Consider the following 70,574-nt stretch of genomic DNA (forward strand, 5'->3'; position numbering starts at 1 on the left):
TTTATTTTTATTGTGGCAAAATACGTGTCACATAAAATTTGCCATTTTAACCATTTTTAGATGTACAATTCAGTGGTGTTCAGTGGATTCACATTGTTGTGCAACCATCACCATTATTCATCTGTGGAACTTTTTCATCATCCTAAACTGAAGCACGTACACTCATTAGACAATAGCTCCCTTCCTCTGCCCTCCCCGAGCCTGATAACAATATTCTACCTCCTGGTTATGAATATGGCTACTCTATATGGCTCCACCTTACATAAGTGGAATCCTGCAATTTTAGTCCCATTATGTCTGGCTTATTTCACTTACTATAATGTTCTCTAAGTTCATCCATATCGTAGCAGGTATCAGAATTTCATTCCCTTTTAAGGCCAGATGATATTTTATTGACTGTACATGCCACATTTTGTTTATCCATTTATTCGTTGATGAAAATTTGATTTTTTTTTTCATCTTTTGGCTATTGCGAATAATGCTGCTATGAACATGGGTGCACAAGTCCCTGTTTTCAATTATTTTGGATGTATACCTGGAAAAGGAATTGCTGGACCATATGTCAATTTTGTGTCTAACTTTCTGAGGACCCACCATACTGTTTTTTACCACAGGCTTCACCATTTTACATTCCCTTCTAATGAATGTGAAGTGGTATCTTATTGAAATTTGATTTGCCTTTCCCTAAAGACTAACAATATTGAAAATCTTTGCATTCAGTGATGTACTGGACGTTTATATATCTTCTGTGGAGAAATGTCTATTCAAGTTCTTCATCCATTTTTGAATTGGGTTGTTTGTTGTTGTTGTTGAGTTGCTTTATTTTTTGCTGTGTGAGACAGAGTCTGAAGTGTTTGCATCTCATTTGCATCCTGGTGTGTTTTTAAGTGTGTCTGGTAAACGATGTCTGAGTGGTCCAACCATTTCTTCTTTAGGATCCTTCCCTTCTCTGTCCCTCAGGTGGCTCCTAGCAGCTAATTGTCTTGTGCCTGGAGGCAACAGGCTCCTGCTGATGCTGCCCAGCAGCACTAGACCAAAGGTCGTCTCTCTCCAGCAGGGACATTGGGAACCAGGTGTCCAGGGCACCCAGGGCAGGACCCATGTACAGCCTCCCTTGTGTCCCTGCACTTTACTTCTCATCTCACCAAAAAGCCATGGCAACTTTTTTTTTTTATTTCAGCATATTATGGGGGTATAGATGTTTAGGTTACGTATGTTGCCCCCTCTCCGCCCCACAAGTACGAGCTTCCAGCATGTCCATCCCCTGGAATGGTGCGCATCGCACTCTTTGTGTATGCATATACCCGTCCCCTCCTCTCCCTCCCCCCTCCCCCCTGCCTGACATCCAATAAATGTTATTCTTATATGTGCACTTATGTGTCATGACAACTTTTAAGAGGATTATGGTCTGAAATAGCAAAGGACTAAGTGGGATTTGTGAAACCACAGATAGGTGCAGAGTGAGGGCCCAACATGGAGGGATCACACAAACGTGCACACACACACTCACACACGCTGGGACACACAGGCGGCATTGGAGTGTAGAAGTGCTCAGTTGCCATGGTTCCTCATTATTCTCTTTCACAGTGGAAGCTCTTCTGCTCCTATGCAAAGCTAAGCCCCCAGCCCCACCTGTGCTCCAGATCCGCTTCTCGCTCTTTCCAGACACCATGTCCATCACCATCTCCTCTGACTTTTCTCACTCGTGTATGTTCATCCTCTCCTCTCCACTAGCTCCGACAGCAAATATGCATGCTCTATGCTCTACCATTTTCAAAGAAATTGCAAAGGCCCTCCTTCAACCCCGCCTCTTCTTTCAGCTACCGCTCTGTCTTTTCTACTCCCTGCTCAGGACCAAACATCTGAAGAGTGAACTCCATTGTCTCCTGGCCTCCCACTGCTGCCTCGACCCATTGTGATTTGACCTGGTCTTCTCCATGCTGCTGACACCACTAGTCAGGGTTCTCTGCCTGCAGTTAAACCCACCGAAAGTCTTAGTTTTGCTTGAGCTCTTGGTAGCATTCAGATTACAGTCGACTATTCACCACTTCTCACCATGTCTAGTGCCACACATCCCGGCCATTCTAGTTGCTTCTCTTCTCCCAGTCCCTTAACACGTTTGGGCCCACACGCTCTCCGTTTTCCTCGCCACCTGCGCATCCGCCTGCTTCCGTGGATTGCCACACACAGACTCACAGGTCCCCACTCCTGTCTCCAGTTTAGCTCTGTCTCCGGAGCTCCAGGCCTGGGCATTTTGGCTGCCTATCTATGGCCGCGCTACCTGGATATTTTACAGACAGCTCAAACTCAACATGTCCCAAACTGAACAGCTTTTCTTCTCACCAAACCTGCTTCTCCACTGGTGTCCCCAAACAAACATGTGGCAGCGCAACCGGCAAAGTTGCCTAAGCCAGGAGCCTGGGCGTCACGCTCAGCACTTCTGTCTCAGTTCTCATATCCAGCAAATCTCAAATCTTGTGAATATTCTAGTCCCCAAATGTCTCCTTTAAAAAATGATTTTGATTAGATAACACATCACGTGGTAAAAAATTCAAAGAGCACACAAGATATACAAGAAAGTTTCCTACCTCCGCCCCAGTCCCTCAGGTGTCCTTCCCGGGGACATTCACTAATAAAACTTCATTATTGATCCTTCTCGAAATACTCTGGGCATACCCAAGCATATATGTTTCTCTTAAAAACACATATAATAACATAGTAGATTAGAGAAACAGCTCTTGCTTGTCACTTAGTATATTTAAAAGACTGTCCATATCAATATAACATTTTTTTAAAAATCTTCCATTGGTCATCACCTCTCCAAACCCTATTGCCATTCTTCTAAAATGGGCCGCTCTCACCTCCCTCCCATGCTGTAGGAGTAGGTCCCTGACCTCGCGCTCTCTCTGTTCTTTGCATGTAGTCTTGGTCTTTTAGAACCCACTGTCCACACTGCAGCCAACATGATCTTTGTAAGATGCAGCTCCTGCCTCCAACTCTGGTCCTTGGGAAGCCTTCCCCTGCTGACCCTACGACCTCTCCAGACATCCCTCATGTCTCTCTCCTCCTTCACTCTATTTCATCAAGATGAATTATTTTTAGTTCCTGGATAGTACTCTATTCTCCATCCTCTTGGCCTTCACAATTTCTGGACCTTTCTACTCCTCTGCACCCATTTCTTCTTTCATCTTTGTAACTTGTCATTCATCCCCAGCTTAAAAATCATACCTTTTGGGGGGCCGTGTGTGTGTGTGCGCGCCAGGGAGGGGGCTCCCATACCGCAGGCCAGGCCGGAGACCACTTGCTCTGTGTTTCCAGACCCCCTGTAGTTTCTTTCCATCACATGCCCTGCACTTTATTGCACTTATTGTTTAACTGGCCGTGAGCCCCACAAAGGGGATATTCCTCTCATTCATCACTGCATTCCCAGGACCTGGCGTAATTGCTGGTGCAACGTATTGTGAAATAAATACTCATTAACTGAATCTATGAATGATTGAACTATTTTTATTTTAAGGTCTCCTATTGGCCAAACATACTTCAGTTTTTTTCTACCCCTCAAAGGTGGTAAAAAAAAAAATACCCACCTTTTGAGTGAGGTTGTAATAATGAAAGATAAGCACATAATGTAAGTGGAAACACTTTGGAAAGAATAAAAACCAATGCAAATGTGATTGCTGGGAAATTGTTCATCCTGAATATACTTCTGTGTGTGTGAGAGAGAGGGAGAGAGAGGGAGGGATGGGGAGGAAAATAAGGAATGAGAAGAGAAAAAGGAAAGGGGAGAGAACCTCTGTGGCAAAGCTCTGGGACACAGCTCACTGAACCTGCTGGCGTGTGGTACCCTCCATGAGAGAAATAGGGCAATCTCCAAGATTCCATGTCACCTCCAGAGCCCAGAGGAAAAGGGGAGAGGGAGCAGGCAGGGACATCATCGCTGCTCGGCAGGGCAGGTGTGGGACGTGACCGTGTGCCGAAGCAGCTGTTCTGCCAGGCAGCTGCCAGGCTCCTCTCCAGGGACAGGGCAGAGAACAGAGTGAGAGAAACACACGCTGTCCTTCCTGCCTCTGCTGTCCTCAGGCACCCGCTGGTGGCAGCTGTCCTTCCCGCCTGTCTCCGCGCTCCCTGATTGCTTCAGAATAGAGAATGCAAAAAACGCCTGCTCCTGGTTGCCTCTGGGGCCAGAGGCAAGAACGGGATGAAGAAATTTTGTCCTCACAGGCATCCAGGACTTTAAAAACATGTCCCCTCCCCTAGATGTTTGCAAAGTGTTTTCCTGACAGGGTTCTGGGTTCTGGCAAGAACAGGGAAATTGCACCCGAGGAACGGCTCTGCCGACAGCAGGAGGGCCAGGGGTCAGCGTCCCTCTCCCGGGCTGCCTGAAGAAATGCCAGATAACGTCTGGGTTCTGGCGCTGACGGGAGAAGAGAAGGAGGGACAGTGCGAGTGAAGACAGGGCTGCCTTAGCAGGTCCCCGGGGCAGGACGGGCCTCACAAGAGCACAGAGAGGGTTGGAGAGACAAGGGCCAAGAGATCACTGAGATCACACCTGAGGTCACTCAGGGAAGAGCTGAGGAGACACTGTGATGTGGGGGACAAGGATCATTCACTTCCAAGCCAGGCCCACTTGTCTCTTAAAGATGAGAAATGTACAAGGAGAGAGACACTTCAACCAGGTCACCCTGAGCGGCGTGGCACCGTCGACGGGCAGAGGTTGGGGAAGCGTGGCCCACCTCTCTCTGCCCGGGACGGCAGCCTGGCAGGAGCCACCTGGGGAAGGGCTGGACACACCTTCTTCGTTTTGCTTGTGCCTCTTTGTTGTCCCTGGGGTGGAGGAGGTGGCACTTACGGCCAGCTGGGCCTGAGGGAGCAGGGACGGCCAGCTGGGCCTGAGGGAGCAGGGCCTTGTGCAAGGCCGGCTGCAGCTGGAAGGCCTGAGCGCACACGTCCGCGCTTGCCTGTGCGGGGCAGGTATTTGTGACAGGAGTTCCCCTCAGTGACTCTTAAAGCGCTGCTCTCTTATCAGCAACGCTTTCTCTCCTCGCTCTTTCTGCCTGAGCTGCCCCCCCATCTCCTTCCTGATTGAGCTATGGTGTCAACTGAGGGGCTGGCACGTGCCACCAAGACACATCCTCAGTAGCACCCACCCCAACCACCACCACCACTGTGGCCTCCCGTGGCCCGTGGCTCTCTTAGGTTCGGGGCTAACCTGCAGCCAACTCAGCTTCTGCCTCCTCGCTCATCCTCAGAGCAGAACCCTGGACAGCCAGGGCCCCTCAGGGCTGCCGTGCGCGGGTGAAAACCCATTTTCAGTCCCCAGCTCTGCCGTGGCATTAGCTGAGGAAACTGGCACATCGGGTGGCAATGACAATAAAATTCCAACTCATGTACCTGACACGGTTGTGACGATGAAATAGCACCAGCCTGTGAAAGCACTCGGGCTGCTCAAGTTTTACGACGTAAGAGTCATCGCAGTGTCTTGGCCTGTCCCCGTTCCCTTCTCTCACATTCTTGCTCCCTCTGGTTTTCCTCAGCCCTGTCCAGGTGCTGCCTTCTAGCTCAGGGATGAGAAGGAAAGGGAGAGAGACAGGTGTATCCAAGGCCGTGGCTCCATGGAGGTGACCCTGGCCCAGTCCTAAGAGCCTCCCTCATGCCCCATGCCCCTGAGTCAGAAGGGTAAAGCCCCCGGTGGATGGTTAGTTCCTTCTTCCGGGGACTCTCAGACCCCCGCCCCTCATCCCACAGGCCCTCACTTTTCCTCTCCTCTCCCCACACAAACCACATCCAGAGAGGGCGGCTGCAAAGGGAGGGTCGGACCAAGTGGTTCCTTCTTTACCCAGGCGGAAGTCTCTGTCTCTTCTCCTCCTCGCTCTCCTCCTCCCTCGGTGACCCTGGCGAACGTGGTGGGGAAGAAGGAGGGAAGTCCCAGGCCTCGTGGTCTCCATGCCAGCCCCTCTAGGACTCAGGTCAGCGATCGCTCCCTTCCTCTGGGTCCAAGGCCAGCCAGGATGGGAGGGCTCAGAAAAGGAGCGTGGGAATGGCTGGGGACACAGGGGCCTTTGCCACGCGCACCACACTCTGCCCCCATCCCAGCTGCTACTCCCATGCCGCCTTCTTCAGGCCAATTAATCTTTCAAGAGCTCTTTCTTTGTGTGTGGGCTGGGGATTGAAAAACACCCCCACCCCATTGGGCACGCGCATACCTCCCTGCCGCCTTCCCTGTTCTCCATCGCCTTCTGGGCCCCTCTCTTGTGCACTGTCCCAGCTTTGCCCCTGGGGCCTAGGTAAGGAGATACACCAAATAAATAGCTCACGGTTCCCTTGGCCTGGCCCATTCTTCACAAAGTGCTGTTCGATTCGCACTCGAAGCCAGGCACTCCAGCGTGGACAAGGAGAATGTGCTGTGATCGAGCCGCTTCCTTTGAGACCTCCAAGTGGGAGAAATAGATGATAAGTAACAGGATACATAAAGCAGCATAATTCTCCACACTCAGGGCATGAGGAGAGGGATGTGGGAGCACAGAGGAGCAGGGACCAGCTCTGGCTGGGTGGGCTTGGGTGCAGAGGGGAGAAAAGAGAACATAGGATATTTGAGTTGGGCTTTGAGGGATGAGCTGGAGCTCACGAACCGGAACTGGAGCAGTTCAACAAGTTGACAGTGTACGAGGGAGTTCAATTTAAACAGTCTCTTCAGTAGGGACGAGGTGAGGTCCACGGAATGGAGGAAACAGAAATGTACCCTGTGCAGGTGGTCGCGGTCTCAGACTGGACTAGCTGCAGTGCCATGGGCGGCAGCGTGGGGGAGGGTTTGCTCACCAGAGGGTAGGCTGCTCACTGAAGGGGCTCCAAGACAGACAAACAGCCACGGGAGAGAAGAATGAGGGAGTGAGAACAGCTAGTGCTGCACATTTACCACGAGCCAGGTGCCTTGCACACCTGTCACATCGAATTCTCAGGAGCCCGCAAGTTAGCTGTCATCACCCTCCTCTTGCAGACGGCAAGCAGGGCCCAGAGAGGGTGAGTTCCTTGCCCAAGGTCAAGTGACTACTGATGTGCTCATTTTGTGGACAAGGCAACTGAGGCTCAGAGAAGTGGACTACTTTGCCCAAGATAATCAACCAGTAATTAGCAGAGCCCACCTTTGAACCCAGATTTACCCGGCCCCAGGGCCTGCGCTTCCACTATGAGATTCAGAGCCCCTGAGCTAATGCCTCTGCCAGAAAGCTATTTCCTAGATGCATTCAATTTCGAATTCTCCCACCCAAGCAAAAGGATAAAACATGACTTACATTCATGTGATACTTTATAGTGTGTAAAGTGTTTCCATGCCCATTATCTCCTCTAATCCCAACAACAACCCCGTAAAGTAGACAGAACAAGTATTAGGTGTCCCCGTTTTACAGACAAGGAAGCTGATTCTCAGAGAGATTGCCTGACTGAGGTCACAGATCTCACCAGTGCAGAGCAGGACAATGACCCAGGGCTTCTGGAGAGACCTGTCTCCACGATGGCTCCCTCGTCCGTATGGACAACGGACAAATCCAGACACAGATAGGTGAGGCTGCCCTCTCTATGGTCTGGAACAAGAATGAACCCAGAGAATGGACCTAATGAGTCTCTAAATTCACGGGCACTTGCATAGCTCTGACAATAAGTGTGTTTTAACACGTTCCATCAGCCACCCTCAGTGATGGGCACTCAACCTCGGCCACAGAATCACACCCTGCCACCCTCAGTGTTGACTCCCAGGCAGCCCTGTGCTGTGATGTTTCCTTCTGTACTCTGGTCTGTGTGCAGCAATGTTGGATTGCAGCCCTGACTTCAAAATGGTTCCGGACTTCCCAGCAGCTTGGAGACTCATGGCTCCCTCAGGCATTCCAGAGTCAGCTGCTGGAATTGGGAACCTCATCAAAGCCAGGAGGAGGGAGAGGAGGAGGAGGACAAGGAGGACAGAGTAAAGGAGGGCAAGTGGGAGCCACAGCAGGAAAACTGCCCCAGGGTACAGCAGGCAGCTCTGTGATAACAGGGATGATTAGACGAACAGACCCTATCAGGAGACCATTGCATACTCCAGCAAATGGACCCCCACAACCGCCCTGTGCAGGTTCCAGTGCACACAGGCTCAAACAAATCCAGCTGGCACATTCCAACATCCCCACTCCTGAGTGCACAGGACCCCTCAGGAGGGAACCATGCCCCGTGTTCTGGGAATCGTGTGTGGTGGGGGCAGCGGAGGTGGGGAAATTGGAGAATAGCTAAAATCCTTTTTTAAAAATTTCCTAGGCCAGGCGCGGTGGCTCACACCTGTAATCCTAGCACTCTGGGAGGCCAAGGCGGGTGGATCGCTCAAGGTCAGGAGTTTGAGACCAGCCTGAGCAAGAGCAAGACCCTGTCTCTACTAAAAATAGAAAGAAATTAATCAGACAACTAAAAATATATAGAAAAAATTAGCCGGGCATGGTGGTGCATGCCTGTAGTCCCAGCTACTTGGGAAGCTGAGACAGGAGGATCGCTTGAGCCCAGGAATTTGAGGTTGCTGTGAGCAAGGCTGACACCACGGCACTCTAGCCAGGGCAACAGAGCCAGACTCTGTCTCAAAAAAAAAAAAAAAAAAAAAATTTCCTAGTTCCTGTTATTGTGGTGGCTCACTAGGGACCTTATGCTCTTGGTGCCTAGGTAGGTCCAGAATTGCCCAACAGCCATATGGAGAACGTACTGTTTGGCTTTGGTCCCTCCCTTGTACCCAGTGCGAACACCACCTCCTGGCCCCCTGGGCTCCTGCCTCTCCTCCCTCCTCTCAGCCTCCCACCGCACCCTGCTCAGGTATCTGCCGCAGGATCTGCCCAATCCCTCCTGCCCTGGCCTGGCGCAGCCTCGAAGTCCAGGGGGAGGCCAGGCCACCTCTTCACTGGACTGCATCAGAGGGCGAGGCCACAGGCTGCAGCTGGGGGTGGGGGAGGTTTGCACCCTGACTCACTGGTGCTCCCTTTCGGCCCCTAGATTCTCAGGCATTTCCTTCTGTTCTGTTCTGCTCCTGACTTCCTCCCGTCTCTCTGCCCCGGACTCAGCCCCACACCTCCAGGCAGAAGCACGCTGGCTTGCTGCCAGCGTCTCCCCCTCCCATGGTTTGGGCACGTCCGCACACACCAAACAATTACCCCTACTCTTAAACAAGTCTGGCAGTTTGCTTGGTTTTTTTTGATTGAGGTCTTGGGGTGTTTGGGTGAGTGCTTGCCTTAAATAAATAGAATTCAAAGGAGTTCTTATCACCTGCTACCCTCTCACTGAGTTTGTTGGGCTGGGGAGAAGAGACTAAGAAACACAGGTGGGGACAAACTGGAAGAAGACTGGAATCAAACGCTGTCCTGCAGGGCTGCAGCTCGAAGGCTCTGGGTAGCGGACTGAACACAGGCTTCGGGACAAGGGTTTTGCTTTGGGTTTGGAGTTTTAACAGCCGTGATGGGATCTGGGTTAATGGCTGGGTCCTATCTCCTGAGCCCCAACCAGTGCCGTGTACTCTGGGCTCAGTGGTCTCACGTCCCCCTTCCACACCCCTGGCTTAGAGTCAACAACCAGGTCCTTGCCTAGTAAAAACAGTCGGTGCCATGGAGCCCAGTGTCTAGGGACACTGCCCTGGACTGGAGAGCCAGCCCATACCCACCTTGTCAGAGGGACCACACACCGTGTCCCCTCCCCTATCTGTGGCTTTCCAGAGCTCTGGGAGTCCCCATCGTTGGGGAGGTTTGCTCAGGGTGTTGGACCACAGAACCCGCCACTTGGCCAGAGGATGATCAGAGGCTGTTCCCATCCCCTGCCTGCCTTCTCTCTCCTCGCTGCCTGGCGCTGCCAGCGTGGTTCAGGGACTCAGCCAGCCAGACTCAGCTGGAGAGCGACGAGCCCTTCCTGACGTGATGAAGCTTCGAGAGCCATCCCTCCTGCACCCGGAAGCTGAAGGGGCTGCCTGGGGAGCAGAGAGTGGAGAAAGGAACAGGGAACTTACGATGCAGAGTCCTTACTTTTGCAGATGAGGATATTAAAACGTAAGTGACTTGGCCAAGGTCAACCAAGTGATTTCTGGAAGATTTGGGGTTAAAATGCAGCTGTCCTGACTCCAAATCGATTTCCCTCTCTATTTCGCCCCTCCCAGAAAGCCAGCCCACCTCACCATGTTCAGCTCACTTGTAAAGCTTCTTGGTGGGGCTGCAGCCTCTCTTTCTGGTTAACTTTGGTGCCTGCAAGAGAAGAGATGGGGCCAGGCGCAGCGGGATGGGGAGGACTGGTGTGCAGCCTGGAGAGGGAGAAGACCTCAGGGTCTGGGGAGGAACAGAGACAGAGATAGGCAGAGAAAGAGGCTGGGGCACACGGCCAGCAGGACCCAAGGCTTGGTGCAGCGGAAGGCTGTGGACTTTGACATGTGCCAGGTTTCCAGGGGGGCCCACGCCAGGGCTGGGTGGGGCAGGTCAGAGCTCTGTGGGGCCCCCTCTCACAAATCCAGGAGGGACAGCAGCCATTCTCCCTGACCAGCGTTCAGCTCAGTCCCTCCCCTGACATCTCCTGATGGGGGACTCAGGAAACACGATGCTCAAACGCATGGAGAGGGTGAGGGAGGGCCACAAACTACGTGAGCCCTTTCTCAGTTGGACCAGCCTCCCACTGCAGAGGCGGGTGGCAGGGGCGGGGACAATGGACAAGAAAAGGGGAGGGTGCTCCCCTGCATATGTCCACATGTGCCCTTCATCACGTTCTGCATAAAGGTTGGGGGCCAGGAGGACTAAATGCCTGTGGATTTTGAAATCTACAGACTACTGGGAGAATGCCAGAAAACAGACACATACGCACAATTGTTCCCAAACATTGCTATAATGTATTGATTTGTGTTGACATAAAATACGCCATGCATAAATTTATGTCAACTCTTGTGCACATGCACATCTGAGCAGGTGAGCTGGCTGCGCGGTGCCTCCCCGTGCCCCGTCGCCGACTCAGCCCTTCTACCACCCTCCTCCGGGCCCCTCCCCAGGCCTTGCCAAGGAAGCATGCGGAGTCTGAAGTTCCACATACAACGCGCCCGGGGCTGGGGGTTAAGGGGGCTGGGACTGAGAGTTTATAGGAAATGAGGGCTTGGGGCAAAGAGATGGCTCTGCGGCTGCCAACTGGGATGAGAACAGGGGGTTAGGGACTAAAATCACATTTTGGGGAAAAGTACGTGAGAGTTCTGCAACAAATTCGACCTCATGACCTAGGAAAGCTGAAGTGACTTTGCACACACTTGAAACGTGACTCATATTTCTTCAGAATCACAGGATGCTTGAGTTGAAAATGACCTCACAGGGTTTTAGCACTAAGGACCATCTGGGGAGTGACAGAGCCAGCACTCGGGCCCGATTCACGGGGCTCCCAGTCAGACCTCTCAGCAGCGTCCTATCTGTCCTCCCCAGCCCGCAGGTGCTCGTGGCGTGTGTGCGCTGTCGCCGGCTCCCTTGCAGGCTGTAGGAGTTGTCACCCAGGGCTTGTGAACCCAGTGGCTGGAGCGAAGTCCAAGCTGCGTGAGCAGTGCTGCTGACCTCACCGCCCCTGGCTGGCTCTATCCTCGGAGCACCTGGGCCCGCCCCGCGAGCCCTGCTCCCTGCCCTGGCAGACAGACCGTGTCTCCTCCGCCCTCCGCTGCAGGCAGAGGCAGGCAGAGAGCAAGAGGAGCAGGACAGAGGGAGTCCAGGGGGCCACAGAGAGACCTCTCAGTCATAGACACAGGCACACACACGCACAAGCACAACACACACGTGCACACCAGACACGCCATACACAACACAACTCACAACAAATCATACACCCCTACTCGACACACCACGCACACCACATACAACACACACCATACACATGTGCACACCACACCACAAACACACCACACATGCCACACACAAACACACTCACACACAGCACACATACTATACAACATGCTGTATAAATATATAGCACACACACATCAAATACCACACACACAACACATGTGCCCACACACACATGCTCCAGCACAGAGACCAAAACTAAGAAAGCAGAGACACGACTGCACAGTGACAAAGGAAAAACTGAGGGAAACATAGAAAGACATAAGACAAACAAAAAAAGAGACAATACTTGAAAAAAACGTACATGTATACACACACACACACACACACACACACACACTTTTTGGGTCTCAATCAGTGGTTCTCAATTAAGGATGATTTTGCCACTCAGGGGACATTGGGCAATGTCTGAGGACATTTTTGGTTGTCAGGACTGAGGGGAGGGACATGCTACTGTCACCTAGGGAATGGAGGCTCAGATGCCACTAAACATTCTGCAATTGCTAGGACAGCCCCCACAGAAAAGAATTGTTCCAAAATATCATCGGTAGTGCCAGGTCGAGAAACCATTCCCCAACTGCTGAAACCAGCATCAAACAGCTCCCATGCCCCAAGCGGGACTGTGACCTGTGCTGCGGGACTGACATCTGCACACACATACCTTTCCAACCACCTCCAGCCCCACTGTGCGGGCCCTGGAGGGCGCCAGTCCTACTCTGGGGCCCTCAGTGAATCCTGAGGATCTAATTTTTACTTAGAGTTTGAGGCTCAGCCCAAGGCATGAAGATCTGGTTGGAACCACCCCGTCCTGAGCAGGTCAACACGATATAGATCTGTTTTCCCTCTCATGAGGCCGGACCCCTTCAGTTCTCCCCAGGGCTCGGTTGGAACCACCAGGAGGTCAGGGCAGACTCGATGTCAGGCCACTCGCTCATCATTATGGATGAGACCACTGAGAGGGACAACAGTGACTTGCTCAGCGTCACAAAAGCCTCCTTGAATTTGGAGCCTGGCCAAGCGGGTTGGAGAGGGCGTGACGGCACGTCTCGCAAGATGAAGCCAGCCCCCGCGACCACCCTCCCATGAGTTCTAATCTCCCCTCACTCCCCTCACCCCCAACACTCCCTGACTTGGGGTCACAGGACCGACTGCTCCCGTGTCCTGTCAGGAGTTACCCTGACAGGGTGGCGGAACAGGCCTGGGAGTGGGGAGGGGGCTGTGCCATTCCAAGAGAGGAGGAGGGCCAGACCGTCCTTCCTGTCCCCCGGGAACGAGTGCTCTGGGAAGGGACAGGGAAAGTAGTTTCCAATGTCAGCCTGGGAGGCAATGGGGGTGCCGTTATGAGCCCCCGGGGGCCGCCCACCCTCCCTGATGACCAAGCACACGAGGCTGGGTGTGGGGACTGAGGGAGCATTGCTGCCAGAGCTTGTATCCCCAAAACTCCCCTCCCCTCCTATCCCTGCAACCCCTTTGAGCCTGTTCTCAATTTTCTACCTGTGGGCTGACTGCAAGGCAACAGCAGCTGGAGGAAGCCACAGGAGGTTAAGAAACTCGGAAAATGACTTCGTCCACCCATCCTGTCCTCTGCAGCCTCCCTCTCCAGCCAGACAAACGCGCTATGCATTATCCCCTCCTCCACCAGGGACTAACCTGGGGTCTCACCTGCAGCTGAGTAGAGCAGAGGTGGGTGGGTCAGTGAGCAGACAAACGCTGGCTAATGGGCACAAAGGTCCTGGGTTCAAGGTTTGGATCCGAGTGCCATCTGCCCACCCAGCCTGAACCCACTGACCTGGCAGGTGGGGACGGCACTAATCAGAATGCTTTGTTTGCTCAGGGCTGCGCTGCCTGGCCGTGGGCCCAGAAGCAGGAGCATAGGCAGCTTTCCCTTTGAAGGTGGCCCTGCTACCCCAGCCGCTTAGCTAGCATCCCCTCCCTACACACATGCTAGTGTGTGTACATCCCCACATACCGCACATGCAACACATAACACACGCACACCACACATGTACACATGCAACACACATGCTCAACACACATCACACACCCCACACACCCTATAGACATACACATAACACATGTACAACACACACACCCACATCACACATACCATCATAGGCCCACACATGCCATACACACACTGTACATGCCACATATAACATACATATATATCATATATACACACAACATACATACACGTACATCATATACACCATGCATACACACACCAAGCCACACACACATTACATATACCACATACATACACCATAAACACACAACACACGTCACACACTGCACACACCATACATACATAGAACACAATACAACACACACACCACATACCATACGCCTACATATAACACACCCATATCACACGTACCATCACATTACACACACAAACACCAAAAATGCACACACACACTCGTCACATACACCCATAACACATGCATACTATACACACCACTCACGACACACCACACACACACACGTACATGTACACACATTCCGTGTGCACGCACCACACACACTCACACACTCTCTTCCCTGGACCTTCCAGCTCTGACTCAGAGATGGGGAAAAACTGACTCCGAAGCTAAGAACCGACCCCCACACCTGGGACTGAACACGCTGCATGGCGCCCAGCCGCTCACCCCTGGCTGGCGGTGGGACACGGATAAACCCAGCCTCTGCTTCTTTCCAGTGGGAAAGGTGAGCTACAGGACTTTTAGGATGGCTTCCAGCAAGTTCCACGCTGTGGGACGAGGATGGGCTTGTGCTGTATGGCGTCACTCTTCGGTGTGACGTGCAAGTCACTTAGCCTCTCTGGAGCTCTGTGCCGGCAGGAGTGAGGGAGGGCGGTAGGAGAAGGAAGGTGGGCTTGGCGTCGAGGGGGGCTTGACTCTCACCTCTGCCACTTCTGCGACCTCAGGAGATTACTTTACTGCTAATACCCGTCTCACGGGTTTGTTGTGTGTTTACGGGGGAGCACGCAGTTCAGTGGCCCAGCACGCCGTAGCAGGTGAATAAATGTTGTCCCCCCTGGAAGACTGACAGATAAAATACTGGCACAGTTTGGGACATATTTATACTAAAAAATTCTTTGTTGTTTACCCAAAATGCAGATGTGACTGTGTGTCCTGTGCTTTCTCTGGCACCCACCCCACGTACGTGGCGTTGTGGAGGGTCTCCTGAGCTCAGGGAAGGGATCTGCCCACAGCTAGATTTTGTGCCCTGGCTGGAGAGCTAAGAGTGGATTTTACATCTTTAAAGAGTTGTTAAAAAAACAAACAACACTAACAAACAAAAAAGAGCGTACCTCAGAGACTGTGCGTGACTTGCAAGGCCTGAAATATTTACATGCACTATCTGGCCCTTTGCAGAAAAAGTTTGCAGACCCAAAATTGGTGAGGAATGCAAGGGGCCTTTGGGAGGACTAAGAATCCTTGCTCTCTATGCCGGGCAAGGGATTAACCTGGAAGAGTCAAGAAAGTCCAAGTCTCCAGGACACAGGAGGGGGACGGCAGACAGTGGAGGGGAAGGAGGTGGCGGAGAAGGCAATGAGAGGACTGGGGCACACTCCTGGGCCCCTTCGTCCTGGGAATGGGCCACCCCGACTCCTCCCCTTCGCCCTGGATGCCTGGAGTCTCTCAGGCTAGCCTGACCTGTCCAGGCCTTTCCAGAGGTCACCCAAAGTCCAGGGCAGGCCTGGCCAATCTCTTCCAAGGCTTTCCCTGCCCTGCTGTGACTTGCCTAGGGGCAGCAACAAGACCTGGGTGGAGAAAGAATTGGGGTTGACGCAAGGCCCCCATGGTAGGCCGGTCTGAGGCCTGTCTCTTTAAATCTCAGGTAATTTGGGAGGAGGGAGGGAGTGTCTGAGCTCCTGCTCACTCCCAGCTGCAGCTCCACAGTCCCCGCTGCCTCTGCCAAGTGTAACAAACTCGGAGCCCTCTCCAGACTGGCCACAGGGAGACTCCCCGGGGAGCTCACCCCGGAGGTAGGAGATGGGACCTCTACAGAGAGAGGACAGGCTGGCCCCTGGGGGGGGCAACGTGGCCCCGAGGCTGAGTCCAGTCAGGGTCCGGCCTCAGCCCCCCAAGGAACCGGCCCTACACCCCATGGGGTTGCCACTGCCCAAGGAGAAGGGGCTAATTCTCTGCCTGTGGAGCAAGTTCTGCAGATGGTTCCAGAGACGGGAGTCCTGGGCTCAGAGCCGAGATGAGCAGAACCTGCTGCAGCAGAAGAGGTAAGCCTCTGTCCGTCTGCCCCCTCCCCAGCTGCAGTGCCACCCTCGCCCCCTCGCACCTCCGTCTTTGTTTGCCACCTCTTTGTTTGGCTGGGCAAACTCTGCTCCCAGGCCTGGACTGGCTCCTTGGGAGCATTTTGTCTCGAGAGTTCTCAAGAGCCCTGGCCCGCAGTGCTAGGGCCCCAGGATGCCAGGTGGGGAAGGAGGGGGCGGGGATGGACACAGGTGTTCACTATCTCTCGGATCCAATTCAGTCCAGCCTCTTGTGAGCACCTCGCTGGGCCTTGCAAGGGGCTGGCATCACAGCCCCTGCACCCAAGAGGTGCTGGCAGGTCAGGACAATGCCTGGTATGTCTCTACTCCCGGCCTCTGGAACAGTCTCTCTGGCAGAAACACACAGTATATACACGCATGCATGTGGGAATGAATGAACGATTGAATGAATGAAGTGAGAGAGAACTGCAGACACTAGTAACCACAAAATAAGACAAAAGGGGAAAATAGTTACCATTCCTATGGATTTATCTCATCAGACATCGGGGAAGGCCCTACTGTATGCCAGGCATGGGGTGCCTAGGAAGGAAGACCAGGAAAGCTCTCTGGGGGGCAGGGGTGCAGGGGACCTGCCGGAATACCAGATGTGTTTAGGGCCACTGTTACCCACTCTCTCCTTCAGGTTGGGGAACTCGAGAGACCCTAGAGTTTGAGCCCCAAGGAAATCTCACTTGCTGCTTCCAGGCCCCCGAAACTTCCCTAAACTCATTGGTACTTCCTCCACCATGGCAGGTTAGGGTTAGGAGCAGGAGAGGAGGGGAAATCTGGAGAACCTGGCACCACGCTGTGCACAGTCTCTTCCTCAAGGTCTCTTCTGGATTTTTCCGCCCAGTTGGTGGCATGCTAGAAGGAAGTCCTGTGTGCCAGGGCCCTCCCTGGGCTGCTAAGGAGGTAGATGCTATGTCTCTTCCTAGAGGAAAGCCTGAGGTTTTTGTGTCTTAGGATTTTTCTTCATCTCCCAAAACAGAGGCTTGCCTTGTCCTGACCAGGAGGCTGCCTGGGGCCCTTGTGTTTTCTTTTGTTCAAGGACTGGGTCTGGGGATGTGCTCCTGTGAGTTGTGGCTTTCTGTCTCTAACACCAGCCACCCACCTGGGAGAGCGGGGACTGGGGACGTGTCTGGCTGGTGACGTCTTGAGGCAACAGGGGCAACAGAATGGCATTGTTGTTAGAGAACAGGTGTCACTGACTCCACGCATCCTTCTCCCACTCTTAGGACCCCGGGGCTGGGGGAGCCAGGCACAGAGCACAGACAGGCCCAGGGGCTTGCAAGGGGTACTGAGAGTGCCTTGTGTGCTGACATCAGGGGAGGACAGAGCGGAGGCCCTGGGCAGGAGGTGCAGCCTGAGTGAGGATGGGCTCCTTCCACGCATCGCGTCTGCCCAGCAACTTCTTAAGACCATCTGTGGGGGAGCCTCCTCCGGAGCCTTGGGCTAGGAGGGCCTGTTGCCACCATTTGGGGGGATCCCCCTCACTCCCTGATCTCCCCATCTGCTTCCCCAGTTTCTTGGCCCTCTTCTTCTTGGACACCAGGTGCCCGGATTATCGGGAGTATTGACTCCCCGTTGGGTTGGCACCTCCCAGAAGGACACTGACACTGCCTGGCCAGGGAGTTGCCCAGTCTGCGCCGTCAACCAGACAAAGCGAAGACGTGGGGGCCGCTAGTTAAACATGGGATGGCCATGGAAGTAGGAACAGTACGGACAGGGGAGGGGGGCCGATGGGAGCCGGGAGCAGGTGACGGACTGAGAACCAGAGGGCGCTGTGCTAGCTGCTGCCACCACCTGCCTTATCTCCTTTAGTCCCAGAGCAAGGGGGACTCAGGGATTTTTGGGGTAGAGTCCGAGGAAGAGGATGGCCTGTGAGAAGGGAAGGCTTTAAGACTTCTCCAGGATGGTTGGGAACCCAACACTCCTCTATGTTAGACTTTCCTTGGGTCTTAGCATGCAGCCCCTCTGCTTAAAGCCACATTGTTGGGATCTAAGCTGAGCTCTCAGCTTTCTCCCATTTCTCCAGATCACCTCTCCCTTGGGCTTAGATTTTCTCATTTCCTGATATTAAAGGCATTAAACATTTATTAGGCATAAGGCACTCCACCAGGTTTGCAGAAAATAAATGTGACACATTCCCTGCTCTCAAGGAGCTCAGGTTCCAATAAGCAGAATTTATTAATCGGCAAATGCTTGGGTTAAGGTGAGCTTGGTGAATGTCACACGAAGGGTCTAAGCGAGTGTTCTGGGAACTGAGAGGAGGAAGCCACGGTGTCTGATTGTGGCTGCTGTGGGTGTGCTGGGCAGCTTCACAGGGGCTGCCCCCCCAACCCCCGCCCCCGGCCTGTGCTGGGGCTTTGTCTCCCCAGGGAGGCTGTGGAGGGCAGGCAGTGCACACTGCAGGGTTTCCTGGGGTCAGATGGAGACCTGTCTGAATGTACATGAATTGAAGTGTCTGTGAGCAGCCCAGGGTCGCTCCAATGTATCGCGCACGCCCGCCTCGGCAAACACATACACACACGTCTACTTACGTGCATAAAAGGAGTCCCGGCGGTTAGGAAGGCGGCCTGGCTCCAAGTCTCTGAATAGCCACTTTCCCCAGGGCTTCGCCTCTTTATCCCATTGCCAGGAACCTGCGCCCGAGGGGGTGGCTCACAAGCGCCAGGTGTATGCCTCCTCCCCACACATGACTGCTCTTTCCTTCATCTGTGGCCACTGCTGGGACCTGCCCCCCACCCCCCAAGAAGAAACAGGAGGAGCCATAAAACTAGAAGAACCACATAATTTAGTGGTAAGAGCCTGGGGCTAGATTCTTGGCCAAGAATTCTGCCTTTAACTCTGTGATCTTCTGGCAATAATTTGGCCATGCTGCCTCAGTCTCCTTTTCTGAAACATGGGAGAATTACTCAGTCCATGTTCGAAGGCTGTGAAGAGCTAAATTGCTAAGTGAGATGCTGCTTTGATATGGAAAAGGAGCGCGTCAGAGAGGCTGTGAACACCCTCCAGACAGAAATGTACTCACCCAGCATGCGTCTGCACGCAGGAGTTGTGCGCCACCCCGCCCCGAGGGCACACTCACGGTCTAGTGAGCCCCATGCGTGTGCCACAGTCCCCTGCGTCTTCTCTCTCCTCCAACCCTAATACACAGAGAATACAGACAGAGAAGTGACAAAATGGGCACTCATCCGGCTCTGCCTGTGACTTGCTTGGACAAGTCACTTCAGGGCTCCAGCTTCTTTCTCCATCTGATACATGAACAGATGACACTTGATTTCTGAGGCCGTCCTAGCTCTAAAATTCTGATCTGAACTTTTCTCAAGACTGTCTTGATCCTGCCTTGTTTCCCAGCAACTAAAAACGAAACCTGACTTATGCACACATGGTGTTCACTTCCATGAGGACGGGGGAGCAGCAGGGGTGTGGGGCAGAGGGGGACAGGGAGAGGGGAAGGCGGCAATCCCCACTTGGTGGCCCAGAGGAGGCTCTAAGGGGCAGATTATTGATTTGTTTACTCAACAAGAAACTATGATAGTTTTTGTGCGAGGAACCTCACAGTTGGGTTTCCACCAGTCTAATATTGAACTGACTGTTCAATTTTATAATTAATTGCCCAATAACACAAAACATACAAGAACCTGAAAATGCCTTTCATATTGTTATAATTTCAGATTTGCTCTATAATTTCTTTTTGCTACTTAATCAGTGGGAGTTTAAAAGGCTTCGCCTTTTGTTTCTCCTTTAGTTGAGTACTTAATGATCCGTAAGAAAGCATTTTTTATGTATCAGGAATTTCTAATTTTTTTTTAGTGTGAAGAATATCATTTCTAAAATTGCGCTTCTGAATCAGGGTTTCTCCTCCTTGGCACTGTTGACATTTGGGGCATGATAATTGTTTGTGGTGGGGGTGGGGGCTGTTCTGTGCAGGGTGTTTAGCAGCGTCCCTGCCCTTTTCTCCCTGGCTGTGATCTAAACTCTTGTGGTGGGCTGCCCAGGAAATCCCTGTGCCCCAAGCACAAGAATCTTGGGCTACGTCTGCTCTGTGCACCCGCTATGTGGGGCCCAAGGACAGGCAGGTGTTTGGAGTCAGCCTTGCTGCCAAGAATGAGAGCTGGGGCTTTCTCTGCTGTCCCCTTGTGGCTGTCCTATGTTATTGCAAGTAATGGCTCTGTCTCAAATCCCGGGAACCTGTCCACACATCCACCAAACCTCCTTGGTGCTGGATTCTGGAGTTTGCAACTGGAAGGGGCCAGTTCTCTACAAACCTTGCTGGATTGGGTCATAAGCTAATTCTTCACCCAGGGTGTGGTCTGACTAGGTTGCCAGTAAAATACAGGACACCCAGTTCAACTGAATTTCAGATAAATAATAAGTTGTTAGTATAAAGATGTCCAAATATTGCGTGGGACATACTTTAGTTACACTAAAAAATAGTTCTGTGTCTACAATTCAAGTTTAACTGAGCATCCTGTACTTTTATTTGGTAAATCTGTCAACCCTAGATCTGAAAATAGCTTCTTGTCCTCCCCAGACCCACTAAAGTGTCAGCAGAGGCTAGAAAAGGATTTTATAGAGAGAACGGGGACTTATGGGGGACATGTGTGGGCTTCAGAGCTGTATAGGGACTCAGGGGAACTCTCTGGGCCTGCCTCTGACTACACCACCACTCATCTCTTAGAGGGCAGGGAGCTCCAAAAACTCTGGACTCAGATAAGTCACCCCCCTTGGATTTGTTTCTAGACTTTCCATTCACTTTTCACACAGGTGGTCAAAATGGGGCACAAAACTGGAAGCTAATTGGAGGAGGGCAGGGAAGAGGTACAAAGATGAGTAAGCTGGTCTCTGCCCTCCGTGTAGAGGAAGAGACAGGGACTGATTACAGCACACAGTAAAAGATGCCAGAATAAGAGTAAGGCCAGAGAGGAGAGTGAAAAACTTCCTGGAGACGGTGTGTGTGTGGTGTGTGCAGGAAGTGGTCTTTGTTCCCCCCATTCCAGTGCTGGCTCTAGGAGATCTGCGGAGAAGTGTGGGCAAATTGTTGGGAGGGTGGTGGTGAAGGGGGCGTCGAAAGCTTGTTTTGCAGCTGTATTTGCACACCAAGCACGCTACTTTTCACTTAGTTCATACGTTTGCTGCAGGTTGGCTTTGGGGGTGGCTGATGGAGACAGGAAGGAGGGCAGTGAAGCCAAACCACCCCTTGGCATTGCTGCTGGTGCCTTCCTTCCACAGGTGGTGTCAGTGAGCACCTACTCTAGCCCGGCGTATCTCTGGGCACAATGAACAGTGCTTGGGCTGGGGGAGCTGGTTTCCAGGAGGGAGGACCCTGTGGGCACAGACACGGGGAGAAGAGTGTGCTCCGCGGTGCTGACGCATGTGGTGAGGCCGAAATGCCAGGTGTAAGGAGTGGGCGGGAGGAGCAGAGGGTGGAAAAGTCGTTGCACAAAGACTGTAAGGGCTTCTGTGTTCCTTCTCCTTGGGCATTTAGGGACCCATCAGACTTTTGTGAGCTGCGATTGCGTTTGCCATTTAGAAAGATTGTCTCGGCAGCATGGAGAAGCATGGATTGGGGGTAGACAGGGTGCAGAGAAGCTGTTAGGAGATTTTGCTAATCTTGGGCTGGAGAATGAGGACATGAATTGGTGAAGGTGAGTAGGGGCAAGAAAGTTGGGGACTGGATTGAGGGAGAGCTTTAGATGCTAAGTTGACAGGGTCTGGTGGCTGCCCGTGTGACATGCAGGGGAGATGTGTGGGCATGTGGCTCCTCTCTGATGGTCCTCCCGCCCCAGCTCTGGAGGAGATTTCTTGCCGCTGCCATCACTTCAGGGTGTGAGCTCCTGTCTGTGTCTTTTTGTGGGTCACATAATTGGCCATCTATGGGTAAATTGGGTTATTTCATTCACTCCCCGTAGAAAAACCAAATGGCTCCAGGCCGAGAGAGAAAATTGAATCAAAGTGTCCCATGTGTCTTAGTTGGGGTAAGTTTTGATTTTAAAAAACATTTTTAGTTCACTGTAGGAATAAGACTAGAGACATGGTCTGGGGAGTCAGAGAATGATTTTGCCTAAAATAAGTGAGAAGTGGATAATAAGTAAGGAGAGACAATAATCTAACTGAGGGACAAGAACCAAAAAAAGGATACATGAATCCAAAATTGGGTAAACCCGAGAAGGGTTGGAGGGCAGAACGGGAATATTTAGGGAGGTCCACGTGAAATTCAATAAATGAATCCTCTAAATTGGATCCTCTTGTTTCTCTGTCTTCTATCATTGTTGGCCACAGTTTATGTCTCCATAGGTGCTAATAGGCAAAATGAAGTAGCACCCGAGGCCCTATAGACAGCTGGCCTGGGAATGGTGGAGAACATTGCTTCCCAGACTTTAATGTGGGCTGTCTGAAATAGAGACCCCTCAGCACACTTCTGATTTATGGCCATAGGTTTTCATATGCAGGGACCACACTCAAATACTTGAGCAATGCTTCTCAAACTTCAACATGCACAAGAATCAGCTGGGGAATCTTCTTAAACTGCAGATTTTGGTTTACTAGGTCAAAGGGTGAGCCTGAGAGTTTACATTTCTTGTAAGAGCCCATGTGATGCTGACACTCTGGGGTCCACTTTGTGGAGGAAGACTGGGGACGTTAAGAAGTGAGAAGAAAAGGGGAGAGAGAAAGAGAGAAAATGAGTGAATGAATGACTGAATGAGCTCCCGGGAGGAAGGGAAGCCTGGAGCCCGGCTTGTTCTCATGGGCCACTGTTGCTTTCGGGTTGAGCCCTGGAGAAGCTACTGCAGAGACGAAAATGCCAGGACTGAGGGTTTTGCAGAGGTTGGGTTGGCAGAGCACAGTGTGGTGGGAGGAAACCCAGTGGCCTCTGCATGTCAACTTCCTCACAAATAGGGGAGAGGAACTCCCTGCACCCTGAGTCTATGCCAAACAAGGCTTAGCCCACAGGGCAATCTCAGGGCACCAGGTGAGGCTAAAACAGGACCACTCCAGGGGTCTACCCATCAGGAGGTGAATATGTGTTTGAGTAAAACTCTTCTCCTTGCCTGGAATGCACAGAGAATACATCCACACATCATATATTCCGGTTCCAGCATCCAAGGGAATAGGAAACAGTCCCGCACAAGCTAAATGGGCAGAAAGTACGTTTGTGTTAACTGACTGTCAGGAGAAAAGGCATCGGCAGCCTTTGCGCTTCATGGGCCAGCCTGCCTTGATCGAGGACCTTGGGGTTCACTGCCGGGCACACACATCCGTGTAGAATGGAGCCAAGCCAGGGCCCCTGCTCCACAACTGGGCACGCTCATCATTGCCGCCTTCTCTATCCCTTTCCCTTGTAGGATCTGGGAGTCTCCTTTCCTTCTAGCTGCCAAAGAGAACGATGTCCAGGCTCTGAACAAGCTGCTCAAGTTTAAGGCCTGTGAGGTGCACCAGAGAGGTAGGGAGCAGGGTCCCCGGCACCAACGTCCTGGGCCAGCCCCACACCAGGGCTGCCCAGGAGAGCCTGGGACCTCGTGCTGTGGGCACCTGACTCTGCACAGTCCCCATTCCCCACCTCATGTGACCCTTCTCTCTGTAAATGGCAGGAGCCATGGGGGAGACAGCACTGCACGTGGCAGCCCTCTATGACAACCTGGAGGCCGCCATCCTGCTGATGGAGGCTGCCCCCGAGCTGGTCTTTGAGCCCATGACATCAGAACTCTATGAAGGTGAGGGGCCCAGGGGCCCGCCGTGGACAGCAGGAGTGACCTGCTGGAGACTTCGTCAGCCTCTGTGGTGGATACTTTGGGGAAGCCAAAGAGGGGATCTGCGCCTCCCTGGTCTTTATTCCCTTCCCTGTCTTCCTTCCTCCTTGTCAGTCCTGATGGCACATCATTAGGACACCTGACCCTGAAATGCCAGGGGCCCCGAGAAGGGAAAGAGACAGGCAGCAGGTGCATCCCCTGGGAACCGTGAGCACCCCAGGGCTCCTGCCCTAAATTCCAGGCTGCCCCTCGGGGAGGAAGACCATGGGTGCTCATGGGAGGCGTGGCTGCAGGATCCTGGGGACAGTCCCGTGACTGACGACTGTCTCCCGGCCAGGCCAGACCGCACTGCACATCGCTGTCGTGAACCAGAACGTGAACCTGGTGCGAGCCCTGCTGGCGCACGGGGCCAGCGTCTCTGCCAGAGCCACGGGTGCCGCCTTCCGCCTCAGTCCCCGGAACCTCATCTACTTCGGTGAGAGCAGGTTGGGCTGGGAGGATGGAGAGGTGGGCAAGGATAGAGGGGGCCCTGCCCTCGGCTCTATCTGCCCCGCAGCCGGGACGGGCAGCCCTTCCAGGGCTTAATTAGGCCAGAGGCCAATTCCCACAGCCCTTCTTCTGGTTCTGCCAGACGAGTGTCCCCAAGACCCAAGCTGAGGTGTGGGTGAGCAGGCAGGCATGTGGGGGACGTGGCCCATCCCATCCTGCCGTGCTGTGCTCTCCTGCCACGGATCCCTCTGCGTCCCCAGGGGAGCACCCTTTGTCCTTTGCCGCCTGTGTGGGCAGCGAGGAGATCGTGCGGCTGCTCATTGAGCACGGAGCCGACATCCGGGCTCAGGACTCCCTGGGTAAGAGCTGAGGTGGGGAGGGGAGCTGGCTGCTGCCAGGGGGTGAGGGGAGGGGCTGGGACAGGTCCCAGGCCCACCCCAGGTGTGGATGGGGACATCAGGGACTCTAGGCCAGTGGGCCTGTGACACTCTGTGTCCTCCGCCAGGAAACACAGTGTTGCACATCCTCATCCTCCAGCCCAACAAAACCTTTGCCTGCCAGATGTACAACCTGCTGCTGTCCTACGATGGCCGTGGAGACCACCTGCAGCCCCTGGAGGCTGTGCCCAACCACCAGGGGCTCACCCCCTTCAAGCTGGCTGGAGTGGAGGGCAACACCATGGTGAGGGACGCCCCCATGTCTGCGGTGTCTTTCCAGTGATCCTCACCCTACCCTGCTGGCCCCGGGAGCAAACAGATGTGAACACACAGCCCTGACAGTGAGGGGCCATTCCCTACTTAGATTGGGATGTCCTTCTCAACCCCTATTTCCTTTGTCCCCTGTTTCCTTTCTCCCCTGGGGTGTGGGGGGCTTACAGATCTGGGTCCCATGCTGGGATTGCCTGTGATGCCGAGGCCCACCTGCTCTCTCTGCCCCAGGGCAGCTGCCCTCCAGCCTGTCACCTCCCTTTCCTAAGCCCTCAGGCCCACCCCAAGCTCCCTTTTCCAAGCTCCGGGGAGAGGCCTGGTGGAGGGAGTCAGGGCGTCAGCATGACCGTGGGTTCCTCTGCCCCAAATGGCTGTGGCCGAGAAGACAAGCGCGCCCACCCTGTCCCTGGTGCTGTCCTCCGGGCTCCCCTCCCACCCTTGCTCTGGGACCATCCCCTTTGCCGGCAGCTCCTGACCTCCCCACCCTTCTCAGATGTTTCGACACCTGGTGCAGAAGCGGAAGCACATCCAGTGGACGTACGGGCCGCTGACATCCACCCTCTACGACCTCACGGAGATTGACTCCTCAGGGGATGATCAGTCCCTGCTGGAACTCATCGTCACCACCAAAAAGCGGGAGGTAGGGTCGGGTCGTTGTGGCCACACGCCCTGTGGGGATGGCCCGGCCTTTGAGCCGCCCGCTCTCCCTCCTGCCTCAGGCTCGCCAGATCCTGGACCAGACGCCGGTGAAGGAGCTGGTGAGCCTCAAGTGGCGGCGGTACGGGCGGCCGTACTTCTGCGTGCTGGGGGCCATCTACATACTCTACATCGTCTGCTTCACCATGTGCTGTGTCTACCGCCCGCTCAAGGCCCGGACCACCAACCGCACCAGCCCCCGGGACAGCACTCTCCTGCAGCAGAAGCTACTTCAGGTGACCCCCTAGGAGTAGCAGATCTGTAGAGCTCGGCTCTCTGCTCTTTCTCAGACGGGTATCGCTTCCCTGTCCTCGTACCCACATTTTTCCCCTCACCCAGGTATCAAATATCTGGGTATGGACTCAAAGAACCCACAGCAACATGCATATGCTCTTACTCTAAGAGCAGAGTTTGAGAATAGCCGAGCCTAACAGGTTGCAAAGGCTCTGATGGGCTGTGGCCACGGGAGCCCGGCATGTGCAGGGCAGATGCTGGGAACCCTGTGTGCTTTGACCATCCTTCCCCTACCCCAGGAAGCCTATGTGACCTCCAGGGATGACGTGCGGCTGGCGGGGGAGCTGGTGACCGTCATCGGGGCTCTGGTCATCCTGCTGGTAGAGGTGAGGTGTGGCTGGGACCCGGGGTGAGGCTGTCTGCCCTGGGATCCGGCTCGAGCTCCGGTCTACCAGCACCTTTGCGTCTCCCTGACTTCTCTCCAGATTCCAGACATCCTCAGGATGGGGGTCACTCGCTTCTTTGGACATACCATCCTCGGGGGACCATTTCATGTCCTCATGTGAGTCTCCTTCTCCCAGCCTCAGCCCTTCCCTTGCCAGGGCTCCAGCTCCACTTCCTGGACCCCTGACCTCTGGCGAACCTCAGCTCCAGAGGCGCCTCTCCAGTTGTGCGTGCGTGACTCTGTGTGTCGAGCGTGTGAGGGCTGACTCTGAGTGTGTGGGTGCTGTCCAGTTCCATTCTTGTCATCGGGTCCCCCGGATCATCCAGCCCTCCTCTCATCACTCCCCTCTGCCCTCCCCCAGCATCACCTACGCCTTCATGGTGCTGGTAACCATGGTGATGCGGCTCACCAACACCAACGGGGAGGTGGTGCCCATGTCCCTGGCCCTGGTGCTGGGCTGGTGCAATGTCATGTACTTTGCCCGAGGATTCCAGATGCTGGGCCCCTTCACCATCATGATCCAGAAGGTCAGTGCCTTCCCCCCAAGTTTCCTACAGAAAGGTCCCAGAGCAGGGGTCAGCGAACAGTTTTGTAAAGGGCCAAATAGTAGGCAATCTAGGTTTAGCAAGCTACACACAGTCTTGTTCATCATCCTCTTCTTTTTTTAACAATCCTTTAAAAATGTAAAAGCCATTCTTCGCTCAAAGGCCATACCAAGACAGGCAGGTGGGGCTGGTCCGAGGACCATAGTTTGCCGCCCCCGCCTACGTTAGGCTCACTGGAGGTGGGAGGGGGCAGTTGCTCAGGGAACGTGTGGAGATGTTCTCTCTGCCTCCTCCCTCCCTAGATGATCTTTGGAGACCTGATGCGGTTCTGCTGGCTGATGGCTGTGGTCATCCTGGGCTTTGCTTCAGGTAAATCATCTGTCCAGAATGGGGGCCACGGGAGGGAGAGGTTGAGGGACCTAGAGAGCACAGATGCCTGTGGCTGAACTTGGGGAAGGGAGAGGAGGCAGAGATCAGAGGACGCCGTACGATGTCTGCAGATGGGACGTGCCCCAGAGGTGAGAGAAAATTGGGAATGTTAGGCAGCAGTGGCTCTCGAAATCGGGAGTGTGAACCTTGTAGAACATAATGGACCATAAAACCCAAAGTGTGGAGCACTGGGGGGCTGGAGCGGTGATACCAGAGATGAGGGCACAGGACCAACATGGGCAGCAGTGAGCTGGGTGTGGGCAAGTCACCTATATGGTTACCAAGGTAACCCTCACCCCCTTGGGTGGAGCAGCCTTCTATGTCATCTTCCAGACCCAGGACCCCGAAGAGCTGGGCCACTTCTACGATTACCCCATGGCCCTGTTCAGCACCTTTGAGCTGTTCCTCACCATCATCGATGGCCCTGCCAACTACGACGTGGATCTGCCCATCATGTACAGTGTCACCTATGCTGCCTTCGCCATCATCGCCACGCTGCTCATGCTCAACCTCCTCATCGCCATGATGGGAGACACGCACTGGCGGGTGGCCCATGAGCGGGACGAGCTCTGGAGGGCCCAGGTGAGCCCCTGGGGCTGGGGCTTAGTGCAAGCCAGGCCCTTCCTGCCAAGGAGCTGGTCAGGCTCAGATAGAGGTAGGGTGTTTAGAACCCGCCGTATGTTTGGACAGTTGTTGCACGCTATACAAAATCGTGCAAGGGTACACAAGAATTGGATTAACAATGCAACCCAGCGGTATTGGAATTGCTGGAAAGAACTCTTCACAGTTTCCTCAACCATTAAAACCTCAGTCTTCTCTGAAATAATCAACAAGAAATAAAGCTAACAGTGGCTAAAACCACATCCAGTAAATTCTGTTCCCTAATAAACACTGGAGTATCAAGTCTTCTTGGCAATATTTAAGTCTGCACAATTTGACCCAGAAAAATTGGACATGTTAAAAATAATGCCACAAAAACTTCCTATCATAGCAAAAGCTATCCTCAGTCAGATCATCGTGGAGACAGAAAGCCATTAGGTGAATCAAATCCTCATTAAAAATTATATACTTAGAAATGAATTTATCTCAAAAAGTTAATTTCAGCAAAATAAAAGTGGAAATTCCCCAAACTGAAAGGCATTTAATTGCTAAATGGGGTTTGCTCAGGAAAATATTTTCTCCATGAACATACATTGACATTCTAAGTGGGATGTTTATAAGAGGCCTTCATGTCTGTAGGGACAAAATATCCAGGAGCCCTTAAGACTCCTTTTTATCTGCTTTGCTCTGGTCCCTGTTCTCTTTGGAACAGGTCTCTCTGCCTCCTGCATCCCATCTGTATCCCTTCTGAGTCCTGCCTGCATCCCTCCTGTATCCTGCCTGCATCCCCCCACATCCCACCTGCACCCACTCCTACATCCCACCCTGCTTCCTGCCAGGCTTTGCCATGGAGTCAGGTCACTTGGGTGAAGAATCATGGGGCTCAAGTCCCATCAACTTTCTCCCACAGGGGAGGATCAGCAAAGCTCACAGCACCTTCCAGATCAGGGGTGTTGTTCCTCATCCCTGGGAAACCATGAGCTCCGGTTTCGTGTTGCTAAGCTGCCGCGCCTCCATCCCCCGCCTTCTTCTCAGTCTACAGCTCTCATCTCTCCGTCTGTGCCCCGACTCATATCTGACTTCCCCTCTGTCCCCACATGCAGGTCGTGGCCACCACAGTGATGCTGGAGCGGAAGCTGCCTCGTTGCCTGTGGCCGCGCTCTGGGATCTGCGGGCGCGAGTATGGCCTGGGGGACCGCTGGTTCCTGCGGTGAGTGTCATGGGGGCGGGTGTCCCCTGAGCAGCGCTGTCTGCATGGTGTCCCTCAGCTTGGACCACCTGCTGCTCCCAGGGGCCCCAAGCCCGCTGACCGAGCTGGTGAGGAAAGGGCCCCATTAGGAGCTGGGACCCCTCGAAGTGTCCCCAGAGCCGGTGGACCACAGCCGCTGCTTCCCGAGGCCTGGCCGCCGAGGGCCGGTGGCCACATCACCCACACGGGCCGCAGAGAAGGGAAAGGCCACCAGCGGTGGGGCCGGGAGAGAGACAAGCCTCGGTCTTGGAGGTGCTCTTGCATTCCCAGCTGCCCCTCACGTCCTCCGCGCTCCACAGGGTGGAAGACAGGCAGGACGTCAACCGGCAGCGGCTCCTACGCTACGCCCAGGCCTTCCACACCCTGGACTCCGAGGACTTGGACAAGGGCTCGATGCAAAAACTACAGCTGGGCCTCCCCTCCAGGCCCCACCTGTCCTTTTCTACACCCTCGGTGTCTCGAAGTACCTCCCGCAGCAGCGCCAACTGGGAAAGGCTTCGGCAGGGGACCCTGAGGAGAGACCTGCGGGGGCTGATCGGCAAGGGCCTGGAGGACTGGGAGGGCTGGGAATACCAGATCTGAGGGCGCGCTCACTTGGCCTCAGGAAGTCGCTCTCATTTTTCTGGGAACATCAAAACAAAACCCAAACCACACAGCAACACACACCTAGAGGTCCCATCTCCCGGAACCACGGGAAAGGAGAGTCCAAAGAGCGCCAGGGGATGCGTGTGTGTCACGTGGTCTGCACCACTCCTCCAGCTCCCGGCAGGCGGAGCCGGGCAGGGGTGTCCCAGGCCCCAACCTTCCAAGGGCACCGCGCACATCAGAGCACTTTAGGACGGGCCGCACCCTCAGGCACCCGTCTCCAGCCCAGTGTGATAAGTGGGAAGGGAAAGGGCCCTTCCCAGGTTGCTCCAGACGAGTTCAGGGCAGGCGTGGGGCTTGTGGCAAGGTGTGTAGAGGAGGGAGACCGGGTGCTACCCCAGGGGTGGAGTGCGGTAGGGTAGAGTCTTGCCACCTCCCACCTCCCAATAATAAAGTCATTTCCTGCTCCCTGCCGCTCCCCTTCGGCATCTCTGCAGCATCTCTGCGTGCCATCTGCCCGCCCCGCCCCTCGGGCTCCTCCTGCAAGGCCTCCCCGCCCTTCCTTGCAGACTTAGGCCTCACCACACCTGAACTGGCCAATTCCCTTCTTTCCCTTTAATGTGGGGAGGCTGGTGGAGGGGCGGAGGCTGGAGATGCAGCATCCGTCGGACAGCTGGGTTTGCTGTGGGCATCTCTCACGGAGGCCGAGAGGGAGCCTGGCTCACGTCTCCCATGTCCCTTCTCAGCCTGTGTCCAGGGCAGGGTTGGGGCAGTGTCAGTCCACAGCTTCCTGCCCAGGCCTCAGACCTCCACTGAGCCCGGCTGCCGCAGGTGCTGCTGAAGGAGCTGGATGTTGTGCAGCAGCTTCTTCTGGTGGCCGGCCAGGGTGACGCCCAGGGCAGGCAGGTCTCTGGTGGGGAGGGAGGGGGTCAAACGTGGGCCAGCTTCTCCACGATGCCCTGCACGACCCCTGGCCTGGGGCCCAGGGCACTCGCCCCACCCCCTCCCTGCTTACTCCAGGCTGAGCTGAGCCACGTCACTGAAGGTGCAGAGGCCAAACTTGGAGAAGTTGTCCTGGTAGCACTCCAGTCCAATGGCCGAAAGCCAGGCCTGGGGGGAGTCCAGACAGGGAAAGTCCAGGGCCACGGGGTTCAGAAGGGCCTGGGAAGGCCTAAGGGGGAAGGTGCAAGCGGGTCAAGATCTCCTCTTCATCTTAGCCCCTTCTCCTCAGTTTGCTTTTTGGTTTGCATCTACCCTCCCTGGCTTTCCCAGGCTCCAGCCCCAAGCTCCAGACCTGTCCCCAAGGTCCCCGCCAGCCTGCAGGGTGTCTGGCTTGCGAATCATCTTGTCAAATGCAGCCACCAGCTGGTCAAACTGAGGCCGCCGGGCACGGTCCTTTTGCCAAGTGTCCAACATAAGCAGATGTAGTCCAGGAGGGCAGCCTGGAGGCGGGGGCAACCGGAACTCCTGCTCTATTGCATTTAGTACCTGGGAGTCAGAGAAACAATGTGAGAGTGGGAGGTTATGGCTAGTAGAGGGGAGTATGGGATGGGGTAAGGGGATAGGCTGGAATCTAGTAGAGCATGCGGTTGGAGCCAGGAAGGAACTTAAAGATATGGAATCCAAGAGACATGAGATCTTAGAACTTGAATGGATTAGGAATGGAAATCCTGGAATGTTTCAGTCCTGGGAGGGATCGGGGGTGGGGAATCAGCAGTGGCTAGGCCAGCGCTCACCTCCTGCTCACTCATGTCCCAGTAGGGCCGTTCTCCGTAACTCATCACTTCCCACATGACTATCCCAAAGCTCCAGACGTCGCTGGCTGTTGTATGCTTTCCGTGTGCAATGACTTCTGGGGCCGCCCAGCGCAGCAAACAACCTGGGCCCTGAGGAGTGAAGCCGAAAGTAGCAGAAGTAATAATTGTAGCAACAGTCATGTTTATTGAGCAACTACTATGTGCTCAGATGTGTGTCTAGGGTTTTACACTATGCATCTCGTTTAATCCTCATAACAACCCTGTAGGGCGGATGATATTATCTCCTGGGCAGGAGATGGTTCTAGATTCTTGCAGGTCTCCTGCTCTCCCCAGTCTGCTTCCATTGCCTTGGTCCCTGAAATCCCTCAATACCCACCTTACCAGGCTTCTACCTCCCCACCACAGCGGGGAGCCTCCTCCCTTTAGACACTATGATATCCCACCTTAGGTACCCACCCTAGATGCCAGCTCACCCTCCTGCACCTGCCGAAGGGTGCTGAGCCCCAAGGCTGTGCTCTCACCTGAGGACTGTGGCCAAGACGGGCCACCTTGCACACCAGGTGGCTGTTCACCAGCACGCTGTGGGCAGAGAGTGCGCGGTGCACAAAGGCAAAGCTGGACAGGTACTGCATGGCGGCAGCCACTCCCCGCTGCATGGCCACCAGCTGCAAGCTGCTGAACTGGCCCTCCCGCTGCTGAGGGGCAAAGGGCAGAGGTCAGTGATGGAGGGGAGGAGACCTTGACACTGCACAGCAGACGTCGGCATGAGAGGGAAGGGGGTGCAGACGTAGGAATCAGAAATGGCCTGGGAAGGAAGGATGACACCATGGAAGGGGTGGGAGGAGCAAAGACAGGGCCCCATCTCCTGGAAGAGCAGAGAACCCCAAGTTTCCTGGACCCAATGACCCTCCTCCTTTGCCCAAGCTGGACTGACCCTGAGGAAGCTGTCCAGGGGGCCGAGCTCCATGAGCTCCGTCAGCACCATGAGGGGTCGGCTCTTGGTGACCACGCCCTCCAGCCGCAGGATGTTGGGGTGTTGGAACTGGCCCAGCACCACCGCCCGGCCCAGGAAGGTCATCTGCAGGCTCTCGGCACCCCCAGCCCACAGGGCCTGGATGGCCACAGCCTGCTCCCGCCGTCCCCTGGGCTGCAGGCGGCCCCGGCGCACTTCTCCAAAAGAGCCTGGGAGGACAGGTGCAGGTTGGGGGTGGGGGCCAAGGAAGGGCCACAGGCTCACAGTGGCCTGTTGTGTTTAGACGGGACTCTGGCCAAGGGAGGCCCACAAGGGAGCCCAGCCCTCCCATCCCATCCCCCGCCCCTACAGTACCTGTCCCAATGACCTCCTCGATCTTGATATAGGCAGGATCCACCTCCCGGGCAAGTTCCCGGATGGCCTGGCAGGGGTCCTCATACGTGGAGGGGTCGATGTAATACTTCACCCCAAGCCCTGTAGGGGTGTGGAGGATGTTATGGGGTGCGGTGCAAGGGGGTGCTGCCCACACACCCCAGACATGCCCTCTCACTTCTGGATGACGGCACAGGAGCTCCCCTTGACCGTGGGGGCACCCAGCCCTGTCTGCACCCAGCCCGGGCCCCCAGCGCCCCCGACCCCACCTGGGCTGCTGTACTGCTGCAGTTGCTCCGTGTAGCCCGTCCCACGCCGCTTCCTGAGGGGCAAACCAGGGCCTGGAATGACACTCCCATTTCCACCCCTGCCCTCTCCAGCCCTTCTGCGGAGGGAGGGATGCCGGGCCCCTCCTTCCCACCCCCGTGTGGGGCCCAGGGCAGCGCTGGGTAGTGGGAGGGGCGTTGGTGGCGTCTCTGCAGTGGCCGGGGCTGCCAGGACTTGGCAGGACTTGGGGTCGTGCCTGGAGGAGTGAATGTGTCTGCAGGGTGGGCAGGCTGGGGCTCACCGCTGGAAGACCACGGCCAGCACGGTGATGGCCGCCAGCAGGAGGAAGGCCAAGGCCCCCAGGACGGAGCCGATCACCAAGGAGAGTCTCTCCGGAAGCTGGGAGGACAGCTCACCTGGGGGACCAGCGCTGGAGTCACAGGTGGGCTAGGCCTCCCACATGCACCTGCCCACGTGCCCAGCCAGCCACCACCCACCCACTACACACCCCGAATGCCCCTGACATACATACCCACAACCCTCCACACCCACACCCACACAACACACACAACACCCACACAACACACACAACACCCCCCACACCCACAACCCTACACACACCTACAACCCCCCACCCCTACACACTCCCACAACCCCCACCCCTACAGAGACAGCCCCTAAGGTCAGCTTGGCCACAAGCACCCTCTTCTCCCACAGAGAGAAGAACCGCCGGTCAGGAGGACACTGTGCCAGGGTGCAAGGTCGGGACAGTCCCCAGGCCTGTCCTCCCTACGCCGTTGGGCCCCCCACCCCACTGGGCCCCCCAGGCTCCCTCACCTTGAGGCAGTGTCTGGAAGTAGACCTTGCCCCCGTAGGGGCCGTGGCCAGCAGCGGTCCTTGCCCGCACCTGGAAGCCGTAGATGTGGCCGGGGCTCAGCTGTGTCACGGTGGCGGTGTTGGTCTCACTGGTCAGGGTGAAGGAGTGGGACTCGTCTTCTGCCTGGGGGTAACAGCCACTCACTCCCTGCCCGCCCCTCTCACCCCAGCCACCCTCCCTGGCCGTTGGGCTCTCAGGCTCACTCCCTGCGCAGGCCGCCTGCACCTGGCCTTGCCCCGCTGACCTCCAGCCCCCACCCTGAGCACTGCGAGCTGCCACCAGCCCCGTCTCGGTGCCCCCCGCTGCCCACCTGGTCATAGTAGCGGAGCTGGTAGTCCAGGATGTTGCCGCTGGCCTGGTCGGGCTGCGGCCAGGACACCGTGATGCTGTCGGACGCCCGGCTCACCTGGTGCACCACGGGCACTGCGGAGGGGACTGGAGGGGGCGGGTCGTTAGGGGGACGGGGATTCCTGGAGCAGGAGCATCACGGGTTGGAGCGGACCGGACGGAGCTCCAGCAGGTGGGCTGGAAGGCGGGAGAGGGGAAGGGGTGCTGGGGAGCCCAGGCAGGGCACCCTTGAGGCCGAGGAAAGGGCTCACCTTCGTGGCTGGTGCTGACATTGATGGCTGCAGCCTGGGGAGGGTCCGGGCTGAGCTCAGACACCCCGTTGACAGCCTGCACCTCCAGGATGTAGGGCACGTGTGCTCGCAGCCCCCCCACCAACACTCGGCTCTCAGTGAGGCCCCTCTGGCGGGGGTCAAAGTGGACCTCATCCCTGCAGCGGCGACACGTGCTCCCGCTGCTGCCCGGCTCCTGCTGGCCTCCGCACTCCTTGCACACGACGTTGAAGAGCAGGTCCCCTCGACCCCCGAGCTCCTGAGGCAGGCGCCAGTGCAGCATGAGCGCTGAGCCTTGCACCTCGAACCACAGCTCCCGGGGAGCCGAAGGAGGGCCTTGGGGGGCCGGAGGGTGCGGCCAGGGAAGGACCAAGAGGGTGGGAGTCACAGTGTGTGGGGGTTGAGGAAGGAAGGAGGCAGGGGAGCATGGGTGGCCCAGAGAGGAAGAGACAGAAGAGCATGGGGGCAGCGGGGGCGCAGTGGGGGCAGGTGGGACAGGAGAAAGACAGGAGGTGGGCCAGGAAGGAGGATGGGAGGCAGGGACGGGAAGACACCAAGAAAGCAGGGGAAAGAGAAGTCACTCCAAATGCAAATTCCCCACAGTGTTGCCCACAGGCTCCGTACTCCGGGCCCCCTCCTGGTCTCTTCTCCTCACTGGGCTTGGCGGAGGGACTCACCAGTGCAGGGGGCCTCTGGTGGGTCGGAACTGGCCCGGTAGAAGCCCTGGAGGCAGGGGCATACGGGCGCCGCGGGGGTGGCAGCATGGCTGCGGGCTGGGCAGGGTGAGCACGGGGCATCTCCAGCCTGGGCCTTATAGAGCCCCCGGGGACAGGCTGAGGAGTCACAGAGGACAGTGGGTGTCACGCTCACTCGGCCCACTCACCCTGAGTGCCCAGTACACCTGCACACAGGTGGCCCCACAGCCTTCTCCCCACCAGAGCCAGTTCTCTTTTTCTCCCCAGACCTAACCCCACCCGCTCTCCCCTTGGCAGAGATGCCTTCCGCGTTTGCTGGGTCAGAGCCGCATTTCCACTGAAGGAGAAAGGGAGATGCAGCGGGTCTAAGGCAGCCCAGCCGCAGAGGTGGGTGTCTCTGGCTTGTTGCATAACCTCCCTCTGTGGGGGAGGCCTCCTCCTGTGCAGTCCTGCTCAGCTGGTGGTCGCTGCCTCCTTCCACCTGCATGCCTCCCCCACTGACCAGTGAATGAGGACAAAGGACCCCAGCCCCAGGCAACTGGGGAGTTTAATGCCTTTTGATCTCCATCATTTCTTAGACCTGGAGCCCTCGGACCCTCAGCAACTGCTGTGAAAGGATCCAGAAGGTTCCAGAAATTTCAGGTGAGTGGGTGACAGCAAGTTTGAGTACTTCAGGAAATAAAATTGGGGAAAACAGGGGTCCTTTTCTATGATGGCTTATTCCTGACCTTTTGGGGATAAGACCTTTTGGGGTGTTCAGGAGGGGAGCCCGAAGTAGGGGGCAGGAAGGAGGTGCTGGGGTTGTGGGCAAGTGCAGGGCAGTGGGCTCTCACCTTGGCAGGCCTTGTCCCCTCGCGCAGGCTGGTGTCCAGGCTGGCAGTGGCAGCTCCCGACGGCTACCATCCACTTGCCCTCCCCATTGCAGTGCAGCCTGGGAGAGCTGCCCCCTGCCTGGCCCCCCACTCCATCCTCCTCTGGCTCTGCGTGAGCCACACAGGTGCCCACGGCTGCCACCAGCGAGGCCCCCCCGGCCCCGCTGGACTGCGTCTCTGGAAAGGAGGCAAAGGCTCGGAGCACGGCGGGGCAGGTGTAGGAGAACAGCCTGACCGCGACGAGGGCCAGGCAGGCCCCCGTGTCCTGGAAAGCCACGTAGAAGCCACGCTGGGTGAGAGGCCCGAAGCTCCTTTCTTTGACGTTCAGCTGCAGCCCGGCCCGCTGCCCAGCCCCGTGGGGTCCCACGGCCCATGCCAAGGAGGAGGAGGAGGAGGAGGAGGCTGAGGGGGGGAAGCTCTCATCGGCTGCAATTGTGTCCACCTTGGTCCAGCGTTTGAGGTGCCAGGCTGGCACGCTGCCAGGGCTGTCGGGCTCCTCGGCCTGGCGGTAGTAAAGGGTGAAGGTCTCCCGGCAGGTGCCCCCGCTCACGCCCAGGCTGGAGCACGCCCGCACGGAGAAGTGGAGTCGGATGTGCACCCTCTGCGCCCCTCGCCGCTCCACAAAGTGCGTCTGCAGCCAATTGTCCTGCCCGGTGCCTGGAGGGGCCCCTGCCACGTGGCAAGCCTCGAAGGTCCGAGTCAGGCGTCGCTGGTCGTCCAGAACGCTCACCTCGTCCCACTGCAGGGAGGGCCAGGGAAGCACTGGGGGCTCAGGGCTTGGGTGGGGAGTAGGGGAGGAGAGGGGACAGGGAGGGGACATGGGGACATAGCTCTTCTACTGACAAGCAAAGCAGGGAGCGGAGACCCTGAAACCCTGCTCCTCTGGAGGGAGGGGGATCTTGCCCCACCCATCTCTGCCCAGTGTTTCCTTGCTGAATTCCACTCTCCAGGGAACGCGGGGCTGGAGGGACTGAAGAGAGTGATACTCACCCCTCCTGGTGGGTAGGTGAGCCAGCCAATCTCAGATGTCTCTCCTGTAGTGTCTAGCAATACCTCTGCCCAGAGACAAGAGGGGCACACAGTGGCCGAGCCTCCGGCCAGCGTGCTAGCCCCGGTTCCATTCCCAGGGGGAACAGAGGAACTTCCCTCCCTGTCCATTCTCTCTGCCAGCATCTGCCAGGACCCCTCCTCTGACACACCTGACACAGGGTCTGGTTGTCCTCCCTGTGCCCTTCCCTCTTTTGACGTCTTTGCTCCTTTCTTCCTTTCCTGAATCCTTCCCACTTCTTCCCACTGGCGCTGGGTCTCTACTGGTGGGCAGGGGTTCGTCTGTCTCCCCTCTCTCTTACCTTCCAGGGCTAGAACTGAAGGCACCAGGAGCAGGATCCCCAGGCTGCACACCATGCCCGCCACTCTGCTCCCTGGCCGGGCAGCCCCCTCAGTAGCCATGGGGCATCTTCAGGGCACCCACCATTGCCCCAGCCCCCACCCTGCTCCTGGGCGGGGCCGCTGCTTGTGCAAGACTGGGGGTGTGCAGCCAAGCTTGCTTCCTGGAGAGACACACAGGACCGGAGAGGGAGGTGGGAGGAAAGTGCATTTCTTCACATACAGCCCAGGCCCCAAAACCTGATCCCACGCCCCCTCCTACAGCTCTCAAACTGCCCCAACAGCAACCATGGGACAGGAGCCAGCCAGCGGCTTACGGCCCCTCCTGAGTCTATGCAAATTTGACCATCTTGGAGGGCCACGTGCCAGGCGGCTCTGCCCTGCTCCCTGTGTGACCCTGCCTCTGTGTGTTCATTTCTCACGGCTCTCCTGCCTAGAGGTGGGGCACCCTGTAGTTCCAGGTCAATCTTACCCTTTCTGGAAGGAGTTATTCCAGTTCTTTCTCTTCATTTACTCTCCTCCCTGCCTCCAACGGCCACCTGTATTGGAAGTTAGAAATTCTCATTATAGGCAGGCAAGTGAGAAGCTGCTCCACCCTTCTGGACACTCGGATTCTCCCCCCACCCCCACAACAACGCCCCACCCTTGTTGGACCTGGACACTCTAGAAATTTCAGAGAGGCAGTGAAGCAAGGGGGGCACAGAAAGATAGCTGTGGGGTGTGACGGCAGGGAAGGTAGGAGAATAAATGCAAAAGAACTTAGGCATGAGATTCCGTGTGATAAATGAGACAGTGTAGGGAGGGAGCAGACACACATAGGTCTGGCATACACTTTGTGAACAAAGACTCTCTTCCCCCGAGGGGCACATATTTTCCTATGGCTTATAGAAAAATAAATGTACAGCTTAAACATATGAAAAAATGCTTCTTGTTTGCTTACATTTAAAGGAAGGTGTATTAAAACAACAGTGACAAGCCATTTGTTACAAACTGCATGTTTGTGTCTCCCCTCAATTCATATGTTGAAATCCTAACCCCCAAGGTGATGTACCAGGAGGTGGGGCCTTTGGGAGGTAATTAGGTCATGAGGGTAGAGCCCCCACGAAAGGGATTAGTGCCCTTATACAAGAGACCCCAAAGGGCTTTTTCATCCTCTTTCTGCCTTGTGAGATACAACAGGAAGAGAGCAGTCTGAAACCGAGAAGAGGGCCTCCCCGGGACATGACCATGCCGGCACCCTGACCTCAGACTTCCAGCCTCCAGAACTGCGAGAAGTAAATTTCTATTGCTTATAAGCCACCTGGTCTAATTATACTTTGGTACAGCAGTCCCAGTCGACGAAGACACGTTTTTTACCTATTAGACTGATAACACACTGCCTTGGCGACAGTATGGGGAATAGGTCCTCTGATAGACACTATGCTTATGTGTTCAAACTGGCATAGTCTCTGCAGAGGACAACTGGCAATATCTATCCAGCAGCTTCACTTCTAAGAATTTGTCCTTCAGGTACTGTCTATTGGCATCAGTTTGCACAGATGTTTGAATAAGGACATTAATTGCGAATCGTTTACAAGGGAAAAGGCTATAAACTAACTGTCCACCAATAGGAAGATGGTTAAAAAATTATGGCACATCCTTGAAAAGGAATACGGGCAACTGTTTACGTATTGATACGAAAATAATTTCCAAGTGAAAGTAGTACAGTGTAGAGCAGTGTAAAGTAAGCTGCCATTTGTTGAGAAGAATTTGCATATACATATATATGGAAGGATATTTATGGAAGAACATCCAAAAATCTGTGAAAGAAGGCAAAAGAGGAGGACTGGGACCCAGTGTAAGGGAGATTCACTTTCACTATCATTTCTGCATTTTAAAAATCTTGCATAGGTTTTATCTTTTCAAATAAATTGTTAATTAAAATTTTCTTTAAAACTGTATATAATAACTGCATGGTAAAATAAATCAAAACGTTGAGGGCTCATGCCTTCAGAATGATTCCTCGTAACCACATAATCAGCTACCTCTTGTATAAACCCTTCCAAAGCCCTCAGAAGACACAGCACCATGCTCACGAGCAAATGAACTGGGGCGACGGCCACCTCCAGTGTCAAGGTGAGCACAAACACGCTCGATGCCCCCTCTGCTGTTGATCTAGAGACTGGTGGTGCTCTATCTCTCCTCCTGACTGTGTCTCGAAAGTCCGTGAGCTGTGTGGACGAGAGCAGTATAATCCTTTGTTTCTGCTGAGAAGAAAAATAATAGGCATGTTGCACGGATTGCTCAGAAGACATAGGACTGAGAGAAAATAAAAAGCCAGTTGGAAGGAAGGGAAGTTGCAACCTGTTTTCTCCTGGATACATGTGGCCTTGTGATCCACGGTGGTATTGAAAACCTCAATGAAACTGAAATCACACAATGCAACTATAGTTAACCGTGATAAATATGAAAATCATAATATTTTTCTGGTAATGCGGGCTGTGCTGGAAGGTGTAGCCTTCAGTGTTAACTCCATCCGTGGAGTTATCACAGAGAGATACCATTTCTACAAACGTATGGGCTGCTGTCTCGTGGGCCTCTGCCAACTGGCTCCTGAAGCTTACCTTTCGTACTTCTACAACCCTATTTGTGAAATAGAGAGTTCAATTTACAGCCTATGGAGACAAGTAAGAAGCATTTCCATATGGCAAATTGCTCTTCAGAAACAGAGGTTCCTTGCAAATACTGTCTCAAATGCTAGTAGGATCATTCACAAATTGAATAAATGCTTCAGAGAAGAACAGAGAGATGATGAAATAAAAAGCACACACAGCTCTTTAATGCTGTAACACGGGCACCATCACCTATGGCTGTTTAATAAATACTTTGAAGCGATGCATGTCGCAGGTATGTCCCCCAAACTCTCAGTGGCTTCATTCGGAGACAGGCTTGACATACCAGATTTTGCCCAGAGCCACAGAGGCTTTAGGAATACTGTTATCAGGAACAGAAAATGCCAGCAGTAAAATTTTAAACAACGAAGGCTATTTTACCATTCGCCCAGAAGCTATTCTTTAAAATAATCTCTTTCTTTCAGTCAGAACATGGATGGATTCTGTAATCTGCACAAAGAAGAAACAATAAGCACTGTATCTTCTCAAGCTTACAACTAGACAAATCATCGTGGATAAGGAATAATAAATATCTTGGAAACATCTCAATGAATTTTTTTTTTTTTTCTGAAAGACAGCCAAACAAGATAGAAAAGATGCACTGCAGATACTATGGAACATTCTAGAAGATGAAGAATGGCAAGACATTTGCTTTGACGACTCACAACACAAGTTACACAGCGTGTGTGGCGGCAATAGGGCAGGCTTACATCCCCTTAGCGCCCATCTTAGTGAAAACGTGAGGCTGGCCTCCTTCCAGGACACCCAGAAAAGAGCAAAAGCAATTATGAAACATGCATGTGAAAGCCACTTAGCTTCTGTCCTGGAGAAGCAGCAGAAAGAAAAGAATAAAATGGAGACGCAGCCTGTGGATTGCCACTTCTGTTTTTTTTTTTTTGAAATTGTACTAAGAAAAAAGATATTCATTAAAAAGCAATGGTCGAGGATCTTAAAGTAGGCGGAGTGTACTTTCAATGTTTGATGAGGATCTCTGTGGGATTCAGATCCAGAAGACGGAAGGTTATAGACAAGTTTCTTCAGGAAAAAAACAATTGTTGCTGAGTCAGACTAGGAAGTTAGGTCAGTTCTAGCTCATTAAACAGATCAGATAATTTTAAGTCTTTTATTTTTTTCATATATAAAAAGAATCTTGACCGTATCTCTATTGCAAGAATACAAATCAGGCAAGAGGAAACTGTATTGGGATATGGAATAAATTGCTGTCAACCAGTTCATACCACTGCAGCTTCTTTTGAAGCAGATTTCAAAGGCAGAAACCTAAAGAACACGGCTGCTCCATGTGTCTGGAATACTAAGCAAGCGGGACTTAGAACTTGATTTTTCAAAGGTGGCTTCAGTGGTCGTGGACGTGGAGCATCTTCTGCATGTGGTCTCGAGCATCCCAGGAGCCGCCAAGCGCATCCCTCCTGCCACCCGGGCGGGAAGAGGCCTCGGCGAGGCCAGGCCCTGCTCTTCCCCCTCGCGGCCTGCTCGAGATCCACTCTCTTCTCCAGCTCACCAAAGGGACTGGTCAACACATGAGAGTGAGGACAACTTATCTCAATCAGGAAAACATTCGAATTTCAGATGCGTATAAGGTTTTAAAAATATAAAACCCCAGAAGCAGCAGAGATGTGGATGTAAAATGATAGCTCAGAAAATGAAACTGATTAGACACAGTTTCATGTGACAAAAATTGCATTCTAGGAATTCATAATTTTTTCTCAGCTTCTTTTCTGGATATATCATTTAATATCTTGTTGATACGGTGCAGACAAGATCCACAAGCCTGCTACATTTCTTTGGTTTACAGGAATAAGACAGTTTCTTAGGCATCAAGGCTGTATTTTGTTTTCAGAAACTGGCAGAAATTAAAGACTTGTAGAATCTTAGATTATAAGGCATAGCTCGTGAATTCTGTTATTATAAAAATGAAAGATGGAAAAGTACATTAAATTAGTGAATCTGTAAGAATTTTAAAAAATTAACTATGCTCAAATTAAATGCTAAATATGATGATTTCACAAACAAAGCGAGCTTATTTCATATAGTTTATGCACTTCAATCCTCAAAATGAATTTTTAAAACTTAAATAATTTAAGCCAAACAAGCCTGGAGGAAGGTACGGCAGAAGACATACTGGGCCATTAAAATTGGTTACCGTGGGAGGGAGAAATGAAGGAATGTGGGTGGGGAATTAATTTTGTCTTACACATATTTCAATTATTTTTCTTGTTACACTAAGCATGCCTTATTTTTATAATTAAAACAAAATCTCATAATTAAAATCTAAACAAAAAGGAAAATATTTTTAAAATCTAGACAACTATAGTATATGTTTACATTTCATTTCCCCCCTTTTTTCTTTCTAGATTTCAAAATATCCAGAAATTTTCATCTATAAGAAGAAAGTAGAGATGGAAAGAGAGTAGGAGCTGAGAATGAATGAAATAATATGGACAACAGAAAGCAAAATAACTTTTATCCCTGGATATTCCTTAAGCTTCTTTCCCAAGAAGTTGAAACTGTCCCAGTGACTGTGTCACGCTTCTCTTCCACGATGTGGAGCAGAGAACTGGGACTACGAAGGCAGAGAGGCCAAGAGAGGGGGCTGTCCACTCAGAACACATAATGAGGGGCATCGTCGCAAAGTGAGCCTGGACAGGAAGGATTTAGTGAGGCCAAGCGGGCTGCAGAGTCCAGGGGGGAAAGGGACAGTCCCAAGGGCAAAAAGGCCGTGGCTTTATGTCTGCTGTGGTTGCTGGGCTGGTCTTCACACCTGTTCGCCACCAGGTCAGCACCACAAGCTCTGTCCTCCGCCCTGTCCTGCAGCTGTTAAACGCCCAGGAAATTCCAGAGTAATCCTTGCTCAGTTTAATGCTGCAGCCTCTACCCTTTAATCTCCACCTTGGACATGTCTTCGTGCTCTGGCCTCCTGCCTTGAGAAGGATCCCATCGGGCTTTACGGTGGCATCCAGGACAGACAGTGCAGAGGCGGCTGTCCTCCGGCCCTTCTATCCCCTGCTGCCCTGGCTGGAGAAGCCAATTTGTTGATTACCTAGCAGAGGACAGTCCTGTGTCCCTTGAGGCCTCCAGCCTCTGAGAAGGTCCCCCAGAGCTCTCTGACTCAGACAAATGTGCCTTCCACTCTCAGGCTGTGGAGCTGGGGGAGGCGTTTAAGATGCAGGCAGTGTCTGGGTCTAGCCAGACAGCCACTTAGAGTGAGCCACTCTGTGCAGTGACCGGGCACATGCGAGGCTCTGGAAAAGAGCATAAGGGAGGGTGTCGGGGCAGGAGGCAAGTGTGCATGAAAGATGAGTAAGTGGAAGGTTAGGGAGAAAGCCCCTGAGTGCCAGGAGCAGTGCCTGTGACAGTGAACGCCTGAGGATGTATCTACCTGGTGGAGTGTGCAGGGAATTTATACGAGGCGAGGTGGGTGGGAGCAGCCCTGGAAGTGCTGAGAGGTGTGCTTGCTTGTGCCCGAGCGTGCACATCAGTGCTGGCTTTGCAGGGATCCTGGGAGCCCTTCTCCCTCTCCTTCGGTCGCTGTCTGGCTGTGAGTTGCTCTTGGCCCCAGGAGGAGCTTTTGCAGAAACACCTGGGCTGGCAGAGGGGGCCAAGCAGGGGCGGTGAGGAAGGGAAAATTTAGGCCTCCCAAACCTTCCAGACTCTACCATCCTTTTCCACCTACAGTGAGGGGTGGGGCGGAACTCAGGGCCTTGGTTCAGAAGATGGTCATAGCTGGGATGACAGCTGTCCTAGAAGGAGGATCCTGCCTTCCCCACACTCAGCCCATCCCAGCTATTGCTCCCTGGCATCCTGGTAACCCAATGGCCATTGCCAGCCATCTTCTTGCACCCTGAATGGACCAAGAGGACTCCTCCTCCTTCCTCTGCCCCTACGCAAGTACACAGAAACCCCCACCGTAATCTTCCTTTGAGAAAAAAGGCCCATTGCCCTGAAAAAGCCACACGGTCCCGCTGGGCAGCAATCAGCAAATCTCACTGCCCCAGGGCTCCATTCCTTGGGCAGCTCCTGTGGACTGCAAACAGCCCTACTGAGCTCATTGCGGCTGGTCTCGGCTCAGGACCATCGTCTCCCCTCCTAGAGCCTGAGTCAAGTTCCTCTGGCGAGCAGAGGGCCTAGGTTAACCGATTGGGAACAGGCCCAGCCGTTCCTCTCCATGGGCACTGCCAGGGACATTACAACAGCGGCTATGCTGGGCCCCTGCCAGCTCCCCTAGGGATGGGAGGAGAGAGGGTGCCAGACGGCCAAGATCAGTGGGCGGGGGTGTGGGGCAGACAGGGCCAGGCACCCAGATGCAGGGAGAGAGGGTGGGGCTGCCGTAGGATCAAGCAAGAGACTTTGGTTGCAACTTGGGAGTAATGGCTGGGGAGCAGGAACCAAGCCTCCTCTGCAGCTCTAAGGCTTAAATGTGGGCATGGGGTGGGGCGCAGAGCATGGGGTCGGGCAGCCTCCTGGCTCCTCCCAGCTGCAAGGGGATTGGAGTGGTGCCACTGGAGCCAGAGAGAGGGGCGATCTTTTCAGAGCGCTGGAGCCCGGCCTCTGAGAGAACATGCCCCCCATCAGGACCCCCAAGCCAAAGCCAGAGGAGGATCTCTGGGAACACAGTGGAGGGATCCTAACAGCAAGAGTAATGGGGTGTCAGTGATGGCTGGTGATGGGGTACCATGTTGGCCAGTTCCTCACCCTGGTGAACACTGCTCTCGCCTTGCGGAGGGATAGTCAGTACTTGCCCAGGAGGGCCCCTAGGATCTGCAGAAGCCCTGGCTGGAGAGCCCCTCTACTTTTGAAAACCTAATTCCTCTGTCCCCAGGCCCCCGTCCCCTGATCCCTCAACGCCGCCTGCGACCCCTGGGCTCACCTTCCCGCCGGCCGCAGTCTCTGCAGGTCTGCGCCCCCCGAGGCCCCGCGGTGGAGCTGCTGCTCCTAGAGCTCCCTGGGCGCCACCAGCGTCCTCTCGGGTCCGGGGACCCCGCTCCCCCGCGGCCCGGGTCCGCTCGGCTCAGCGAGTCTCTGGGATTCCGGGGCGGACCCGGCGCTGGCGGCAGGGGCTGCTCCGGAGGCGGGGCGCCGAGGGATCGTGCGGGCCCCGCGTTGCGACCACAGTCGCCGAGCTCGATCGCAGGTCCCGCCGCCCGCTGCTCTGGAGCCACGGATGGAGAGAGCGCAGCCCGGCCCGCCCCCTCCGCGTCCCCTCCCAGCCCGGCCCGCCCCTCCGGCCCCTTCGGCCGCCTTCCCTCTCCCCTCTTCCGGGGAGCCGAGCCCGCCCTCCCCGCCTAGGCGGCGAGTGCGCTGCGCCCGCTCCCCGGCCCCGGCGCGCGGGGGAGAGCGCGGTGGAGACGCGGGGCGCGCCCGGGCCCCTCCTGTGCGCTGGAGAGGGGGCGGCCTCCTCCCGCGGGTCCCGGCCGGGCGGGAGGGACGCGCGCAGGGAGATGGCACGCGTGAGGGGCCCGGAGGCGGCGGGACGGGGAAGCGGCCGGATCGAAATCCCTCGGGGCTCGGGCTAGGCGCGGGCTGGGGCTTGGACACCGCAGAGCCGAGCGCAACTGGCGGACGGAAGATGTCCAGGGCAGGGCAGAAGCCCAGCACACGCCTCGCGCCTCCCCTCCTATTCGGCTTTAACTCTAGGAACTAAAACAGCGGGGCTCCTACTCAGCTTTGAACTAAGGTGGGCGTGAGCTGAGAAAGAGAGAAGGAAGGAAAAGCAGGGGGTGGAGGGAAAGACAAACTGAGAAATGCAAGAGGGTTCGGGCGGTGGTGGGGGAGCTTCGGCCGCCTAGCAGGCGTCTCTGTGCTAGCCTTAAACTCCTCTCCCGCTTCGTGCCTGCATCTTGGTCAACGCGGGGGCTTTGGCTTGAACCTCCCTCCCTCCATCCTCCCCAAGGGGCAGGGCAGCCTGGGGTTGGAAAGGGGAAGTCCTGTTGCCGGGTCTGCGGCTCTGACATTGCTTGGGCAAGTCGCTGCACCTCCGGGTGCCTCCTCCCCTGCCGGCGCTCGGGAGGGAACCTCCCCACAGTGAGGCGCTGGGGAGAGGCGGTGGAAGGTGCTCCAGGCGGGTGCCTGGAGGCAGGCTTAAGGAACGGAGGGGGTGCCACGGGGAGAAATGTTTCCTCCCACCCCTCACCTCTTCTCCAACCGAGGACTGGATTTGGGGTCTTTTGTTTCGCCCTACGGAGCTGGGCTGGGGCGTTCCCACGAAGTGTTGCTACCACCTGCTGGTCCTTCCAGGGAACACAGGCACCTGGTGGAATTCCACGTGACCCTTTTTCTCCCGATATCACCCTGTCCCATCTTGCTCTCCTACTTCTTTCGTTTATCAAAGACATGTTTATTAAAGCACTAGCTGCAAATGAGCTGATCAAAACTGGTACTGAGGGAGCATTCAGAAGAAATTGTGAAAGAGATCTGTGAGCCAACAAGCACGGTAACGAAACAGTGGCACTCCTTAGGAGGCACGGGAGAGACAGGCAGGCTTTAATGAGTTGACTGAATGAGTGACAGAAAGAAAGATTAAAGCTACGGAACTAGTCCGTACTCGGCCAAAGGGTTGTTCACTCTTAATATCCGCACTCAATTAATAAGCCTAATCATGTTTAACGATTCTGCATTTGAACCTTATTAACAACTCCGCTTGCACTGATGGATCTATATCTTGTTTCTTCCCTTTGCTCCGAAAATCAGTGGTAGAGGGCTGCTTTCATTTCCTAATCAGTTATCTCCAAGACCTTCAAAGACTTTTGTGAAGAAACCTGAATTTACATTGTCTGCAATATTATATAACTTACCATCGTGGATATATTAACAACCTACCCGATTGCTAGAAATCTATGGTTGTATTGGAAATTAAAAAAAATAATAAAGCACATAACTAAATTATGTTAAAATAAAATACCAACAAAGCCAAAACATAGATGTTACTTTACAAAACCCAGAAATTCCGGTAGTAATTTGCAATATACCACGTATTAATATTACAGTAAAAATATCTGTATTTCTTTCTATTGTATGACTTATTGCATAGTACTTGCCCATAATTGAAATTAAATTTTTGCTGTTCAAAGCTTCTGTAAGCAGTTAATTTTCTCTTGTTAATAAAATGTGAGAGGCACCTAGTTTTCAAAGAATATGCCATTGTACTTAGGATGTGAAGAGGTTTAAATTTGTGGTTACAATGGGTCTGGTATCATAATCTCCTTTGTGTTATCAAACCAAGTTTTAATGGTAGGTGGATAGCATGGAATACATTGTTAAATGGTGCTTAATCTGCAGCTATTAAAAAGCAAGATAATGAATTCGTTTCTAAAGTTGAACATAAATCTTTGCTCTAATTTTTTCAATGGCTGGCACACATTAGGTGCTTAGCAGTGTTTTAGAATGAGTGAATAAAACACAATATTTAAACTTGTTTTGTGCTGAAGTGTAGGACGTAAGAAAGTTCATGGCTCACAGAATTCATTTTCTCTGGCACACAACGATCTATAATGTCAATGAGGAGCCAAAAGGAACTCCTGAGTAGAAAACTCCAGGGGGGATGGGATGGCTCCTAGATTGATTCTGCTTCTTCTTTTTTTTTTTTTTTTCCCTGCATTTTTGCCTCCTTTTGGGGCTTTTCTTTCCTCAATATCTATCACTCCCCTAGGATGTGCAATTTTCTTGTTCCTTTTTTCCCCTTAGAACAGCTAATATGAGCTGATGTTATTATAAACAAAGCTTTACAAGTAATTTCAGTGATAAGAATTCTAGTAAACAACAATAAAGGAATCTCCTGAGCCGCCCCCAGATCTCTTCTTCCAAAACATAAGTTATAGCTACTGGTGGGTGACCACACGGGTGCCCCAGTCCTTCGCTGAGCTAGGTTGAGACTCTGTGGCCTCTAGGTGCAGTTCTAGATCCCAAAAGCTGGAGTCTGGTCTCCAAACATTTTGCCAATAAAAGCGTCAAATGCCCATGCATACAACTAAACTTTTTTTTTTCTTTTCTTCTTCTTCTTTTTTTTTTTTTCTGTTCAGAAATTTCTAGGGTGTTGTAGAATTCTCCTATGGTTTACTTGAAAGACAGACCCATATTGCAACTGATTTGTAGAACAATACCGATGGACATCTTGGATGGTGGCCTTCAAAGTTTACCCACCACGGTCTTACACTTTGATATTACTTTAACCAAGCAATAATACAAAGGTATTCAGAGGTATTAGTGCACAGAGAGAAAGAGGATGGCTTTTTTCTTAGGGCTTGACTTCAGCTTCATGTAACAGAAAAGTTGTATGACAGTGGTTTAAACAAATGAATAAGCCAGGAATACTGTGAAGGCTCCAGGTCAACAAGACTCCAACTTTAGGGTGACAGCTTGTTCTCAGGTTCTCAATGTGTCAGCTAGAGCTCCAGTTATAATGTCTATGAATTTCAGGCAAGAAAAAGAAGGGAACAGAATTAAAGACGTACATCCAGCCGAGTTAGCACTGTTAAAAGAGTCTTTCTGGAAGCCATACTCAGTGACTTATCTGTATATATTATTGGACACGACTGTGTTACCTGACCACCTCTACCTGCAGGCAACCTGGGAAATAGAAGCTGCACTAAATAAAATTAAGGCTGTTAGTAAGAGAGAAGGAGAGACGGAATATTAGACAGGCAACCAGCAGTCTCTGCCACAAAGGAGGTAAAATGATCACAGTGATCTCCGTCTTTCCTTGCAATCAGCAAAGATGAGGCTTTTTATATGACATCCTTGCTGGTATTTTCCCCCAGACCATCATCTTTAACATATATTTTTAATGTTCAAAAATGGTTCCCAGGAAGTTAGTGGAGTGAATAGAAATGCTAGGAACCTCTTCTCTCTAAAATAACTATGACATTGTCTCAAAAGAAAAATAAATCCTCTATAGTTACTGACATAAACAGTAAGGGCCGAAAACATTCTAGATTTCTTTTCTATTTTTTTTCTTTTTTTATTTTCCCCCTTTCCTGCCCCGACCCCAACATTCTGGATTTCGGTAAGATTTTTGGCAGTCCTCATGTGCAGAACAGGATTGATAAATGCTCCACACCACTCTCTGTTTTCTTCCTGGTCTGTATCCTGTCGACGGAACCTGTCTTAATATTCTTAATGAGTTAAAAGTAGATGTGCAAGCTATTTTAAAAGGTTGGGATAAAAAGGGGTTAAAAAAAAAAGGAAAAGCACAACAGCCAAAATAAAACCTCAAGCTTGCAGAAAAATGACTTAAAACTCCAGGAAACACAAACTAGTGAAATATCGAATAACCTGGAAGACGTTCAAGATGTGTGACATAAATAGACCAATTTTTAAATAACAAAGAAAGTTAAAGGTCTGGAAAATACAATAGGGAATTTTGACCTTAAAATAACAATAATTCCAGAATGAAAAGATCAAATACACAAGAGCAAAAAAAAGCACAAAGACAAAATTAAAGAAATTTATTTTAGCACCTGGCACATATTAAATGCTTAACAAATATTTATTTCTTTATTTATTTTAAGTTGTTTGAAGCGGTCCACTTCGTTGCTCAGGCTGAAATGCAGTGTTGTCATCATAGCTCACTGCAACCTGAAACTCCTGGGCTCAAGCAGTCCTCCTGCCTCAGCCCCGTGAGTAGGTGGGACTACGAGTACATGCCACTACACCTGGCTAATTTTTCTATTTTTTGTAGAGATGGGATCTCACTATGTTGCCCAGGCTGGTCTCAAACTCCTGGCCTCAAGTGATCCTTTGACCTTGGCCTCCCAAAGTGCTAGGATTACAGGTGGTGAGACACTGTGCCCGGGCAGCAAATATTTATTAAATAATTGAATTAACTGAAAAAAGCCATGAGACTAACAATTTTTGCCATCTTCTAAGTAAAGCTAATAAGCAGAAATCAATGGCAAGATATAGTATATTCTAGTAAATATTTTCCAGTCAGTACCTTATAAGTTTGCACACACACATGTGTGCACACGCACAGAGTTTACTTTTAACAGGAGTTAAAATTAAGAAAAATTCCTATTTCTTCCCTGCGGCATCCATTAATGAGCGTAAAAGAGTAATACCTTCAGAGTTTTCAGAGGAAAAGGATAACAACACTACCGATTTGCTTTCAAAAATCATTCCCAACTCCCTTCTTAGTTACCCCAATTTGAAGCTGAAAAGCTAAATCATTGCCCTCCTCTCCTTTTTACGGTTAGGATTAGATACAAGATTTAATTCTGGTTCACTCAAAGAAAATAGAATTCTTCTGGGGGCATTTCTGAGAAAGTTTTTGGATTTCTGATAAAAAGACATATATTTGGTGTCCCTTTTTCTCTCTGTCTTTCTTTGAGGAAAACACTTGGACATTGCATTAATTTCCTATCAATGCCATGACAAAACTTAGTGGCTGAAAACAATACAAATTGATTATCTTACAGTTCTGGAGGTCAGAAGTCTGAGGCGGGTCTCCCTGGGTATTGGCAGGGCTGTGTTCCTTTTGGAGTTGCTAGAGACAATCTATTTCCTTGCCTTTCCCAGTGTGGCTCCTAGAAGCCACCACTATACTCCTCAGCTCATGGCCCTCTTCTCTATTTTCAAATCCAGCAACATCAGGCTGGGTCCTTCTCATGCTGACATCCCTGTCTCCCTCTCCCACTTTTAAGGGCCCGTGTGATTATATCAGGCCAACCTGGATGATCCAGGATAATCTCTCATCTCAAAGTTAGCTAATTAGCAACCTCCAATCCCCTTTGTCGTATAATATATTACCAGGTCCCAAAGATTAGGATGTGGGCATATTTGGGACCGTTATTCTACCTGCCACAGACAGACATGATGGCTGGGGCTACAGCACCAATTCTGGCTTCTGAGCCAAAGCTAGGGACCACATACAGACTTCTTACAACAAGAAAAATAAACATTTGTGATTGCAATTTTTGTTACTTGGAGTTTCATACATCTCTGATGGATATGGACTCAAATATTGTATCTCTAGCCAAGGGCTTATTATTTTTAAAAGGCAAGATAAAGCCATTTTCAGATCTGCAATTCTTAGAAAATTTGCCACTCAAGTCTGTTTTCCAGCAAGACACATTACAAATGTGCTCTGAACAATTAAGAGATGAATAAGCAATTGCAGTCTTCATTAGGAAAGTCGTGATTGAAAGAAGTGGTTATAATCACCTAAACTAGCTAAAATTGTGGGATAAATAAAACACAAAACAAAACACAAACCTGCAAATCATGAACCAATAATAAGAGGAAAATTAAGTAATTGAGAGTAATTATGACAACAAAAGTAAAATAACAAATATAAATATAAAAAGTATGTCTCTTTTTAAAAGGATATTTTAAAAATCCAGATTAATATAATGCAGAATATAAAAGAGCAATAGCAAAGACATGGATGTCATCAGTGATAAATTTCTTGACATCCGTCAGAGGAAGTCAATGATTATTGTTGGCATAATTAGGTAGAAAGAATTTTAATGTTTTGAGATAATCATGTAAGATTATCTTAAAATAGGAAGTTAACCTTACGAGACGCAGATAAAAGCAAATGGACATAGTTCATTCATCCAAAGGCGAAACAGATAAAAGATAACAGGAAGCATTAAAATATAGAAAGCATAATTAAAGTGACAGATGCCAAACCAAGTACAAGGTCCTAATAAACATAATATTCTAGAACAATTCTATGGTAAGTCAATGGAATAAGTATGCTGTAAAATTTCTTTATGTAGCAGTAACAAAACATCTCTTTCCCGTTTTATAGTATACATAAATAAACTGTTGTCTATTGAATTTCTAGAAATATTTATATAAAAGAGACAATATTTGGAGGGCACCTGACCCTTTAATTTCTCAAATAGCAATGGAAACAGTAGTGCCAGTACAAATTAATGCTGTTAAAATTAAATGTATAATTTTGAAATATTTAAACCATGGAGTTTAAGTAGACACACATAAACACAGACACACATAATTGGAAGGAGAAAATTGTCACCCTACCGTGTTCCCCACCTCTTCTCCTCCCTCCTCATCTCTTTCCCGCACCTTCGCAACCCAAGGAGAGACAGAAAGATAGTGTTGACTTGTCTGCAAAATTGATTAGGCTCTTACAAGCAATAATTTCAAAGCTTCATCTCAGTCTTTGTGTAGCGAAAGCAGCAATCATGAAAAGGTAACTCAGAAATGAGCCCACTGTTTATATATTATAAACCTAAGAAGATGCTGTGTGGAAATGGGAGATGATTTTTTAAAAATCATAAAAATGCAGATTTAAAGACTTTAATCACTTTAAATGAAGACATGAAATTGTTTATTTCCATATTGGAAAACAGAGTATATTTCTTAACCAGATATATTTCTTCATTCTGTTCAAAGTAGATTTATGAGGAAGAGACATTTGACAGATAATATAAAATTTTAAATATAATTAGTATAAATTACAGAAATTTCCCATGTTAACTCTCATTAAATCCCCAGTTGACAACACCAGCTCCTCTTCCCTTCTCCCGCCACAAATCTTGTAATTGCTTGGAAGGAGCCTTTCTAATACTGTTCTTAATAACAATATAAATTACTAAGTTTATTGTGGGCAAGGTGGGCTTCACCAATTGTTAGATAATTGCATTCTTCCTTGCAACCTTGTTCTGTACTATTTATGAGAATTAATGTGTGGCCTTGGGAGTTGTGTTTTTCTAAATCATTGCTACCTGTTGGATACTAGAAAGAATAAAAAGTGGCATATTTATGACTTACATTCGTTGTAAGATGACAAAGAATGGATTTAGTGTCACCCTGTGTTATTCTGCTGGAGAAACCAGAGTAAAGTGAATAACTCAGAATCACCCCAAAGAGACTTCGAATGCCAGATGAATTTAATTCCTGTTCATCCTTAAAATATCAGCTCTCAGCCCAGAAATAAACCCTCACATATATGGCCAACTGATTTTTGACGAGTATACCGAGACTATTCAGTGACAATCTTTTCAACAAATGGTACTGGGAAAACTGGATATTCACATGCAAAATACTGAAGTTTGGCCCTTGCTTTACACTGTATATAAAAACTAATTCAGAATGAGTCAAAAACCTAAACTCGAGAACTACAACTATTAATACAAAACTCTTAGAAGAAAGCATTGGGGAAAAATCTTCGTAACATTAGATTTGCAGCAATTTCGTGGATATGACACCAAAAGCACAGGCAACAAAGAATGAGTAGATAAATTGGACTTCATCAAAGTAAATAACTTTTTTTTTCTTTCTTTTTTTTATTTCAGCATATTATGGGGGTACAGATGTTCAGGTTACGTATGTTGCCCTTGCCCCCCTACCCCTGGTAAATAACTTTTTGCATCAAAGGACACTATGATGAAAGTGAAAACACTTCTCCCAAAGAATGGGAGAAGATATTTGCAAGTTTATGTATCTGCTAAGGGATTAATACCCAGAATATATAACGGACTCCTAAGACTCAACAATAAACCAAACAACCCAATTTAAAAGTGGCCAAAGGACTTAAATAGACATTTGTCCTGAGCAGATATACAAATGTCCATCAAGCATACGAAAGGATGCTCCGCATCATTAGTCATTAGGGAGATGCAGATTAAAACCATGTGATACTACTTTACACCTAGTAGGAAGGCTATTACAAAACAAAACAACAAAAGCAGAAAGTAACAAGTGTTGGTGAAGATGTGGAGAAATTGGAACCCTGTGCATCACTGGAGGGAATGTAAAATGATGTAGCCACTGTGGAAGACAGTATGGCAGTCCTTAAAAAAATTAAACACAGAGTTGCCATATGATCCAGCAATTCCACTTCTAGGTTTATACCCCAAAGAATTGAAAGCAAGGACCAGAACAGATATTTGTACACCAATGTTCATAGCAGCATTATTCACAATAGCCAAAGGGTGGGAACAAGCCAAGCGTCCATGAACAGATAAATGGAAACAAAAAATGTGGTGTATACATACAATGGAATATTATTCCAGCATAAAAAGAAATGAAAGTTTGATTTGTGCTACAACATGGATGGATCTTCAAAACATTCTTCTTACTGAAATAAGCCAGAGACAGAAGGACAGATATTATATTATTCCAGTTGTATGAGTATCTTAGTCTGGTCAGGCTGCTATAACAAAACACCATAAACTGGATCACTTATAAACAACAGAAATTTATTTCTCACATTTCTGGAGGCTTTGAAGTCCAAGATCAAGGCTCCAGCAGATTCAGTGTCCAGTAAGGGCCAGCTTCCTGCTTCATAGACGGTTATCTTTTCACTGTGTCCTCACATGGCGAAGGGATGAAGGGTCTCTCTTGAACCTCTTTTATAAGGACTGAAATCTCATTTATGGCTGGCTCTGTGGTGCAATGGATAGTGCATTGGACTTCTAGAGATCTCATTTATGAGGTCTCTGCCTTCACCACCTACTCACTTCCCAAAGGCCCTACCTCCTAATACCATCACCGTAGAGGTTAGGATTTCAATATATGAAATTTGGGGAAGACCCAAACATTCAGATCATAGCAATGAGGTACAAAAATAGGCAAATTCACAGAAACAGAAAATAGAAGTGAGGCTACCAGGGACTGGGGTGGTTGAAGGAGGGAGAGTCATTGTTTTAAGGATATAGAATGTTTGTTGAGGATGATGAGTAAGTTTTGGGTATAGAGAGTGATGATGGCTGCACAGCATTGCGAATGCATTTAATGCCACTGAATTGTGGCTAAAATGATCAATATTAAGTTATGTATATTTCATCACAATAAAAAACCTTAGCCCGCAGGTTGTTGTTTCAGGGAAACCTTTTAAAATCACATTATACTCACAGAAGACTGCTTTTTTTTTCATCATGTTTATAATTGTAAATGTGTATTTATTTGTGTGGTTTTTGAGGGATGTTTTTCTCCTCCCTAGGACTGATGCTCCGTAATGATTTCCAAGTCAGATTTGCTTCCTTGTCTTTTAATAGTGTGTAGCCCATTGAAATAATTCAGTATACAATTTTTTATTGAATTAATTTTTTCAGAACTAAGGAAGGAAAATAAAATAATCTTGAGTAGCACAGCCATTGCAATTATCTAAATCTTTTCTAGCCGTGGCATTTATAGAGTTGATCAATTTTAATAGGTCATTTAAAAAATAATTTAGCATGACTAGGCCACACACAAACACAGATAGGGAAACAAGTCTAATTATTCTATTGTTACATCACATAATTATCCACAAATTATAGATTGTAGAAGGGATAATTATTTCTAATGGTCTCCAAGAGCCATCATTTTCTTTAATTTGAGTTCAGGAGGAACTGAGTGAGGTAGTTGATTGTAAAGGAACATAGTAACATGCTCTGATTTTAGGTAATTCATTCTGAAGAGTAATAATGATGGCACAATAACAAAGTTTCCTGTGAGAATCTACACATCTTCTTGTAATGGGCTTCAAATAAGCTAACAGAGTGGGAAGTTTTATGGACTATTGTATCTTACAATTACAAATAACTTTTTCTGCAACTGCTAATAGTTTAAGGAGTGAAGAAAAAAACGTTAGGTTTGCTCTTCTTTTTCTTTTTCCTTTTCTCATTTCAAACTAGAACATTTAAAATTTTAAAATAGCTTTTTTGGTGAATGCTTTAAGTTCTGAACACCAAGGAGAATATTGATAAAATTTTATTCTGTAAGCATTTTTATATAGTAATTCTCCTTCCATTCGAACACTTTTTTTTTTTTTTTTTTTTGTGGTAGAGATGGTGGTGGGGGGGGGGGTGGTGGAGTCCATGCTCTTAAAATGGGGATTGTCTGTGGTTTACATTAATTATATTGCAGTTATTTTTACTATGTGTCAAATGTCTATTCCTGCATAATCCACTTTATTAGTCATAAATGTATTCTTCAGTTATGTCAGTCTGTTTTTCCAAATGGAAACAAACAACTTCATGTCTTTGTAAATAAATGATTAGAGCCTTTAAAACTGTTTTTGTTGGGACTCAGATAAGTTTGCGTATGATTATGCTGTGTGCCGTTCCCTGTGATCTAGGGTTTTTCCATCTGCTAAATGCCATTGAATAATTTCAAAAAAAGGCTGCTAAGAAACTGGTTGGCAGAGAGACAAGCCGATTTGGTGAAACATTCAAGCAGTAGAAGTTAGTATAATGTGATAGAGAATGTTGTTAGCTTTTCCCTCTTAGCATCTGGTTTGAAAATTCTCCTAGGGGAGAGTTGTTTTGTTTTGTTTCATTTAGAGGCAATGTGTTGGTAAGATATTTGGCGCAAGGAGATTGCAATGTGCATCTTAGGTACTGCAAGATGCGCTCAAACTGCCCTTTAAGTCCAGAGGCTAACACAGGTTGACCACCACCATTTGTTTTGGGGTTTTTTTTGGGAAGGGGGTATAGACTGCCTATGTAAATGTGGGTATAGTTGCTTAGGCAGAGCTGAATTGCTTTACATAATAAAAGAGTGAGTCTTTAAGGGTTTGAATTTAATTATTTTTAAAATAGCAATTAGATGTAAATTTCAGGATACCAAAAAAGTGAGGGCAGTCAAAAGGGATCACAATTTCTTTCTTCTCAATAAAATGTACTGATCAAAGAGATCCAGCCATCAGCTCTGCAACTTCAGGTCGCCAGGCTTCATCAGTGATGCAGGTGGGGGCAGGTGGGTGATGACAACAGAGGACCCGTTGGTGGCCTTTGGGCTGGCTCTCCACAGGCTCCTATTCTACCAATCAAGAGAGGGAGTAGCATGGTCTTTAATGCTACTCTCCATGGGGTGGACCTTGACGTATGCTTCCCCAGGAGTCTTGGAAGAAAATCCATTAGCAATTATTTTTGCCTTATTTGAGATATTAAAGGACAACTTTCTTTGTAATCAATTAATGAAGCAAAAGTGTTAGCAAACGAGATTCCTGAACAAAGTCCCAGTGGCTATGGCTCATTTTCTTTCAGTACCGACAGGCATGTATGTATCTTTTAGGAAAGGTTTCGGTGACCCTGGGTTACCTTTCTTTAAATAATGGTCATAATCTGTCATAGTTAGCCATATTAGGTACCTCTCTTCCTTTTTCCTAAGACATCAAAAATCACCATATGGCTTTGCCGAGAAGGCCACCTGGAGATTGTCATGTGGGATCTGAGACAGAGGGCGGAGGATCTGGGGAAATAATGACGATACAGCAGAGCTGGAAGATGTAGGGGGAGGAAAAGAGAGAGAAAGATCTCCAGGGGTCAGGGGACTGGTTCTCCCAGTGTTTGCTTGAAGTCAGAGATAAACCGTGTTACCTCCAGGCCAAGGAGCTTAGTAGACAGGTGTGCTGTATCTATGTTTTATCTTCTTTTTACTGACTGGATATAGATGAGTACAAGGTTCTCGCGAGTTACATTTTTAAAGTGATGGATGGGAAAAATAACAACACCACCACCACCTCTCCCTTATTTCTTGTTCTCATTTGAACCGTGTATTCCCTGGTTCTACTGCAGAACTACCACTTAGTAATCCTGAAATTGATTTTTATTGCATTTTGGGGTTTGATCTCCTATCTTCATCTTTTTTAGGATTTCATTTTTTTTTGCCACAGTTCATATGCTTTATAGGAAAAATTCCATCCTGTATATCTTAAAAATAGCTCTATTCCATTTTAATGCTTAATTAATATTTTGGTTAGGTGTAGGATTTGAGATGTAAAACGTTTTCCTTTATAGCCTGACTGAAGACCTGACTCCATTCACTTCTAGCATCTAATGTGGCTGCTATGAAGTTGGCTGCCGATCTGATTCACGTTCCTCCCAAGGTAACTTGTTTTATTTATTTATTCTTTCCTGATATTTTGGGATTTTATTTTTATCTTCGTTATTCTGAAATTTTTGGAGAATATGTAAAAAATATTCATCCATTGTTGCTTACCTTTCTCCCCAATATTTTTTTTATGTTTTTTGTGTATTTTTGTTTGTTTGTGGTTTACATTTTTTTCTAGCTTTTCTCCTGAAATTTTCATTTAAGCAATAACTTTTAACTTCCATGAACTCTCCCTTCTTCTTTGACTTTTTAAAAATTTTTAAAATTTTATTTTTTAAATTTCATTCTTTTCCTAATAAATGAATATATTCGCAAATTTTCTAAAAAGAAAAAAGAGACTTAGAAGTCAATTAAAGTCTTTGTCTTTTCCCTGAATTATCTCTGTTTCCTCTGGAGTCATTATTCTGTTTGATTAACTTGATCTTTCTCTTTTATGCTGCTGTGCTAGTAAGAGTAATTAATACAACCTGTTATTACAACCAGTTCCCAAATTCCTAGACAATTCAAAGAAAGTTGTCTTGTTTTGCTTTCTCCTCACATAGAGACAGTGCATATCTTCCTTCGGGGAGCTCCCCTGGGCTGCTCTCCTCTGAGAGATGACTTGGAGACACAGGGTATCACTACCCAAGGATTCCCATTGTTGCTACAAAAGCTGAGAGAGGAGGATCATGTGAAGGAGATTTTGTGGTTTTGGCCAAGCCTGGAAGTGGGTAATGTTTCTGCTCACATTCTGCTATTTAGAACTGGTCATCTGGCCCAATCCAGATGCAAGGGAACTGGGAAATGTAGTTTTTTGTACTCCCAAGTGGATGATAAAATGGTTTTATAAATCTATACAATTGTCTTTGCCACAGCTGTTTTCTTTTTTAAGTCCAATGTCTGCTAATATTCTCAGTTGCCCAATATATTTAAGAATTTAAAAATGTTGATTGTTACCTGTAACTGGCTAACATTTTCTCTGATAGTAAGGACTGACTGCGAGCTTTCTGTTTGTGGGCGCGGCATGCGGACTGGCAGGCTTTACCTTAAGATAAGCAAGTTGGCAGCCCGTACTCTGCAAGTGACTGCCCTCTTAGGCTGCTAGTTTAATTCAGGTTCACTTTATAGCGCTTTCCTTACACATATACGTGTAATGTTCAGAAAGGGGGCCCCGAATCAGCAGCCACTGGACATACAGTTCATCAGTCAGTCCCTTGGTTTCACATCCCACAGGACTCAGGGAACGCTGTGAAAACGGCCCTCCCGACCTGCCGCATTCTCCTCTCCCTGTGTTGAGCTGGCTCTCTCCACTCTGATTGGTATATCACCTTGGCTGTAGCCATTGCTGGTCTTTCAGAAACTCATAAAATCTTATTTTGCTAATATTCTCCTTCTAGTATTTGGCAATTATATTAGTTTATTCTCTTTTATGCTTTCTTACTATAACATATTTCTATACTTTATTTCTTTTTGTTAGAGAGAAGGGAAATCAATGAGTTTTCTTCAATTTATCATCTTGAACTTAAACGTTTCACTTAGCAAAATATGATTTTCCATGCCAATATAACTATTTTCTATATCTTTAAATCATATTCTAAAATAAGTTTTGGAACATGAAAAATATTCCATTTTATAGTATACCATAATTTAACTACAGTTTCTTCTGATTGAATATTTAGGTTATTCCAGTATTGGATTTCATAATTAAAAACGACTCTGCAATGGGCATTCTTGTACTTGGGATGTTATATAATTTTCTTGGATCAAATTTCTTGAAGTGGAATTGCTGACTCAAAGGATATTTGCTTTTTTATGACTTTATATATGTATAGCAAATTGTTTTCCAGAAATACAATACTATCTTATAGACCCAATAACAGTAGGTATTATCATTTTAAAAAATCTTTACCAATTTACTTATACTAGTAGCATTTATTAACTGGGTGCCTTGGTTTCTTCAACTGTAAAATATGGTCTAGGTGTTGAGCTGTTTGTTGTAAGGATTAAACATGTACCTCATACATGCCTGTCATAAACTAAACCTACAATAAATTTCATTTTAAAATGATAAATTATTTTTAAAAAGAACCACCTAGCTGTCTCTCAGGTTTGTTGCGGAAACTAAATTAGATAATATATGTAAAAATACACAGACATGGTATATAAGTAGTATAAGTGTAAGTATTATCATTCTCTCTCCTTCTAATCCAGGCCTCTTGAATGCAAGGGTAACCTAAATCCCAGACTCTAGCTAGGACACAGAGACTGCAAGCAAATCACGTGGACAGCATCTGAGCTTCGGGGCAGGGAGTCTGATTGACCCATTACTGAAGAAGATCAAAGAGACCAACAAAGAATTGACCTCAGGGGATTTATTTCCCCTTGGCCAAGCATTCAAATTTCCTTTTTATTACAGATTCATCTGAGCATCTGTGTGAGAGCAATTTATCCACAAGACTGCTGTCGTCTCCTTCCTGTGCACCATCCCTGTGGCTAAGTGATTTTCTGCTCACCCCCTCCCACTGTGTCAGTGTATGAATATGACAAAGGTACACAGAGGACACGTTTCTGGTTTACTCAAGAGCTCTGGGGGTTTTGATAACAAGCTGGCAGGAAGGAAGAGACAGAGCTTTGAAAAGAATAAAATGAAAAGAACTAGGGTAATGTTATGGGTAGCTAAAGGGATAATCTTGGATACGGAAAAGCGAATATAAATTTATTGAAAAGTTAGGTCCAGAAATTATAGGATTGAAAGAGAACTGGGGTTGAAGATGTGGATTGATTGTCCAGATGCAGCTCTGCCTTGACCTTTTCTGTGACCTTAGGATCTTTGGGATAAAATATTGGCTACATGGAGAATTCCACATTAAGAGTCTCATTTTCTTCTTCCTTTTCTCTTCCTTCTCTCTCTGATTTTTGCATCCTGGAGTACACTCTAGCCAGCTAAATGAAGCCGTTGTTTTACACTCATGTTCAGCTCTAAAATACATTTGATTAGGAATAAGTGTAACTAGACCCACTCAAGTCATCCTTGGGTCCTGTTTTATTTCCTACGTCTGTGCCCTGAGATCAATTCTGAGCATCCTTCATGTATCGGTTTATGAAGTAAATGAGGCAAGCAGATATCCAAAATAAGGACATTCTTTTTGAGTTTGTAGCAGTTAGGTTATGCATTTTTCTGCAGTGAGAGATGTTAAACAATCAAGGTGTAAACGACCAAAAATTATAAAAATTTTGTTTTGTTCTGTTCATGTGAAAGAAACCCAGAGTAAGGCAGTCTTGAACTGGTAAGAAGGCCCAGGGTGGTTTTGGCAAGGTGGAGATTTATTTCTCTCTCACATTAAAGCCTGAATATAAGTAGTTCAGGGTAGTTGTAGCAGCTACATCATGATCTAGGACCCAGAACAATTTTCTGCTTTGCTCTCCCTAGAATACAAACAGCCCAATATTGAGTGGAAGGCATCCAACTCAGGTGCCAAGAAGCAGGATAGAGGAAGGTGAAAGAATGGACACGCCGACTCCTAAGAAGGACTCTTAGTGAAAGCTGCACAAAACACTGGGCCTTATACCCCATGACCAGAACTAAGTCAATGACTACACCTGGCTATAAGCAAATCTGAAAAAAAAATTTTTTTATTCCATATGTTCACGTGCCCAACTGAATTTTCTTTTGGTTTATTAGAGCAGAAGTGAAGAGCAGATATTGGGAGATGACTTGCAGCTTCTGCCGTAATAGAATATTTTTCTTGGTAGAGAGCACAAAAAATAAATTGAGGATATGATAAAGTCAACTACTTTAAGCAAAACAGAATTTTGACTCCAGGAAAAATTGATAAAAGTTATACGAGAGAGTAACTGTAATTATATTATGTCTTGTGACTGTGCAGTAACCAATTATTTATGAATAACAATAACCATTTTAATTTTTCAACTTTTGGAATCAACTTGTGTATGAGGCACAAAAATACTCGATTATGCCACATAATAGAATGTAAATCTTGTTAACCTTGACAATGGGAAAGTAAAATTATAGATGACATATTTATTGCATGGAAGGAAGGAAAAGAAACAAAGGGAGGGTTTGAGATAACAATATCATCGTATTATGAACTGAAGGGTTAAGAGATACTATGGATTTTTAAAGGATCAAAGAATAAAGATGTGTGAATCTTGCTTAGAGGCATAAAACTAATCAGTAGAGAATTTTACAAGTAGTGATATAATTATGTGGGCGTATTGAGGCTTAGTTAGGAGAAGGGATAAGCAAACTATTAATAGATCCTCATCTATTAAGGTTATGCCACCACACTCTGTCCCCCTTCCTAGGGGGGTGACATCCCATTGTTCAATATGACTGTGAGGTTGAAAGGGACACTTCTGTGGACCAAGGAGAAGCTACGAGGACGTCACCGTGATCTGAATAGATAATATAAAAGGTTTACAGTAAAGGAATAGATAAATGAACGAATGAATGAATGGTCCTGAATGCAGGGGAACTCCTCTTGTTTAAGTAGATGTATCGGGTTAACCTAGTGTGATATAACAAACTGTTTGAGCCACTTGTACTCACAAAGTGACCTTCCAGTCATCGTTTGTCTTCCTATATGCCTCTGTCCAGGAAAATGGTGTGCTGGCTGAAGAGCACGTTTCCAGAACCCATGAAATTACATTTTTCATTATTGAATTTTAAGTTTATAAATTGACATTCTTTTTAGTTTATACAACAGCCTTCTCTTTGAACTTGAATAGACCATGAGAGACTGATCCATTCTTTCTGTTATGGTGCAAATAAAGTTATGAGCCTGGAAAACCGAGGATTTCAAGTAGACCGTGATGACGTCACTAAGTCATCGTGCTAGGGTGTAGTTGGAGAAATATTTTGGCGGTCAACAAAGCCCCAGAGATGTCCCTATCTTTTTACATGTCTTCCTCTCCTCTACATGTTTTTTAAGGGAGTTAAACACTTACTTTCATTTCGAAAGGCTGGGCTTCATTGAAGTTGCCTTCTTCCATTGACCAAGTGACCCACTCTCTTCACTCTTTGGGCATTTTATGACCGTCTCGTACACTCCTTTGTGTCCCAATCATCCTTCCAAACATGAATATATTTCTTCACTGTCATCTGCTCCTGCTTCAGCTACTCCTTACCTTAGGTTCTGAGATCCTGTTTTCTCACTCTGAACACCTGGGTTCACATCCTGACCCCACTCCTATAAAGGTATGGGTGTCAAAGGAGGAAAATTGCTTAACAACATTAGGATTCATTATTCGCTTCCTTAAATGTGGTGGATTGAATAAACTATGAGGACCTTTCACTGTGGAAATTAATGAATCTATGGACTGATGGTGGCCTGGAAAGATTTGCCTAGATAAAAGGTTTCTAATATAATCAACTAGGAGGATGATTTTATTTTTTACATAAATATAATTTAAGGACCCCAAAATGATAATAATTGTTTTATTGATTCAGTATAAAAAATACTTAATGCTTGGTAATAATGTCCCATGTTAAGAGCCAAGTGCCCTCCCAAGTGTTGTAGGCCCTGCTGACCAGGGCCACAAGAGTGAGTATGTGTCCCTCACGCCTTCTGCCTGTGTCTGCCACCTGCCTTAGGCTGCAACCTGCACCCAAGGCCCAGCCGCCTGCTGATATGGTCGGTCTTACTTACACCAACTGCTTCCTTTCTTTTCCTTTTTTTTTTTTGCTTTCTTCCTCCCTTTCTATCTATATTTGGCACATAGATTCAGACTGCATTTTATCTGGTTGTGTGTGTCCCAGAGGTTACTAACTTATTTATCTATACTCAGCACATCTTATGAATTCTGCCCATGCCTCACAAGCTACTTGCTTTTGCACTTAGTTTCTTTACCTTCCTCGTTTACTTTCTTATCTCTATAACAGATTCTAACATTCTCAAATATTAATAACAACATATGCACAATACGAATATCTTTTATTTCTCTCCTGCTTGGTTCTTCATTACATTGAATTTTTTTGAAGAATCTAGACCAGTTGTCCTGCACCAGCTTCTTTCCTTAATCCTCATCTTCTAATCCTTTGCTTTCCTCGGACTCGGGACACTGTTAGAAGGAAATATGGGAGTTCTCCTGATTTAGGGATTATATTAATAACTTTCAGCTAAGCCCCTGCTATTAGTGAAAATACCAATATAGGGGCTTCCTCTTAATTTTTTTTCTTTCCTAATTATAGCTTCATTAAACCTGGAGGTAATGGCTTCACCTAGGGCTTTTATGAAACGTGCAGGAGCCAACTCTCTTTCTCTCTCTCTCTCTCAGGGTGTGTGTGTGGTTTTCCACATAGTGACACAACCTTCTCCTGCAGAGCTTGCTCAGGTATTTCACTGTGGACCTGAGACATGGCTTAGAGAAGAGGAAGAGGGAGCCCCCACTGGCTTTCAAAATCAATGGGAAAAAATGGAGCATCACTCCTCCAAAGACGACACCCCAGCTGTGCCCAAGCTGCCAGGTTGCTCTAGTTGTTCTTCATTTTTGCTTCCATCAAGCATTGGGTGACAGTACATGTAATATGTACGATTTATGAGTATAGAGATATTACATGAAAATATACTTCAAATATAAACAAATATTTTAATAAATAAAGCTGTGCAGGTATACTTTGAATACTATGCCCATTGTTTTGTTATCACCGTGATCGAATGAAGAAAGCATCTTTGGGAGACCTACAGTTAACAAAAAGTAGAGGAAGATTCTTTATCCAAGTGCATCTCCCTGGATGCTCTTTGCATCCCGAATATATTTTTTACTGACTTCTAATTGCATCTTATACTTTATTAAACCAGCTGGTATTCCTTAAACAATGTTTCTAGAAATTTTTTTTCTCTCCTTGGTGTAATTCTGGTAGTCTGCTTTTCCTAACTGCTAGATTCCACATAATGACATCATGAATATCTCCTCTCTCTCTCTACCCATGTGTGTTTCTCTCTCTCTCTTGCTCCTAGTCTTGCTCTCTCTCACTCTCCCTCTTTCTCTTGCTTTGTATGTGTGTATGTGTATGTTTGCCGGTGGGTTCTGTTATGATCAGTTCCTCAGGCAATTTGTTTCACTGGCTATATTTATATGAATCTTGTTTTATTTCTAGAATCATAGAATCCCAGAGTTCAAAGAATAGGCCCAGTTTTCATAATCGCATTTTAAAATTAATTGCTTTCAAAGAGATCTTATTGGTCATTGAATCCAACCTTCCATGCACTGGGTGCTGACTCCATGTTCTGCGGAGGTTCTGAGCGCATCTCTGATTATCCTGATGGAGGAGGAGCCTCTCTGTCTACACTACCTGATAGAGTAAACACCCGATACATGCTTTTATTATTAAATTATGATTATTATTTTGCACTTTGATTCCACTTACCTGGGATTTTTTTTCTCTCTTTCTAACATTTCCCATATTTCCTGATTTCTTCCCAAATATCTTTGAGCACTATTTTGTTTACCTTAGAGATCCTTAGTTCCAGAGTCATTTGGGAATCTTGAAGTTCTCAATTTCTGTGACATTCCCATTGCCTTTCGAGTACGTGAAATTCTTAAGACTGCAAATGTATTTGCTAGAAGAAAACCCAGTTTTGTTGTTCTTTTGTCTGTTCAACACTCTTGTGAAGAGGAAAATTTTTAAAAAATAATCTCACCTCTTTCCTCTGATCTTAGCTTTTTCTTGTTTCTCTACCATGGGGGAAGCAAAAGCAAGCATCTGCCCTGATATGGCACAACACCGTCATCGAGAGCTTTGGAGTCAGACGCCTTGGGTTGATACCTTGGCTCAAGTACTTCTTAATCTTGGGACCGTGGGCAGAATGCTCTAACTCATCCATGCCTCAGCTTTCTTATCCGTGGAGTGGGGGTGATAACAGAAGCACCTGCAGCATAAGGTCTTTGCCAGGATAAATTCATTAAACACACACAACACTGAGAACAACGCCTGAGGAACAATGAGCACTAGCAGCTCTTTCGGATACTGCGGCGTCTCTGCACAGTAGCGCCGCAAAGCCCCGCTGCTCTCGCTCCATGCTGGGAATAATACGGCACGTAGATTAAACACAGGAGCCTCGTAGCCAGTCAGCATTAGATTGAACCCAGATGCTGCCTGTGTGGTGTGACCATGGGCAAGTAATTTAGTGTCTCCAAGCTTCAATGCTCTCATGGTTAAGTGGGACAAACAGCAGCTACTTCTCAGGATTATGGAGCTTCATTTTCAGGGTGATAATGTATAAAAACAACTAGATTGCACCTGGGCACAGCAAGTACTCCTACTATGATATCTGTTAAAAAAAAAATAAATTTATCCATTCCTTACATTGCTTTAGTCTACTGTTTTTAAAACTAATTTGAGACTTTCCTTTGTCATTTATTTTCAACTTGCATATGAAGTATATTGTTTTTCATCAGACACCTCTTTTGGTAAGTCTTCATTGTCCTGAAATTTTTCCACCTTTCTTCTGTCTCAACTTCCTTTAGTCAGAGCGGATTCAATTATAATCTAGCACGTAACTTTTAACAGAGCACTGCAAGGTTCTAAACGGAGATACAAGATGAAACTTTCTCACATCCTCACTGCTCTTGGTAACGCAGTCATGAATAAACATACCTGACAGGTCAGGTCATTGCTGCGATCGGTATGACTCATCACAAGCTTTACATTTGGAATCTTAGGGTGTGTTCTTGAGAGAAAGTGTGTGTGTGTGTGTGTGTGTGTGTGTGTGTGTGTGTGCGCGCGCGCGCACGCTTGCGCATCTACACTGGCCTCTGGCCTCTCGAAATTGATTTTCCCTCTTTGAGGAACCTTGTTCTGGGAGTGACAACAACCAGACACCCGCTTCTCATTCTGACTTTCCTCTGAGTGACTGATCGTTTTTGCTACCTGCCCAGATGTTTCCATTATCCCCAGGAACCACACCCAGGGCCAGCGCACCAGCCCCTCACCCCTCGATCCCCATCGGCCATCCTGTTGGCAGCACCCAGGCTCGTCCCCATTGCCTATCACGTGCTGCGGTTAGTATCTGTGCTGCTATACACACGGTTCTCTTTTTTCCTCAACTCTTTTCTAGATGCACATCCCTGTCCCATGTAAAACATGGTTCTCCTCTTTGGATACCGCACCTCCTACTTTTGTCTTCCGACGGGAGCTCTCCGAAACCAGCAGCACAGGCTGGGCCCTGTAGGTGGCTCAGCCTGTAAGAGAGGATTGGCTGGGCTTTGGCCACCTCCACCGCCCTTCTTCTGCCCGTCACTCTTTGAAGTCTTTGCCTTTGAGGCCGACAGTCCTCTTGTAATCCATGGTTTAGCATCTCCTGCTGACCCATTTTCACATCCAAAGATGATTCGGTAACTGATTCACGTTCTTTTCTCTATCCTCTCCCTCGGGCCTTCATTTATGAGGACAGTCTGTGGAGTAAGTCTTTGTGGGGTCTTAGCTCTTACACCACTGGGGTCCGACACCGAACACCTTTATCTCACAGACAATTCCTTCTCAACATCTCTTTCTTCAGCATTTCCAGTCCACATATTCTCTCTCCCTCTCTTGGGTCATCCCTTCATGCCATGACTTCTGCTTTCCTTTTTCTTATTTATCCCACACTGGACACCATGATTTTCTGTCCGCCTGAACTACTCTGGTAACTTTTTATGATGCTGTTCTCAATATTTAATATGGACTGAAAAAAGGGTGATGGAATTTGAGCCAAATGATCTTAATTCTCTCAGTTATCTGCTCAAATATGTGGGATGCAACTTGGGATCATAACTGGTGGTTCTCTGTACACATATAAAAAATACATGCACCTCAGAAACATAAACACTGTAGACCAAGCAAAGGCTCTCTTGGCATGTCCCTCTCCTGCTCTCTTTTCCATAAATAACCACTATTATCAATGTGGTATGCAGTTTTCCAGCCACTTTTCTTTCTATATATTTGTATTCCCTACTAAATAAAACAAGTTACCTGGTAATGTATAGCAGGCATCCAATTACTCTTGGTTGAATGAATGAAAATATACACACACACACGTATATGCACAATATGTATACATATAACTGCTTTTGTATGTGTTTGTGAATGTGTATTTATATAAATCATATTGCTTTGTACATATTGGCAACTTGCTTTTTTATAACATATCTTGGAAAGATTTTCATGTTGCCTCTAGGACTACCTTCTTCATTTTCCAAGCTTTTCTTCCTCCTTTTGCCTAAAAATGGAGATATTTGGCAATTCTTATTTTTGGACCTTTGTTCTTTTTTTCTTCACATGTTATTAATGCTTTGGAGATCTCATCATTCCCAACATTTCAACTATTATCTCTATGTAGGTGATCCACAAGTCAGTATTACTGGTTCTGATGTCTCATTAAAAATCCAGTCTTTCACCTGTACTTTTTCCCACTGAATTGGGACCACTGTAACTTCAAGCTCAGAACACTAAATGACACTTATTATTCTCCTCTCTCTCAAACCATTTCCTGTGATTTTGCCAGCTTTTTTTGTGTATAACAAGAAGGAGAAAATCTTATTTTCCAAGTAGCAGAATTCTCCCTGGATGGAGACTTGTTTTGTACGCTTTGATGAGTCACTTTCCGTGAAGGGTGTTAGGTGAGAGGGCAACACCAGTAAAGATGTAGCTTGTATAAAAAGCGGTGGTGATGCAACTGCCTTCCAAATGGGGCCGATCTGCTGTTACATTTTTGCTTTGCTGGATATACATTTCGAGAGCTAAATTGTCTGGGACTATAACGAGACTGGGTGTGGCTATGGAAAGAAAGAGGAGGCAAAAGGTTGCTAGCATCAGAATGGAAATTTGGCAAAAGCATAAACATGTTTAAGAGGGACTTTATGAAGCTTTGCCCTGCCACATGCATTGTAAACAATCTTACTGGTCTCTCTGGAAAATCCTCATCTTCTCAATGATTGATGGTGATTAATTGTAGTTGATTAATTAAAATGTAATATTAATTATGGTACTCTCCCTGCGGTTTTCTATTGTTCAGACACTGAATTAAAAATAATTCTTTCTTTGACAGCTTTATTAAGGTGTGTTTAATAAACAATAAACATATTTAAAATGTATAATTTGATAAGTTTTGACATATGTAGACACCTAGAAAACCATCAGCAAAATGAAGTTAATGAACTTACTTACACATCACTTGAAAAATCCCCTTGTGGTCCTTTGTAATCCCATCCCTCTCCCCACACTGTCCCCTGACAAACACTAATACACTTCATTCTGTTACTATGGACTTCTTTGCATTTGCTAGAATTTTACATAATGGAATCATAAAGTATGTGCCCTTTTTTGTCTCTCTACTTTCATTCATCATAATTATTTTGACAATTTATCCATGTTATTACAAATATAAATAGTTCATTGTTTTTTGTGGCTGCATAATTTCCCATCATGTGAATATCCCATAATTTCTTCATCCATTCACTCATTAATAGACAATTGGGTTGTTTCCAATTTTTGACTATTACAAATAAATTTGCTATGAATATTTGTGTCTTTGTGTGGACCTGTACCTTCATTTCTTTTGTTTACATGGCTAAGAGCAGAATGATTGGGTCATATGTGGGCATGTATTGAAAGTTTAAAAGAAAATTGTGAAACTGTTTTATAAGTTGTTTGTGTCATTTCACATTTCCATAAGTAGTGTATGAGAGTTTTAGTTGCTCTACATTCTCATCAAAACAAAAAACAGGGTGATCCATCTTTTAATTTACCCACTAGAGTTGTTTTGTAGAGTGGCTCATTGTGGTTTTAATCCACATGTCCCGAATGACTACTGATGTTGGACACCTTTTCATGTGCATATTTTCCATCCTTATATCTTTTTGGGTAAGGTGTCTATTCCAATTTTTTATGTATTTTTTTTCATCAGGTTATTTGTCTTCCTAATGTTGAATTTAAGAATTCTTCCATATTCTAGATACAATTTTTTATTAGATAAATCCTTTGTAAATATTTTTTCCCAGTCTGTGGCTTGTCTTTTCATTCCTTCAATGTGCCTTTTCAATGTCAAGTTTAGGATGTTGATGAAATTCGATTTAGTTATTTTTCCCTTTATGGTTTATACTTTTTGTGTTCTGCTTAAGAATCACTAACAAGTCCAAGGTTACTAAAGTTTTCCTCTCAAACGTTTATAGTTTTAGCACATCCATTTAGACATATGATCCATTTTGAGTAAATTTGTAAAGGTGGTATGTGATAAGCATTGAGATTCATTATTATTATTGTTGTTATTTTGTATATGGCTAGTTAATTGCTCCAGAACCACTTACTTAAAAATTATTTTTTCTCTGATGAACTGTCTTCTCAGCTTTATTGAAAGTCAGTTGTTGAAATATGTGTGGATCTATTTTTGGATTCTTTATTTTTTTTTTAATTTATTGGTGTAAAGTTGTTCATAATATTTCTTTAACATCCTTTTAATACCTGTAGAATTTGTA

General features: G+C 48.9%; 2 protein-coding genes across 3 annotated transcripts; one reads left to right on the forward strand and one right to left on the reverse strand.

Annotated features, from left to right (window-relative positions):
• The first annotated feature begins 15,749 nt into the window (after nt 1-15,749).
• On the forward strand, nt 15,750-29,922 carry TRPV6 (transient receptor potential cation channel, subfamily V, member 6). The gene is made up of 15 exons (XM_012665096.1): nt 15,750-16,086; nt 23,469-23,566; nt 23,715-23,837; nt 24,211-24,348; nt 24,623-24,721; nt 24,868-25,043; nt 25,563-25,709; nt 25,789-26,001; nt 26,299-26,385; nt 26,485-26,561; nt 26,806-26,971; nt 27,292-27,358; nt 27,732-28,000; nt 29,122-29,228; nt 29,567-29,922. The coding sequence occupies exons 1-15, from the start codon at nt 15,845-15,847 to the stop codon at nt 29,847-29,849; spliced, it is 2,292 nt and encodes a 763-aa protein (XP_012520550.1). The 5' UTR covers nt 15,750-15,844; the 3' UTR covers nt 29,850-29,922.
• A 525-nt stretch (nt 29,923-30,447) lies between these two features.
• On the reverse strand, nt 30,448-38,208 carry EPHB6 (EPH receptor B6). Of its 2 annotated transcripts, XM_012665093.1 has the most exons (17): nt 38,141-38,208; nt 37,632-37,832; nt 37,273-37,337; nt 36,244-37,021; nt 35,393-35,548; nt 34,698-35,051; nt 34,409-34,533; nt 34,059-34,221; nt 33,523-33,637; nt 33,224-33,276; nt 32,937-33,056; nt 32,544-32,791; nt 32,131-32,304; nt 31,589-31,738; nt 31,147-31,340; nt 30,868-31,023; nt 30,448-30,762 (listed from the first exon to the last, which is right to left on the reverse strand). In XM_012665093.1, the coding sequence occupies exons 2-17, from the start codon at nt 37,729-37,731 to the stop codon at nt 30,654-30,656; spliced, it is 3,060 nt and encodes a 1,019-aa protein (XP_012520547.1). In that variant the 5' UTR covers nt 37,732-37,832; nt 38,141-38,208; the 3' UTR covers nt 30,448-30,653. The 2 variants fall into 2 exon arrangements, with proteins under 2 accessions (XP_012520547.1, XP_012520548.1); XM_012665094.1 differs by lacking the exon at nt 37,273-37,337 and having other exon boundaries at nt 37,632-37,828.
• Nucleotides 38,209-70,574: the final 32,366 nt, after the last annotated feature.

Source organism: Propithecus coquereli, unplaced genomic scaffold (genome assembly GCF_000956105.1).
Source record: "Propithecus coquereli isolate 6110/MARCELLA unplaced genomic scaffold, Pcoq_1.0 Scaffold96, whole genome shotgun sequence".
Lineage (NCBI taxonomy): Eukaryota > Metazoa > Chordata > Mammalia > Primates > Indriidae > Propithecus > Propithecus coquereli.

What these genes read in the sequence shown, in the direction of transcription:
- TRPV6 (XM_012665096.1), top strand. Translation starts at nt 15,845, where the DNA reads ATGGGACCTCTACAGAGAGAGGACAGGCTGGCCCCTGGGGGGGGCAAC. An exon ending in CCGGAACCTCATCTACTTCG is followed by an intron (nt 24,349 to 24,622) that starts GTGAGAGCAGGT and finishes CTGCGTCCCCAG; the next exon opens with GGGAGCACCCTTTGTCCTTT. An exon ending in TGGTCATCCTGCTGGTAGAG is followed by an intron (nt 26,386 to 26,484) that starts GTGAGGTGTGGC and finishes ACTTCTCTCCAG; the next exon opens with ATTCCAGACATCCTCAGGAT.
- EPHB6 (XM_012665093.1), bottom strand. Translation starts at nt 37,731, where the DNA reads ATGGCTACTGAGGGGGCTGCCCGGCCAGGGAGCAGAGTGGCGGGCATG. An exon ending in ACCAGAGGCCCCCTGCACTG is followed by an intron (nt 35,052 to 35,392) that starts GTGAGTCCCTCC and finishes CGGCCCCCCAAG; the next exon opens with GCCCTCCTTCGGCTCCCCGG. An exon ending in GGCGGGGACCTTGGGGACAG is followed by an intron (nt 31,024 to 31,146) that starts GTCTGGAGCTTG and finishes CTTCCCCCTTAG; the next exon opens with GCCTTCCCAGGCCCTTCTGA.